The sequence below is a fragment of the Prinia subflava genome, chromosome 9 (assembly GCF_021018805.1).
Source record: "Prinia subflava isolate CZ2003 ecotype Zambia chromosome 9, Cam_Psub_1.2, whole genome shotgun sequence".
NCBI classification, from domain to species: domain Eukaryota; kingdom Metazoa; phylum Chordata; class Aves; order Passeriformes; family Cisticolidae; genus Prinia; species Prinia subflava.
This window is the reverse complement of record NC_086255.1, coordinates 25863595-25928790: the sequence shown is the minus strand read 5'-3', so window position 1 is coordinate 25928790 and position 65196 is coordinate 25863595. Positions and strand designations below refer to the sequence as shown.

At 40.7% G+C, this 65196-nt stretch overlaps 1 protein-coding gene and 1 long non-coding RNA gene across 3 annotated transcripts; both read right to left on the bottom strand.

The window, feature by feature from the left end:
* Nucleotides 1-4617: 4617 nt before the first annotated feature.
* Nucleotides 4618-12906, bottom strand: LOC134554899 (uncharacterized). Its single transcript, XR_010081339.1, has 3 exons — nucleotides 11860-12906; nucleotides 9739-9801; nucleotides 4618-7222 (listed from the first exon to the last, which is right to left on the bottom strand). It is a non-coding gene; the product is annotated as an uncharacterized LOC134554899 (long non-coding RNA).
* An 8238-nt stretch (nucleotides 12907-21144) lies between these two features.
* On the bottom strand, nucleotides 21145-31327 carry GHITM (growth hormone inducible transmembrane protein). Of its 2 annotated transcripts, none has more exons than XM_063405998.1 (9): nucleotides 31177-31327; nucleotides 29621-29780; nucleotides 28200-28299; nucleotides 27858-27969; nucleotides 26460-26601; nucleotides 25308-25416; nucleotides 24021-24209; nucleotides 23307-23478; nucleotides 21145-22389 (listed from the first exon to the last, which is right to left on the bottom strand). In XM_063405998.1, the coding sequence occupies exons 2-9, from the start codon at nucleotides 29747-29749 to the stop codon at nucleotides 22302-22304; spliced, it is 1041 nt and encodes a 346-aa protein (XP_063262068.1). In that variant the 5' UTR covers nucleotides 29750-29780; nucleotides 31177-31327; the 3' UTR covers nucleotides 21145-22301. The 2 variants fall into 2 exon arrangements, with proteins under 2 accessions (XP_063262068.1, XP_063262069.1); XM_063405999.1 differs by lacking the exon at nucleotides 31177-31327 and adding an exon at nucleotides 30871-30894.
* Between the last annotated feature and the right edge of the window lie 33869 nt (nucleotides 31328-65196).

Genomic DNA, 65196 nt, shown 5'->3' with positions numbered 1-65196 from the left:
GTAATTAAAGTTCTTGCTATCCATTTTACTAGTTGAGAGGCTTTTGAAGACCACTGCAAAATCCATTTACAATTCAGTAACTTTACTTCTTTGGAGCTACGGATCACTCTCCTCATTTTCTTTTGACACAGATAGAAAATGAACAAATAGTCCCTAGAATATCCAGGTATATTTAGATAGCCTAAATTCATTTCAGCAGCATGATCTGTGATGGATGTGGTGCTGTGGAGCATGACACAGATCTGTGTGAAGGATGCCATTTAGCAGCAGACAGGCAGTCCAAGTTATTTATGAAAGAACTAGTATTGTTCATTGTTTTGCCTGTAAAAGTTATACATATAACTCAGAGTTGGGGTGTGAATAATGAATAAATCAAGATTTTATAGTTTACTCAGTGTGGCTGAGGAAGATAACGAGACTTGTTTAGGTAGAGCAAAGAAACACTTGTGCTCTCCCCATAAATCTCCTGGCTGGTGAGCATGCCATGGACATCCCTGTGTGGATGACCTGCTTACAAGACTGTAACATGACTTGTTGAACCAGGGGATGTATGAAGATGAAACATGCTCCTTTCAGTGACCAAACTGAGCTGTTCAGTACAGGAATGGCATGAATGCAAAGACTAGAGGTGAACCAAAGCCCTCACTAGAGATCAGCTCTAAACCACACCAGCACTTTGGCCACAGGGGCTGAAACAGCCCCTGGATTTTACTCGGGTAAATGTACGACACTCTAACTGCAGGTGGCCCTTCCTATGATCTCTCTTGGGAATGCAGGGATGTGCCTTAAACCATTCTGAAAAGGGAATCTCACAACTCAGTAACACACTGGACTAAGTGACGAGGCACTTACCTTGTTAGGATATGGAGATCCAATGGAGGCAGGGCATACCTCAGCCTGTATTGCTGTCCCTTGGATTGCTGTGTCCAGAGGAAACCTGAGTATCCAGGCAGCCTTATTCCAAAGCAGTGCTTGTCCGTAACCTAGAAAACAAGATATGTGTCAACAGATTTTCTGTTGCAAGAATATTAAATACTCAGCTTTGAAGTAACTTACCTCCAAAACATGTGGGACTATCGCTCTATTCCCACTGATATTTTCCATCAGATATCTACTCTTTGCCTGGAGAGATTTCTACAATCAGTGTGTGTATGATGGTTCTCAAATCAAGTCATTTAACTTGGTGAGAGCCCAGAGATTTTCTCTTCATTCCTACTAGCTCTACTTATGAGCACTGTGCTCTCACCATCTCCTCCCACACTTTCTAGTACTTTATCTCAAAATGCTGTACTTACTTGGCTTTTTTTTAACAATCTATCAATAAGATAAATCAAAAGAACTGCATAGTAACAATCTCAACAATATATGTTGAGGAATGAATAAAATATCTAAGACTTTCACATCTGCTAACTAAGACTACATAGTCCAAAGTTATTGCAGTGAATGCTGACATACAAATTAAATGACAGAAAAATCCCTTCTCATGCTGTGGCTTTAAGATGATTACTTGGGCCTTGATGTTCAAATCCTGTAAGTGTCCTTGGTACAAAATTAATGTCTGCAAGCAAAAAAGGCAATGCAGCACCATTTTACAATATAGTTTTTGAAAATATACACTCAAGTCAGTCTCATGGACAGAAATTCGTGGAGACAAATAATGTAATTCAGCACTCGAGTAAATTCAGACAGCAGAATTTCTTTGAGATCCCACAACGACAAAGAAGGGGTTGAGGACCATCATGCCAAGAGGCAAAATACGAATTTTCTATTCAATGAGAATTGACAAGGAAGAAGACTCAACATGTTTAGGAACAAAAGAAAGCATGGAAAGAATGCTGAGGAAGGAAACCGAAAGTTCTGTCCAAAAGACAAGAAAAGGTGCAAAGCACATTTTATAATAAAGTTATGAAGAGCAGGTTGACTTTACTGTTCAGACTCAAGGATCTGTTTTAAAAAAACTGCTGAGTCTTAGACGTAAATTTAAGAGGAGTTCATTTCAAAGACTATCAAAGGTGGAGCTTATGAGGTTAAGGTCAAGACACATATAGTGGTCTCTCTTTTCACCAACCACACTCCTGAAGATGTGTGCAGAATAAAGCTGCAGTATCGGTATATATTTAACTAAGTAAAAGGAAAATGCTGAATTGTTTAACCTTGGTACACTCAAACAACATTAAGATAAGAGCTCAGTGATGATTGCCATCATTTATTGTTTTCCAATAGAAGTTAACAGCTGGAAAGCCACAGAGTCAAAAACAAACAAAACAACCAAACAAAAAAACACTTTAAAGAGGGACTTGAAGACACTGCTGCATTATCTCAGCTCATACCGAATCTTGTTTTCAACCACCTCACTGTTTCTCTGATAGCACTCATAAACAGATGGACTTCATCACACTTTTGTTTCTGATGAAAACATCTTCCTATACAAGCATATAGATGCCTTGGGGAGAAATGTGGGATGTGTTTAGGTTTAGGTTTTAGCATTGCTCGGTGAACAGGCCACACAACTGGCACTGACTGGGACACTTCTCCAGAGCCAAAATCCTGAATTCCTTGAGGATACCTGGGCCCTTTCATCAATGCAAACAGGAAGTTGTGTGTGGAGGACCCACCTAGCAAAGACAGAATCTTCCAGTGCACTTTGGTTTTTGGAGACAATTTGAAGCACATGCTACAGACATTTGATTTTCAGAGACCAGGCAAGCACCAAAGAAAGCCCCATGAATATGTCTTTTTGGCCCCTGAGGTTGGCATCAGTGCTGAAGACTAAACAACATGACCAAACCCAGCAGAAAAGCATTTTCTTCACTGACCTAGGCAGCAACTTGCTTGCTTGTCAGGTGCTTGAGAGAAACCCTGCTGCTGTTTGGCTTCTGCTCTCAGAGTCCCTTTAGCCAGGACATTCCCATTGCTGTGACTGCACCACACATCACAAATAGAGTGCACAGGAGTGGAGATGAATGATTGTACAGGGCCTGGTGGGCAGCTCACAAACAGGCATTTTTGTGTGATGGAACCTTTGAAAGCTTGGGCTGCAATGCCTCCTAGAGCAAGTGTAAATCGTCAGCCCTGAGTGCCTGTGCTGTACGAGCAGCTGGGAGAAATCAGCTCTTAAAGGAACATCCCAGATGCAGCCTGAGTGACAGACACTGGTTCTTGGGAGAACTGAGGCTGTTGTGGCTGTGAGGCTGCAGAAGGCAGAGCAGTCACGTTCATCTGAGGATCACTCACAGGCACATAGTGACCTGATTTCTCTGCCAACGTGTTCAGAGCCTGACCAGATGGCACTGGGAGTGTAAGGTGCTTATCCTATAGGAAATCTGTCCTTAGCTCCCTTGTGGAGCATCAGCCTGAAAATGTGCAATTAAATCCCTCACACTTAAGTATATTCACAATCAGTACATCTGAAACACACCAACATATTGGCACAAAGGCTGAATGACAACATGAACAAATCCATATCCAGATGCTGAACTTTTCTAGCAGAGATCCCACCACTGAGACACTCAAAAGAGAAGTAATTTCTGGGAATTCCTTCTGTGCTGATAGCCCTGTTCTAAGATCAGAAGACAAAGCATGATGGAATAGTTATGTGTTCAAACCAAGGTAGATTGTCCAATGGGTGCTCGAAGTCTTTTAATATGGAAGGCTACTGGGAACCACAGGCATATATGGATTGGAACCAAAACCCTTGCTCCTGCCATTAGGGATCTCTCTTTGCTCCCCAACAGCAATTAAAAAAAAAATCAGTCCTGCAGAGCAATTAGCTACAATGAAGATAACTGCTTACATCTAGTAACAACTGGCTGATCTGAGGTAAAAAAAAGACTGTGTAAATGGGTTTGTCCCTACAAGAGGGACAAAAGAGACAAACTTTGGATAAATTTGTCTCAAAAAAACATCAGTAAGAAGTGCACATGCATCTGACCCACCTCCACAATCTGACAATATTTTCCTAAAACTAGTTAGCAAAATCTTTGGACAAAACAGTCAGGCAACAGGTCCTCAGACTTGATCCAGTGAATACTGATGCCACCATGAGTCTTCTACTCAGTTTTGGCAAGAGGTAGCTATGTATTTACACAGGAAATATTTATCCTTCTGCTTTTGTATTTCACCTTAGTTTATTGTTTGAGATGATATTGTTCATGGAGTAGTGTAGTTTTCCGTGGCAAATGAGATCACAAGAAGTTGCCTCTGTAGTCCACACTTTGGATAAAAGAAACTTCTTCAGAGCCAAAATCCTGAATTCCTTGAGGGTACCTGGGCCATTTTGTCAATTGTGAGCCAGTCTAGAGAGCTGAAAAGACAATATCAAAAACCCCCAGTACACCTTTTGGGATAATATTTGGAATAAAGAAGAGATACTTTTATTTCTCCTATGGCCCAGTTAGAAAAAAAAGAGAGCCCAAAACTTACCTCTACACCAACACTACCTGTGAGCAGGGATCATTTCTGCTGTGCTCCTGACAATTCACAGTCATAGTGCCAAATAAAACAGACTGATTTGGTGTTAGCTGGTGATATTAAGCTGTAAACAAAGTGAGGAGCCACCTGGCTCACTTAATTGACAGGGTCAGACCAGGATTCAACAACTGTTCTGTCAGGCATAGAGACAGTTCAGAAACATCTTTATTGCAACTTAAGAGCTATGCAATTTTCTTGCTTGACAGCCGAATGCACACAAATCCACAAGATACAAAAAATTCATTTGTCAGCTTGGACAAGATAAATTTACTCCTTTATATAAGCATACAGTTTGTATATTTTGAAAAGCCACTGAACAAATATGTTTCTCTTCCAGTAATGCCAGACAAATACATGCGGAAGGAAAGGAAAACAAAAGGAAGAACAAATGGTGTAAGTGAAACCATGATCAGATGGTAACTCTGTTCTAGCACATGGGGAAATGGCCTGGTACATAAGAGTCAAACTCTGCTGAGGAACTGCTTTCAAGAGGACACACAACATTCTGGTACCTCTATATGAAGCAACAAAGCATTTGGGCAGCAGTCACAATCCACACTGGAATTATTTGGAAGTTTTTGCTATAGTCTGCTCAGCCAAGGCTAGGACTTTAGACAAGTAGCATCTTTAACTGGAATAGCCCCCAGCCAGAGATTGAGGCCAGTCTGGGAAATTTTAGTGAGTGAAAATACTTCAGTGCATTAAATTATGTCCTGGGATCTCACCAAAGATCCAGAGTATTTCTGCAATAATTGTGTTAATAGTCTCTGGAGCTTATGCTTTTGTTATCAGAGGGAACATTTTGCCTGAAGGAGGGTTGGAGAGTTTGGAGCATGCTGTTTGGAGGGTGTAAGGCAAACTGGAAAATCACAGAGCTTTTTTCAGACATAAAAGAAAAGGGCTTAAACTCACATTAGAGAACAGAACCTTCAAGCCTGTTAGTGATGCTTTATGCAGAGCTGTAAACACATGGCCATATTTTACAGAGAAAAACCCTGCTGTAAACAATACCAAAAATGCTTTTTACATTTACTTCATAATTTATATTCTTTATTTACTTTGTCATTTATAGTCTACAGACTCTTTCTGTGAGCTCTACAAAACAATACAAATAAAATATGTTGGCCCCCTGACCAGCAATTGAACAATTAAACCGTTCCTACACCAACCTCCTGATTCACAGGTCTTGCAAGGAGGACTGGCAGTTCCTTTATCTTTGATATAAAAAATGCTATGCATGGTCAGGTCTTCAAAAATAGGATGGTGAGTGTCAGATCTACCTAATCTCAAAACCAATATGAAAACAAAGTAATAGCATGCACACAGAAGACCCAGAAATAGGTTCAATTGTTCAGTAGAATAGAAACATTTCCAGTAAGAGCAGGACTCTGAGTAAGTGTCTATAAACTTGACCTTCTGGAATTGCATTTGCCTGTGTGTGTTACAACAGACCTCTGACTGCTCCCATTCAACTCCCCCAAATTGCGAAGGGCACTGAAACCACTTCTATCATACTGACAATTATGTTAAGAGAAAGAGTAGTACTATGAGTACTGACAGAAAAATTACTATTTGCAATCTACAATTTGCCCAGCAGCAGAAAAAGTTTCTACTCCTCCTCATATTCAGTAGAAGGAAAACTGAATTCATGAACAACAAAGTAATTCAGTTTTAAGGACTCTCCCCCAGGCAGAGAAATAGCAGCAATGCAGAGGACAGTTAGGAAAGGACAGAAGATACATGACTAAAGTATCAGTGGATGCTTCAGTTTCTCTGTTATTCAGCCCTTTGGTATTATTCTCAGCATTTATTTCATGCTCCAGTAAGCTTTGTTTATTGAGATGATCACACAACTCTATTGTCTTGAAAGAACAGCTGCCTTCTGGCTTTAGAGGAACAGATGAAATCTGATTAGGTTTAATATCTTTTCAGTACGCTCTTTAATAACCACCTGATGACACTCTTTAGGAAGTTAAAAACCAGGCCACTTGGATTTTAAAGTCAGATTTAGCCCCCTTGAAAGACATATTAAAAAGCTTACTTGAATCTGGCCCATCACCACTATTTTAACAACCTGCTTATCTAGTTTCTCAGCCTTTTCTAAAAGATGAGATTTTTGTCATTTGTAGAAATCTAATTCCAAGTGGATTGCAAACACTGAGCACAAGGGCTGCAGGAAAAAATCACCAATGATTAATGATCATACAAAACCCTCCTTTTTCAATATAAAATAAATGATTCAAAGAAAAGGTTAATATGCATGTATACTGATAACTAGAAACAAAAGCATCAGCCCTTCACCACCTTTTAGGCAATTCAGAAATGCAAAGCAGTGCCATTCAGCTACCTTTCAACCAGCTTTCCTCATTCTCTTACTTGAGGAGCTAAATCTCTGCTTGGTGCAGAGGAATATTCAACTGACACAAAGTCTGGTGGCAGCCAGAAAGCTCTGCCTGACGCTTTCTGTCAGGCTAATACTAGAAAAGGTACCTGAGCGAAGGAATGAATAAACAGTACTGAAGAATTTCTCCAAATAAAAAGCAATGTACAAAAAGCATGTCCTATCTACAAAAGGAGGGTACTCAAGATAGTGAAGCACTGTCAGTTGTGCATGTAGGCGGATGCTTTTCACCCTCCTCTCAGTCTGCTCATTTTAGCAGTGGAAGTGGTCCAGGAATCACTGGATGGAATTTCTGAGGACAAGGCTTGCAGTATTTCCTTTTTTCCAGTGAAGTCATTCTTAAACTTATACCTGTAAAACAGAGATGAGAAAGAGAGAAAACGGAGAGATTTGTTTAATTGGGAGTGTGGAGAATGGAACAAAACTTCAACATCTGATGTTCAGCCATGTTTGTATGGGCAGACTTAGATTAGCAGTGATCTGAAAATAAACAGGGATGTGATGGAAATTTTTTTTCTTTTCATTAGGTTGCTGAAGGTCACTGACTCCCAGCAGCCTTTTTTCCCTTTAGTCAGAGTACTCAGTCACTGAAAGTTTGCTGCTACTGGAAGTTTGCACAGTCAGGTGAAGTTCTTCATAGAGACAGGATGGTGCTCCTGTCTCTCCAGAGCTTGAATTCTGCAATTAACACATTAAGCATTAACTTCCATTTACTGTCATTACATTCTCCCTATTTCCTGGTCAGAAGCCATAGACTGATACTGGCTTGAGGCATTTACTTTCTGGGACAGGAAATGTTTCTGATGGAATGACAACATTCTAGGAAATCAGTGGTTTTGCTTCAAAAGAAGTAGCCAGTGTGGTTATATATGGTTCTACACAACTCTCTCCTCAAGCCACACTGAGCTGGTCTCCAAGTGGCTTTGCAGCTTGCTCACAGCACATGCCCAGCACAAAGAACAGTGCACAGCAGTGCTGAAAAAGAACCCCTGTGCTTTGCCTGCAGACTATAAAGCAAGTAATATTCCCCTAAAAAAGACAGCACAAGTCAGCCACAAATCTCACATTAACAATACAAAACAAACCAAACACTGGACAATTCCAGTCAAGAACTGCACATTAAACAGAAGAATTCAGCTTTGGGCAGTTGTGCATTAGGCCCAAGCCTTTACAAGCCGATCTGAGGAAGTCATTAGCAGCAGAAAGATGCACCCTATATGGAAGCAAATAAAAAGCAATCCCTGACCTAAAAAAGCTTTGGCTGCAGGTAAGGACAGGAGATAATTATGGTAAGCATATTGGAATGCTCAAAGAACCAGGGCAGAGTGTAATGGGACAAGCAAAGATCATAAAGTATTACTGTATTTGCAGCAGAGGAGAGCATTTCAGATTCCCTCTGTAGGAGACCTTTGTGGTGAATTTACAGGTTTTAATAGAGAGCTTCCTTTGTATTCCTTTTCCCCCCTCAGCACAGTACATTCCATTGCTCTGTGAGACCAGCATCACTGGACTTCACTGCCAGGAAACAGCAGTCTGCTTTCAAAGGAACATTCTCTTTGCAAGCACTTTCATCAGAGAGTTTTCATGCCTGTTGCATGTAAAAAAGTCTGAAACACTCCCTATTTTGGCAGGTAGCAGAAAGTACTCAGACTGAATAGTAACAGCTGTGCTGATCACATGAAGCCTCAGTAACGTGGGAAGGGTACAGGACCAGGCAGGCAGCAGCACGTGCAAGCCAGCTCCGGAGTGCCAGAAGCCACCTCTGTGCCTCTGGCATTGCACTCCCCAGGCCGTGTGGGCCAGCTGGGAACCTGCTATTGCTCAAGTCCTCTGTTGCTACTACACCTGCTGATTAAATGAGGAGCCCCAGACAGCTATAAACCCTGACCCATAATAATTCTGCAAAATGTTCACTGCTCCTGGTACCAATGGGACTCTGCCCATAAAACAGAGCCCATGATTCAGTTCTGGGAGACTGGACAGGATGGAAAGGCTCCAGTTAAAGGAAAACTTTAGAGTATACATTGTAGAGTAACACAAAGATTTCCACCTAAGTTATCTAAATATAAAAAAGTAACAAAGCATTTAAGATATTTTATCAGCTAGAATGAATTTGCTTGGAACTTCAAATGAGTAATGTTATGATTAAAAGATTAGAAATAGGAAACTATTTTAGACTAAATTCAAATTTGCTATCTTTAGAGTTTAACAAAAGTTATCAGCTAGACATTTTACTAAATTTAGAAACATTAAGATTTAAAATGCTAAGATTCTAAAGAGCATACTAATCCTTTTATCCTAGACTTTTTCATGGTTTAGCTTTTTTTCCACTGGGGTCTCACTGAAACCAGGGGTATTATGTACTTTTACTTGCACAGTCTTTAGAAGCACACATTTAGGACAAATTCAGTCTCAGTTAATTCTTGTTCCTGGTAGAGCTGAGGGTTCAACAACTGGATTTTTGGGAATTTACAGAATCACACTTCGGTTGATCTCTCAAAGCATGAAGATGAATGCAGCCATAGATGAATGGTGATGGAATACAGCAGGGCAAAGCCAGGATAATATTTCACTTTTGCAACTGTTCTTATCAATGAGGAACATTGATACTCCTTTAATCAGACTTGATCATATTTCTCTTGACTGTTTTATACTATGGGCATTAATTAGATTCTAATCTCTTCTAATCTTAATTCTTCCTGATCCAAATACTCAGTAAGTTTCCTAAGAAAAAGAGAACAGTGCTACAATGAAGCTACTATTTACCTGCATGGAAAATTCTGTGAAGTTTGCAGATGGAAAATACCCAGAGTGATTTCTCTCTAATGATTACCTAATTCATCTAATGAAACTGTAAACCTTTTTACCTTTATCAGTTTTTTTCTTGAGTTTGGGTATTTTTGAGCAGCAGAGTCTTCTAACCTTCTCACCTAAGGGTGAAAAATAATACATTATCAGTGGAGACAGGTAATGCAAATAACTGTACATATACAGTAAATGTGTCAGAGTCCACAGACATTTTGCTTACTGTATTTACCACTGACATCTTTGTATGGAGAGGTCTGTAAAACAAAGGATTATCATGACTGATTTTTAGATCTCTGCACAGCTTTGTCCCTAGTGTGGAACAGGAATTTATTTGCTCATTTCCATCATTACTCATAGATACACGGTGTGAACGTTTCTTTATCCTTCGAAATGTCACACTGGCAGGTGATACAATTATAGTTACACCACTTCAAGAAAATATAAAAAATTACCAACAGGAAAAAAGAACATCTCTGTGTCCAGATGCACAGCAGGGTAGAATAAATTGCTTTGGATGGGCAAAGCCACTGAAATATTCCCTCTCCACTACAGCTAAATAAGCAAGCTGCTGACTGCAGTTGACATAGTATGTGCTGGCCACGATAAACGCAAAAAAAAGGTTTACTCTGGAGCTGAGGTGGAGCAGAAAGGACAGAGACAGATGATTCCTCATCAACAAAATCCAACACATGTCAATGTTTCTGGAAATCACTGAGGCACAGTTTATAGCCAAGGCTGCTGATGGAGGCTGAGCTATCTTATCACCACAATTTAGCTCTGATGTAACAGTTTACCATGCAAAGTACATTTATCTTGCACACCCAGACACTTTCACACTGGCACTTCCATATAAGGAACAGTGTCCTTTGCATGTTTCCTCCCCACCTTCTGACTCACTGAAGTACCATGCACATAAACCAAAAGGGAACACTGTTACAGGCACTTGCAGGTATTAATTTGTGTTTTATTGATATGGCCGTTTCCTGTCCTTCCTGGAGAGGCTTCCTTTGTGCTCCTCAAGACACATCTAGAAATTCTCCAACTCCCTTTGCACTCTTCCTTAAGTTTTCCTCAAGAGTCATGGAAAAACCAGAATAAAAAGAAGTAGAAAGAGTAAAGAAAGAAGAAGGTTATCAGACACGAGTGCTTTGGCTCTATCATTCAGCACAGACTCCAGTAAATGAGAAAACTTGGCAGCTGACTTAACCAATTAGAAAAACAGCTTCCACGTGTTTCTCCATGCTCATATTTACACATAAAGCAATTCTTAGAAGGTTTGTAGAAAATACCAAGCATAGCAAGTCTGCTGCTCCTGACCTTTGGACACTTAGCTTATTTGTTTTTCCTTATCTCACATATATCCTCAATATCTTGTATAAAATACACATCGAGAAAAATCATGGCGAGTCAGAGATTTACAACATCAAACCTCTAATCTGCACAGGTAACTCTAAACTACACCTCTCAATTTAAAAGCTCTACTGAACTGTCCTTCTACAAATGCACAATGACATCTGCAGAGATGTGGCTATAGACAGATGGAAAATCTTCCGTTTTCAAGATTTTAACTACTCCGTGAATTTAGAATACTGCAAAATGGTAACTAAGTGCCTCAAGGTACTACAACTGAAGTGTGGAATATCAGTGGTAAAAAACCCCCAACCAACAAAAAAACAAAGGAAAAAAAAAGTTTAGACTGATTTACGGTCAGAAGAGTTTCTCCTGTTTCATTGTTCTATAAAGAACTTCTCATATACCCTGTTGACCTGACTGATTCATGTTCCCTTATTTCATAAGGGTAGAAACATTTTCCATTAACATAACTATTTTCTCACTACTGAGAAAATTATACTATTTTTACATTGGTGGATGGTTGGTTATCTACAGGGAAAATATAACAGTAAGTATTTTCAGAAGAGCAGGTTGCAGAACACAGATTAAGGTAAAATTAATCATGCTGTACTATGGGCAACAAGCAATAGCAGAGGAAACACTACTGTACAAACCAAAGCACTGATATGCTACCACATTCTGCAGTCTAAGTCCTTTTCTCAGTCCAATCCTCCTTTTCATTGTCAAGCTCAGTTTATTTCCTTTAGCAGAGTAAATATGAATTTTATATCAAAAAAGGAAAGAACAGAAAAAGAGAAAGCTCTTTTAGAAGACTATGTATACTATACCTTCTGCAGCAAAGACATTGAGGCACAGAAGACAAACAAACAAAAAGCCACAAAGTGCCAGGAGCTTCATCCTTCCAACTAGTCACGAGATGTTTCTGAGGAGGCTGAAGGAGTGTCTTGGTCTCCTCCAGCACAATCTCAGCTGTTTATAGATAGAGCCAAAGGAATGTTACGTTCAGAATGGGTGGAGATTTGGCCTTTGTATTACACCTGAACAGATGAAAAGAAACAGCACTTCCTGTTTCAAGAAGCAATTTACTCAGAATCAGGCAGCATAGAGAGTTCCCTACCAGTTGCACAGAATCTTGGAGCACTGAAGCACACAGGGATGCTCTGAGGCAGAGTCCTTGTCCCGTGCTTCACAGCAGCCTTTCCAGGGGACCTGCTGTGCTCCTCTGCATGCTTGGAAAGGCAGAGCACAGCAGAGCTGAATCTGTATGGACAGTGATCGGGGCTTGAAAAGGCAAACCAAACCCAGGGTGTTTTAATCAAAGTAATTGCCAGTGTGTTGTTACCATAATTAACAAGACAGCTGGTTAAGCAGCTGATTTCTGAGCTTACTATTAACTTCTCAGTTTCTATTATTTCTGAATAATTAACTTATGGAGATTCCAGCTAACAGTTCAGATTAAGAAGTCATCAAATTCAACATAGTATGAAGGTTCACAGAGTGTATTTAAAAAACAAAAAAAAAACGAGGAAAGAAAAGTCCTTCAAGCAGGGATCAACTATAGACTTGTGTGTCTTAAAAAAGGCAAAAAGTCCAGGTTTGGCAGCATCCAATTCTCCCAGCTTAATCTGGTAAGATTTGGGTCTCTAACAACATAATATGTTATAAACTGTGCAGCCTTAAAAGGTGGGAGCAGTATCTGCAAGCCACCCAGACTTGGAATGAACAGCAGGATAGAAGGCTTCACTCTGGTGCACATATATTGCCCCTAGCCCCAGTTTCAAAGGTTCTCTGTTTCAGATTTGGGATTTGGCTTATTTCTTGCACTGCATCAGCAGCCTTCCAAGTTGGGTCCCCCTTTATCTACCAAATTTAGCCCCAAAAGCTTATTCCTATGTAGTAATATCTGTATATGGTAGAGATTGCTAATGCCTGACAGCCTTTTTGGTGTGCCAAGGCCAGCATTACCAAGGTTCAAGAATCGGATCTCTAACCAAACTTGCTACAAGATAGTATTATCTTCAAAGTGTGTTATGAAAGCCCTGCCTCGCACTGGCACACCTTGTTCAGCCTGCAGTAAGGCTGTTAGTTCGTCCCTGCTGAGCACGTCAGGAGGGACTTTTACACCTCAGTCGACGCAGAGAAAGATAAATGACAACAGAGCAAAAGTGTTATTGTTATGATCTCAGGCTTCTTTTGAATATTGAAATATATGGGTGTGAGTCTCCTCATTTTGTACCTTTAAAGTCAACACTTTTGCTGGTTAAGACTTAATCAACATAAATCCCAACATAAACTGAGGATGTAAAATGGAGCTGGTCAAACCTACTCGCAAAGGTTTGCAGAAGATCTGAAATGTCAATAAGGCACATAAAAATGTTGGCAGGAGAGTAATTTTTCTGCAACATTCAATCAGTCTGCGAGTAGTGGTAGCACTGAACCGAAGATTTCACTTGGTGACTACAGTATTTTATCTCCATTGCCCTTTCTGAGAAAGTTCAAGGCAAGCTAATGTGCTGCGGGAAGTGAGTGAACATCTGTGTGGGGCTTAGTTGCCAGCTGGGGTTAAAACACAGCTATACCCAAATAAGTTTTCATGTCCTTTTAGCCTTAACTAGAAGCATCACCTTCTCTCTGTGTGCATGATAAGAAATAAAAAATGAATATAGGAAAGTAATCAGATAAGATGGGAGATAACTTGGAAAACAGAACCTCATCACATGATGGCTACTGACATTTCCAACTCTGCTCATTTAAACAACAAGTGCTGCCAATACTTACCTCAACCCCCCCAATCTTTCTTCCAAAGTGTTTATAACATAATATTGGCAACAGAAATATTTACAAAGACTTGTTTTTCTAAATATACATCACTGTAACTTTACCAATCACCCCAAGCAAGAAAACAGCATGTGCTACCGGAATGCCCCACTTGTTTTCTGTGTGGAAGAGGCAGGCTGCTACTTGGTCTCCTCTATTTCAACAATCCAGGCATTCCAGCTACTATGATGGGAAATGAGGCAAACCTGTACAGTCATCACTGCACACCCAAAACCCCCAGAGATGGGTTTGATAGGAACAAGAACAGGTGCCCATTTTTTCAGGGACAGCATCTGTTTGGGGAGTTTGTGCTTACTGTCAGGCTGCTTTTGGAATGCAAACAAAAAACCCGAAAACTTTCTAAAACTAAAATACAGCATGGATTTATCAATATAACTTATTGAGGTGAGGGTACTGTAAGCAATTTATTTGTTTATTTTCACCAATTGAGAGGTCTAGTTGCAAACCTTTAGAGATTCATTTGAGTAGGTATTGGTGTCTATGCACTGTATCTTGCTTAGCACTTCAGAAGAAACAGAGCTGAGGAAGATTTCTTTTCCCTTCTAAATGGAATACTTTAGGAAGAAAGTTTGGTGCTTTATATCTCAAATTTCAGGCTGTAAAAGCTGATCATTGCTGTGGTTAAATCCTGTAATTCTTAATGCCCTGTTTCATATGCTTCTATAAATGCTAATGTTACAGGAAATGTTAAGCAAATTGAAAATGGAAGACTCGAAGCAATGATCTAGCATAATCTTTAGACTTGTCCTGAGATAAAAGTCCTTACCAAATAAGGTTGCAGAATATACTAAATAATAAGACAGAATTGTGCCAAAGGAGTGGCTGGAGACAGGAGATGGAATAAAAATGCGGATTACTAAATAGCCTACTAACCTTTGTCCTTAGAGTCTGTCAGATGGAAGTCTGAGGCATCTGTACGAGTCTTCTTTAAGACATTAATTTTATGCAATGACCAGCAGCTGCTGTTTGTCCTTCTAGTTGAAAAAAGGCTGGGAAGGAAACTGAGTGCAGAGGTATTTCTGAATAATCCAGGGAAATAAGGGCTGCATCCTGAGATTTGCATTATGTTTGCATTAATACCTGGTGTCCAAAAGCCACATAGGATGTCTCCCAAATCTTAAAGAAAGTACTTTGATTTCTTAACATTAAGACATGATCCAGAGTCTTCTTTTGTGCTTGCCAAAAAGAAATTAGATAAACTCTTAAATTTGCAATCTTCATATAGTTATTACTTCTGGAGGTGGTATGCTAATATAAGATTCATTAGTATTTCTAAAGGTCATGCCATTCTAAGAAGAATCTGCATTTTGTATATAAAAATTTTGTCTAACCAGGTTGAAGCAGCTGTTTGTGACATAAGGAGAATAACATAGCTGGAGCAAATGGTCTTGTTAAATTTAGAGCTAAATGAAACAAACTTTTGAGCTGTGAGAAGGCAGGAAACATTAAGAACTTTCAGGATACAAAGTTAATTTAATTCAAGTTATGGTGAACAAATGCAGTTATCCAGGATCATGTGCTGGCCTGTTTCTGAAGGAGGGAACATGGTACAGAAACTGAAGGCTGTAGTAGCAGTCACTATATGAGAAGCAAAATGACATCTGGGATATAGTAACTAACAAAGATCAGAATGAAGAATGACTGAGGTTGTAATTTCTCCTAGCAGTTTATGGTGAGCTGATAGACACTTTGAAGACTGTCCTGGAACAGGGTTTAAAGCATCTTTGACACAGCTATTTTAATGAGTGTCCTGCCACTCAGGTTGTGCCTGCAAGCAAAGCCTCTGCAGAGCTGCCAGCTGGTGTGTCTGTGAATCTCATGTGTGCTGTTCAGGGGGTCTAAGCTTTGTGTGTTCACCCCATTCTCTTCAAAGCTCACTGTCCTGGATGGCTCTATCAAAGCGGACCTTACAGCTCTTCTTATTTTGCTTGGTTTTAACTTTCCTCCTGCTGGCAATGTGGTAAAGGTGGAACAACAGATGCTTCCCCTTTCCCCCTGTTTACTTAATGAGTGCTCTCTCTGGTTTTTCAGAGTCTTAGATGTGATGACGTTTATCTGGTTGCTGTAGGCTCCTAAATGCATAATGAAATGAGGCAAGGGTTCAGGCCAGAGACATTTACATTGGGTGCAGTATTCAATGTGTATGTGTGATGGAAACACTTGTTGTGGTAGCCCAGTCTTCTAGTTCAGGCAAGATGTGATTTAAGAGACAGTTTTTGACAGTTAATCTGCCAGAGCTGGCACTTCCACGATGGGGGGATGAGAGGAGCTGTGTAACCTCATTATGGAGTGTAACCTCATTATGGAGGCAGATCTGTTCCTACTGCATGTTACTGCCCCCACGTAGGGAAAAACAGGCACCCAAGCAGGGAAGGTTCTCTCTCTTGCCACTTACCATGGCGTTAAAGGATTCGTTCTTGCTTCACTCAGCACTTCCTTTGCTTTGTTTTTCAGAAAACAAAACAAAAATTGCTGATACAAGAATAGGAAGTCTATCTGTGCTTCTGTCCAAAGTAACTAGTCTGGCTGCCCAATGCTTAGTTACAGAAAACTTGGTAAGAGGATGTGAAGAGGTACAACGACAGAATGTCTTGGCTCACTCTTTTTCCCAAACAGATAAGGTGTTTACTTCAGCTGGCAAGCCTCCAAAACAAAAAGGGCTGTGCAGATGTCAGCCCCTAGGCTTTTGGAAAGATTTTGAGATTGTTCTGCATATTTATCTCTTTCTTAAAAACGTGAATTAGCCCCGTCTCTGCTCTCTGACAGGAGGTTGTTGCAGAGATGAGTGTTTTGTCCTGATGCTGTTACTTGGCCACTGGTTGTTCTGTACATTGTAGATATGCAGATCATTTCATGGAAGCAAAATAAGCTGGTAATGAGTCCAGAACTTGAACTAAGGAATTTAGAGGCTAAAGATCTTTGCATTTCTATAATGGTATGTTTCCACTTTTCTTCCTGCCACCTCCTACAGAAAGACATTTGAGGAGAATGTTCCATTGTTGATTTACTTGCTAAAATCCCATACCCATTTCAATGCCTTGAACAGTCTGTCCACCAAAGCATTTATGGTCAGCTATACTTAATGTGACTAGGAAGGAATAGAAGAGACTTCAGCAGCAATGGCTTTTCTTTTACATGAAATTTTCATGGGACAGAACTCTGCAGAATGTTTTAAGAGCCTGAGTTTTGTATGAATCCATCTGTGTATGAGATATAACTGACAGAAGAGTGAGATTTTTGCATTTCATCTCACCTGGCAGTTCTTCTCATCCCCTTTGTTATAAATGCCAATGCAGTAGTCCAATAAAAATTATAATTTTTCATTTATTAAAAAGGATCGAATTACAGAATTTCGGCAAAACCAGCAGCAGCAGAGATACTTTGACGATTGACCCGGGGAATTGTCAAGGGTAAACTGGGATGCAGTATCTGGCACATTGCCATCCCCCCTGTGTTCACGAATTGGCCTTGTTCGGGGCTTAGTTTTTATACACTTTATTCCGCCTCTGGCAAAAATTTCCTCATAGTCCTTTTGTTTCCAAGCTAGTTATTTGAATTCATAGTTGTCTCTGGCTTAGCTGAAAAGAGTCTCTCCTCTGCTGCAAGGTGTCAATTTCTAGTTTCCCGCGAGTGAATGGACACCAAAGTTTATGAATGGTAAAAGTTCCTCTCCGGAGATGTTGATGATGATGGTTCTCGATGGTGGTGTTCCCATGGGGATGACGGATGGCTGAAGACAATGGTCTGACGACTCTGTCATCCGGGGAGGGGAAGACTGATTGCTTATCTTAATGTGTCCTTTTCTGATGCCAAAGAGAAGGCCAGGGTTTCCCCTAAATCCTTTGTCTCCTTTCTAAATGTAAATTCCAGGGTGCTGCCTGCTTCTGTCTCAGCGAATTTTCAAGGCAGACTGAAATTTAAGACTATATTCCCATATAACATTTATACAGTGGTTTTTATAATTTCTAACATGCCATAACCCATAAGAACACAAATTAACATCCCATACTTTTCACACCTTAGTACTCAAATATAATTTGTAATAATATGTGGAATTTTGTTTTCTTATATTGTCTTGGGTGGGAGGAGGAATCTGATCAGTGGCTCTTCCTCCTACAAGTTTTCTTCAGAAGTCCTGAGGGATGTAGTGTTACAAGACATGCAACTTGTGTCTGGTTTTGCAGTTGAGTTTTTTAAACCTGTGGCATCATTTTTTAAAGAAAAGATGATGATACATGATGACATATTGCATAGCTTAGGAGGAAAAAAGTGATCTTCGTCTCTGAATGGAGCATTGCTACAGTCAGGAATAGTGGGGGCAATAGATGTGCAATGTCTCGTGTCCAGTCCAGGTGGGATGATGCAGTGATTTTAGACTTGCATGCAGTAAAGAGGAAGACCTGTGACTCCAAGGTTGTTACCTTAATACAAATATCTACCGACCCCACTATTATCATGCCTCTGCTACCTCACCATTGCAGTGGTGCTGAGTTGGTGTCTAGGGAGAAGTCTGGTACTCCCATAGATACCCAGACCACTGTGCAATTTATAAAAAGGTAAAGTTAGTATTTTTCATGAGAGTTATGTTTAATCCTGGATTTTCCAGCTAAAATTTTAATTAATTTTTTTCTGTGATAGTGGTTAGAAGCTTTTTGTTTTCTTCCCTAACCCGCTTTAATTTTCTGTTGACCAACATTACAAGATTGTGATGTCATGCTTTTTCTTTAACTGTGATAATTAAAAAACCAGCTTCAGTAGTTTTTGGTGTTCTTCACTAGCAAGAATACAAAATGTAGTTATGTAATACATAATGTATTACAAGGTTGCTCATTCACACAAAGAAAAACAAACACCACTACAATGCAGTTAAGATTCAGCTCCTCTGCACAAGCTCATGAAACAAATGCCTTACAGCAGTATTAAAGATTTGTTCAGAAGCTTAATGATGTCTGCAGGAACACACCAAGTGGTGTCAAAACTGAATGAAGGAATTAGCAGAGATGTTATTTTCTGGACCTAGTCCTATTTATCACCAGCAAAGGAGAGGTGGTTAGATCTGAAAGCCATCACTCTCAGACACGTTGGGTTTGTGTTTCTGTGGTCTCAGTTCTGTGTGGTATTTGGTAAAACGGGGTGTGTGAATGCTGGGCTAGAGGCCAGTGTCACACCTTGTGCCAGGAGGTGACATGCCTTGGCAGCAGCTGCCCCTCCCGCGCCAGGTGATGGGTCTGAACAGCTGTCCCCACCCTCCACTGCCACAGACTGATGGATTATTTCCTGTGTTGCAAGAGCCTGCCTCACTTTCCCCTCTTGCTTTCTTAACCATGGCTAAAGGTCACTGAGATGGTTGCATTCTGAACTAAAATTCCAGTTCTTACTTAAATACTATGCTGAGGGGTTAATTCAAATGCATTTCCCTTTTTTATTTCCAGATGGTCTATTTCAAAATTTGAAGTGAACTTATGGCAACAGTTTCTACATTCCAAGTTTGCTATAAACTGAAGTTCAAGGAAAATTATGCTGTATTCTTGCATTATTTCCCAATATTGAAGAGTTAAAAAAAAGTTCTGCTCTTTAATGACAGCAGGAGTAGGAATAATCTTTGTCTAGGGACCAATTCAAGTTACATAAAGACACCAGGCATGCCCTGTTACAGTGTTATAGGTGAACTATTATAAAGTTTTAATGAAGGTAAGTGTATATTACCTGACAGCTTTCAGCAGCATTACAGGTAGGGCGAGCTGGATGAAAATTGCAAAGCTAATTACATTAAATAATTTCATTAGGTGAGATTTAAATTTCATGTTGCATTCTGCTATGCACACTTAAAATACGTGTGTCAGTTGGATCTGGTCTTCTTAATTATACTATCTGATGGTGAAGAACACTCTTAGGAAAATAATTGCTTTATATTCTTGATAAAATTGACGTAAATTATTAAACATTATGTAGCTGTTTATTTAGATCATGATTTAAAAGGAGAATTACTGGAAACATAATGAAAATCTGTACAAACCAGCTATAATCAGTAGCAAAGGTCAGAATTTAATTAAATTGTGGACTAAACACGTTTATGTCTTTAATGCCCTTTGGCACTCATACTGAGAAATTACTGTAGAACGTGGGGAATTTTTAGCCGAATGTGGGGAATTTTTAGCCAAATTAAATTTACGTATCAATGAGTCATGCCTGGACCTGCAAAAAATCCCAGATTTGGATTTTATGATCGTAAGTAGGTCTGCCAGGTGTCACTGTCACTAGTGCTGGCTTTAGATTTTCATCTTCCATCAAATCAGAGACGTCTTAATTAAGATGTATCTTAGGTTTTGACTCAAGACTTCAAATGTAAAGGAACAACTCAATTTTTTTTTCCTTTTTTTTGGAGCCCAACACTAGGAATGTACTGCTAGTGCTGTAACCTCATCGACAGAAGCCAAGTCACACCTTTCCACAAGACTGAGCAAAAGTGATGCTCTTGTTTCTTCAGGCACTATTTCTCAAAAGGTTATGAGATTTCCTGTTGGTCTCACTTTCCATGCAAACACCTCCTTTAAGCAGTGTGTTGCTTTCTACACCTCACTATTCCAAAAAGTTCAGAACCCCTCCCTTGGTTCATAGTCAACCTTGAAAACCTCAGCCTCAGAATCTAGATAAAACATCTTTTCTTTTGTAAGAAGCATGAATGTCAGAATTTTAAGACAGCTCCCCATACATTTCAGATTTTGAGGACAAGCACACTGCTGTGTTCCACTACAATAAAAGTATGAGGAAATTAAGGGTATCAAATTGCTTAAAAAGATAAAGCCTCTGAACAGGCTACTTACTGATCCAAAGATTTCTTCCTTCTAAGAACTACAGATGTCCCTCCAGCTGTAACAGTGCCAGGAACTACTGTGCCTTACAATCTTTGGGCACAAAGGAGCTGCAACAAGGTTCTTCAGAATCCACTCTTTCTTCGCTCTGTTTGAAGAGTCAAAAATACTACAGTGTGTGACAGACATAAAAGCAGCACTGGCTGCAACAAGTGGCCAACAGGTAACACCAACAGAACCATTTCAAGTGTAGCCAGTATCTTCCAACTGGGAAACACCCCCAAAAAGGTGCTACCCAGTGAAACTGAGAACCATCTTTGCAGATTCTTTTACAGAGGAATATATACTCTCTTACAAAGGAAATTGTAACCATAACCCAAAAAAATATTTATAGCACTCTTCACCAAGCTTAGTGCAAGGGTACTAAAATATTTCTGTTGACACGAGGAAGAGTGAGAGTAGTCAATTTGTGAGGCTAGAATTTTATTGTTTATAGGTCAATACAGAAACATAACATATTTACCAGAAACTGAAAATATGAGCTGCTGACATTAGGTCAAAATTTTCATGGCCCAAGAACTTCCCTTTTATTTCAAGATATATCAATAGAATCCAGAAAATACAAATTTCTTACTGTTAAATCAATTTCACTGTTAGGGAACATTTCTTTTAGACCAAGTTTAACATATCAATTTGGAGAAGAGTTAAACAGACTAAAGCACACGACAGTATGGCAAATTTATGGTCCTGGGACTTACAGCATGCCACCCTCAATTCCCAGTTTCTGTGCCAGTTGTACCAACTTCCAAGAGATGATCACTAGGAGCTCTTCTGGACAGACCTTCATCTGCAGTTCAGGAATTCAGCCACCAGAAGAAAGACAGCTATATTGCCACTCAACAGTTTTATAAATCTATTATCAAAAATAAACTAGCTATTATAGCCAGTCAACATTAAAGCAAGGAATTCTCACGTGTACTTCCAGAAGGAGACTGAAGTTCATATGGGACAAATGCTGCATCGTTCCCACATCTTGTCTCCTTTACGTTTTTTGGTCAGCTAACCTGTCAAATCCTGCTTAGACAACTGCTTAAACTATTCTGAAATTTCTGCCCAGGTCAAAGTCATGATTGCATTTAGGGCCATATGCAATTTTTTCAGTTCTTCTGAAGATGTAACTAAAACAAAATTTATGAAATGTAACTGAAAATTGATGCATCTAAGCAGCATTTCATGAAGTAGCTTGTACCCCTATCTGCCTATGGGATACCAGTTCAAAAATTACTTCCTTTATACTATGCAACAACAGTAAAAATAAAAAAGAAAGTAAGAGTTGAACTGCCACCTAACTCCTTAAAAAGCAGGTAGGACTATTTTATTCATATATTAAAAATAATTTACTTTCTCAAAATAATGTGCAATTAGAAGCAGTTCAGACCATTTTAAACACAGAGCTGGAAAGTGTTTGAAGAAAAACTAAGACTGAATCACATTGCACTGAACCAATATGCTGAAATGCTTTAGAATTCTCACTTGGAGCATTGCTGCTTTAACCATGAATGTTTATTTAATATGTGCACTAGGTAGGCTGTCAGACAGTTGCAAAGGTGAGTCTCTGTTTACTTTCTCCTGCTGCTTCCACCACCTGCCAGCATGGTGGCCACCCGAATGAAGATGTTCAGTGTATCGGTGTAGATCCCCAGGCATCTAGGACACAAGAGATCACAGTTACTGCTGTTGAACAGACACAGTTATTTGGTGTTTCACACCATTACATTTCCTTTTAAGAGCCTGCATGAGCTATCTTTACAAAACCCAGCTATGACTGTCCTCAGTGCTTTGTATGTCACAGAACACCTGTATTTTGTTCTACCACCTCTGCCAGCAAAAGGTATTTATAGAAATCCTGACAGACAGTATACTACTCTCATATAGGAGAGTAGTATAGTAAGTATATATATTAATAATATATATTATTAATTATTAATTAATAATTAATATATATTAATAATATATATTCCTTTTATACTGAATTTTGATCTGTTTATCTCCAAGATTTTTCAAGAAGCTTAGTATTACTACACTTTAATTAGAATAAAACAGAACCAAGGAGGTAAGAATTCACCTAGGATTAGACACGCATTTACAAGAAAGTTACTTGTTAGTCAGACTTGGTCTTTACTGAAGAGTCAATCCTTCCCTCCCTATCACAACATTGCTGCTTTTTTATTTAGTGCAAAGACTAATAAATATTAAATGACTACAGGAAGATTAACTTTTTTTCTCTCAACTGATACTGACAGTTATTTTCAGAAAGCAGCTATAAATTCTGCCAGCAAGGCTTTAGAAAACAAAAATATGTTTTAGAATGTATTGCTGGAGGCATGTGACACCACACACTCAATTCTATTTCTCACAATTATCAAAATTATTTCAGTTTTAACTTCAGTAGTTATTTTCTCTCTGCTGTTTTTAAACCCTGTGATTCTTCACATTTAACAGCAATACACTTTTTATTTTTTTTAGCAACAAACAAAGGGCTATTTTTAAAGCATACCTCAATCTAACTTGAGGCCAATTCTCCCCAGACACTGTGCCCAGCTGTGGTAGCAGGGGACACTTACGCATTGATGGGGTCGTATTTGACCACTCCGTAGACGGGCAGGGTTTCAGCCCGTTTGATCACCAGCTGTGTATCATAGAGCAGGAACATGCTGAACAGCACCAGGCCACCATACACCGCCACCGAATACAGGCCGGCGCCAAAAGCAGAGGTGGGAGGCAAGAACATGGATCCTGGAGGGAACGTACAGCAGTGTGAAAGGTAACTGTGGGGATTGCTACTCTGACTTAGATCCAACTCCAGTCACTGGAGCACACATGTTTTCAGTAAGCTTCAGTTCTCAGTTTGTGGTGCGTGTTTGATACCAAGACCTTTAGTTTTTACACAACTTGATCCATTTATTTTGAACACCCCATGTAACTGTGCATTTTTCTTCAAGTGAAAGTACCTCTGACTACAACACACTAAAACACATGAAGAAAAACGAGTGGATCAAGAACTAAGATCACATCTACTGCCTTCCCTACTCACTGGCAACATCTAAAATACAAGGCACCCCTCTCTGCCCCTCAGACTAACATCTGCCAGAATCATAATTTCACATTGTTTCAAGAACAAATACAAACAGAATACTTTCTGATGTGCTGGAGTTGCAAGGGCTATATTTAAAGCAAATCTTCACTGGGCAGACAAGCCTGCAACTAACTGTAAGCTGTACCCTAGTAACCTAAGTTTATAGCCTACTTTGTATGACAGTATTGAAACAGTGTCTCACCGATTGAAGAAGCAATAACAAAGCCTAGGCCTATGCCAAGCGGTGCTCCCATGTTGAGGAATTTTTCACTCGGAGCGCACATGGCCACAGTTGAGAGCCCGCCAACGATTCCAGCAGTGTACCAGGCAGCTCTGATCAGCAGAGGACCTCCAAGAAAGGCCAGAGGAGCCACCACTGCACCCATAACACCTAAGCAAAGCAAAACAGAACACACGTAAGACTTGGAACTCCACATGTAAAAACACTTGATTTTTTCATCTCCAGTCAGATGGCATGGCTCAAACTAATCCACGCATGACAAATCACCAATGCACTTGATTGTGCGCTTATCTAGAAGGGAGCGCAATAAATTAGCAGCTTTAAATTCCATGATGTACTTTTATTTATCACTAGAACACTTCAGGGAGCTCATCTTGGGGAAAAAAAGACTAACAGAAGTCAACACACTGACTGGTTCATAACAGAGCTGGTAAGAAGAGATATTTAGCATGGACTAATCAACTACATAATAGCATCAGGAGCATTCAACACTGAATAGCAGGACAGATCTCTGATACAACAATTAGTTAGGCAAGTAAGTCATATTTTTGCTAGAGGCTTGTAGGAAATGTGTATCTAGCCCATTAATATCTCATTAGGTTGGTTCACTTAATAACAATCATTACAATAAACATAATTTCTTCTTGGCAGACATGTTAGCTCTGGAGAACCAAATACGATTCCAGTGCCCAACATCCACATTTTTTTCTGAACAACAAATTACTTCTGGCAAAACAGATTTGAAAAATGAGAGCTATTGTTATTTGAAGTAGGCATCATTAGTGAGAAATTGATCTGTACTCACAGCTTAAATACTTGATGGCCACACATCTCAGAAGTAAACTAATACTGAAATCTTTTTTTTTCTGGTCAGGTTTTCAAATACCTCCTATCCTGCACAGCTAAAGTTAGTGTAGATAAGAGCACTTACAGAAGTGGTAGTGTTAGAAAGCAGTCCCAAAACCAAAGCCACCAGAAAACCATCTAGTTCTAGTCAATGTGGAGTATACATACCTCAAGTTTAACTTGAGCATGACTTTTAGAAGATTACAAAAATCACTAGAGTTCTGTTAAGGACACTTAGGACATCTCCCCCTGACCTTCAGGAGTTCTTGCTGATCTCTGAAAAATCTCAACTCCCCTATAGCAGTATATAAAAATTTACTTTAAAGCTGGAGTTTTGTTAAAGTAAGCACCTGGTCACACTGAAGCACAGACATCTCTTCAACAAACACTAAAACCACATACCTGAATGCAGCATCCATGCTGCATGTTTAGCCACTGGATTATATTCATAGGATATGGTCCTGACCAACATTCCAGCACCAATCATGGCTGCAAAAGTTGCACCAATTGCCTGAAGAAACAACATTACAGAGCTCAAGTTAGCATACGGATATATGGTCTCTGTTCTAATCTCCTTATCTAAAAGTCAACACTGATTGTGAAAACAGCAAACTAATTCACAACTGGAGTATTCATCCGTTTTACTCCTGGTAAGGTTACAGTCAAACCTTTGCAGGTTTTAGCTTGCAGTAATTTTCATTTATTTTCACTCAGTTTTCTAGAAATCTAAATTTAATGGTCAAGTTGGCAACTCTCTTGGCTGTGTAAACTAAGAAAACGAAAACCCATGGTTCTGCCCCTCACTTTCAGGAAGGTACCTGAAATGTGTTAGCCTTCCTTCTTTTCCTGCACATTTCTCCACCCAAAACCAACACCTAGTTTACAGGCTTTTGCTATCAATGATTTTTTAACCTCAGTGCCTCTGCTTACTCATGGCTCCCAGCAGAATCATTCAACATCTACCAAACTGGTCCGAAGTGCACAACTTTTATCACCAACGATGTTTTATTGAATTCATCTCCCCAAGTTATGTAGGTGTTGGCATTTAACTGCCATTGTTTCACTCCACTCAACACACTGAATATGTACTAAGCCTACCAATGTTCTTTCACCCTTGGCAAACAGGAGACAGCTTTCAAAGTGCTACACAGGAAAGCACAGGGAGGAGTAAGAATGCACAGGGACCTCAGTTTCTATTTACAGACAGCAACAGAAACTGGTGAATTAGCTTTAGGTAGCTATTTCTAAGATGTTCTTTGGATATGTGCAGCTGGTAAGGATAGCATAGCCTTTTTTTTTGGCTTGTGTAGTTTGTCTTTGACAAACCATCAAAGCAGTATAGAAAAAACATGTTAGAATTTGACTAGAATCACTAAATCTTACATCACAAAATATCAGGATACCTGAATAGTCTTTATGGATAAGGACACTAATGTAGGTCAAGTTTTGCCTTACTTTCCACCAAGTACTTTACATTTCTCATTTCTTTTTAGTATCAACCATCATTTGGGAGCATTTCTCCACAAATACTTTTATTTTTAAAATGAAGCTTACCAGCCAGGAGCCCTTTGTCATGAGGTTCATGAGTGCAGGAGATCTGCTCACTGCTGCAGCAGACAGAGCTGTCATGCCAATGCTGCCCGCAAAGTACATGTACGTAGACTGAATTCTGTCCTTCACATACTGTGGCCAAATACTGAAAAATAAGCAGTCATACAGAGCTGTTACCAGATTCAGAATGGAGAGCAGCTAAAAACACAACCAAGCTGTTAAGTGCATTCATAGCCATGGACACAAGGGAAGTTTCATAATAGTGATGTGGTCTAGCAACTTCTGCCATTGAGTTTACTTTACAATGGGGACTGAACTTGTCAATCTTGTTGATTTAATCTAATCAGTTAACTCAGTAGAAACACTGAAAGTTACAAATAATGCTGAATATAATTCAATTCTGAGCAGGAAGTGTGCACAGAAAACAGCAATAAATGCTTTTAACTACAGAAGAAATAAGAGAACAGTGTGTGTCTATAACAAACTGGTTTCAGGTTAAAGGTCTGCAGAACGTGAACAGGCACTAAGCAGCCTGCTGAACAGCTCAAAAATTGCTGAGTCACAGTGCACGTGGTTATCTGACACCACAGGACAGGAACGTCCTTCTGAGAGCTCTAACAATAGCAACAGACGAGACACAAGTGAGTTTCTGCAGTGTCACTTGCTCACGCTACAGCCAAGAAAACTTCCCCTGTTAACACCAAATTTAAACACAGTGCACACATTTTTTGCCAATTCACTCTTTTGACCTGTTATTCAAGGCTTGTGCAGAAAAAAATTAGACATAGCTTTATCTGTGACAAGCTTCTCATAGACACAAAGAACACACGTTCAGTACAGATACAGACTGCCACTTCCAAATATGAATGCAAAATGAAGCAAAATGTTCCCAACACACATTTCTCCCAAGCCCCTGCTTATTACTACCCATCTTTTAAGTCTAACTATACACTTTTGCCACTGCCAGGGTTTTTTTTGACCAAGAAGCCATTCACCAGTTTTAAGGACACATTTATTAGATCAAAGCTTATGCCAGATACGGTGTTTAATGGAGACTTTTTTAACAGCTGTATTAAAGTTTAATGAACAGTCTCATAAAAACACCAGGGAAACAGGTCTTAGCAAGAAGACCACACTTCCTAAGTTACGTGGAGCACACCTCATAAGACAAGTTTATATACTCTTCGTATTAGATTTAGCAAAACAAACTCACTCAGGTTACTACCCATTTAAGGCTGAATAATTCTAATTCTACTTTAAAAACCTGCAGAGACAAAGGTGGGGGTTTGCCCTTCAGATCTCAGAACAGCATAAGCTGAGTGTACACTGGTGGTAGCAGCTGAAGAAGGGACAGATAAAGAAGAGGTTTGCTTCAGTGAAGAAGTAAACCATCTTACTTACGCAGCCTTTTCGATAGCTCCAATCTCACTGGACATGCCCATTCCATAGTAGCACAGGGCTCCCAGGCCAACAGCAGCCCCTCCAGCAACAATGAACTTCCCCAGGCGATCAGCTGGGTACAGAAATAAGAAACACACACTCTCATTAATGCTTTCTCTTGGACAGTTAACAACATCCTCGTGTGAATTTTGATGCATCTGCAATAGCTGCTCCATTTTAACCCTCTTTCTTAAAGCTTCACCTAATTTCAAGTCCAGTTTCAATAGAGACAAACGTATTTCTTCAAAGAAGTTTTAAGTTAAGGTTCAAAGATTCTCAGAATTTAAAGCAGAGCTCCCCTACCTTTAAGTGCAGTTTCTGCAGATGGCTCAAATGCTGCTTCTTTCAATTCCTGGCCAAGTTTTCCACGCCTTGCACCCGTTCTTACTCTGGTGGCGTAACTCTGTTAGATTCAGAAATAACATAAGAAGTATTAAATGAAATAAAATAGAAGATAGTCTTATCAACTTACTTGCTACTAAAAATTGTTAATCAATTGCTTATTAATCTGTGCTTACCTTCATACATACAAAGCAACTGTACTCAAGGAAAATAAGTGAACAATAAAATTTAGGAACCTTTGTGAAAAACATTCCCTTATTCTAGAAGTATAGAACCAATGCAGTGAATTCCAGAAGCTGGAAATCTCAGACTGCATTTCTTCTACTCTAGTCCCACTGTACTAAACACTACCAAAAGACTCTTTGTTAAATATAGAGTAACACAATTGTTACTTTTTTGTTTTGTAAAAATGTGTTTTGCTTTGTAAGCTAAATCATTCTTCAAGCAAACACTTCAATGTAAAAAAAATTCTTGCACAATACTTATATTTAAAGCTGGAAAAGCAGCACGAATTTTTTGCTTTTCAAGTCTAACCTTGATTTATTTATAGAACAAACCTTGAATGAAGACCTAGAAACGCAAGATTTTTAAGGTTGACAAGCTGCTACAAGTAACTCTAGTATGCTGCTCTTAGTAAGTCGCAAGAGCAACACAGAATGCACTCATAATTAAGTTCAGAAACAACTTTTGAAGTTTTCTGACCATTTTTACAAGAATTTTAAAATTAAAATTTAAAAGTCTAGGACTCACATCATGCTGTGAGTTTGTTTCAATATTAAAATACAAAACCTACAAGCATTGCTCTCATCAGCCATTAGAGCACTACAATTCAAGGGGTTTACAGAGCCCTTCAGTTTAGTTGTGTTTGGCAGCTAATGAAATCCAGCCCAATGCTAGAAAACACACACACACACACAAACCCTACCATGTACCTACAAACTTAGAATGCTTCAGAGGTGAAGAATTTGCCACTAGCACTTTCATCAAGATGACAGAAAAGCAACAACAACCCCTAACAGTTGTGAGCTGCAGGTCTGCGACATCCTCTCTCCATGAAGAATAAACAGTGTCTCAGGATAATGACAGCCTGGTTTTTAAAAATGTTGGTTAGGTCTGTGATTGTCCTTCCATAGCTCAGAAATTGCTTTATCCTACACTACAGCTCTGAACACATATTGGGACTAAAATAATGGAAAAGAAAGTGTTTAATGTTATATTTAAGACTCTAACTTGGGAGACAGGACAAGAATTTCTGTTCCTCTCACCTTAATTAGTAAGGCCTGTCCATCCCTAACTACCTCTTTAACTACCTTTCTTTAGGCAACACACTCAGCCCTTTAAAATATGTGCAGTCAGGGCCACGGGAAAGAGAATTTCCTTACCTGGCTAGGCTGCCACAGCCTGTATGCTTTTATACTGGAGCTCCTCAAGGCTGGGGAAGCCTGGGTGATGGTGGGGCGGATGGCCTGGCACGGCAGTGCCCTCAGGCACACCAGCCTGGCAGCCAGCATGGTTGTTGAGATAACTTAACACGCTGTGTTCCTGCAAATGCACAAGAAAATGTATTTTGCTGTTTTGTTACACAGGTTTTGGACAAGGTACACTTACTACTAATTCTCAACTACAACAAAAGTAATGAAAAAACCCATCCAAAGAAAATCTGTAGTAAAAATAGTATTATCACTGAAGTACTGTAGTAGGAGATAAAACCTTCTTAAATGCACAGTTTAACCTTGCCTGAGCTGTATTTGTCTACCAGTTCCATCAGATACTTCTCTCTCACAATTTACTTAAAAACAGGAGCAGATACCACTTTTCATACGGATAAATTAAATCAACACCTTTTACATACTTATGTTGGAGTTACTTTGGCAACTAACCTTCATTTTGAGACACAACACTGCATGACTACTCTGCTCTCCAAATTTACTTAAAACTCCATGTAAGCATAAACCCAAATGAGCAAACAGCATAATATATATAGTGGAAAACACTCAGGGAGAGATGTTAAGCCATCCTTTAAAGAATTGGTTAGCTTTATGGGCACAGCATTCAGTCAAGGTCACAGCCCAGAACAGAGGTTCAGGTGCAATTCTGCCCAGAAAACAGTGGGTTCCACTCACGGGTAACCCAACAGCACCAGCAGAAGCTGCCTGTGTGTTCTGCTGGCAGAAGGAGAAGTGCCAGCTCACTGCCACGGATGGTGCACATCGTACAAAAACCCCAAGGCTTGGAGTCACTGTAACGTACTTTAGTTACAATTAACACAACCTCCGGTATCACGGAACACCCGGGACTTTTTTCAAATGACCGGTCATACCTTACCAGTGCGCAGTGATCAATATAAGCTAAGAGTATTCTAAGGAAAGGCAGGTTTAAACATGCACGCACAGCACTGGACAGCTCGCATTAATCACAGAGGAGTGACACAGAATATAACAATGCTGCTGACAGAAAGTCACTTTGCTCTGCGGCGCAGTTATGAAACGCTACTTTGGTAACGCCATGTATTTTATGGGGTACATCCCGGTTGTGCCACTAACGCAGCTCTCCCACGGGGATGACACGGTCTACAGGAACTGCCAGGGCCAACTCGGTGATTTTAACTTTCCTTTTTGGAACTGGTACTTACAGCAAGGTAACTTCAAGCACTTTATCAAGAGCAAAGAGGGCAGAGAGCTAAAAACAGAACAGCATTCCCACATATAGACCTGCAGCAGCGTAACGCAGCGCTGGGGAGCCACTGCCGCACCACAGCGCGCAGAAACCCCTCCCAGCACCGGCAGGGCGGCGGCCGGCGCCCGACTCAGCACGAGCAGGGCCCGTCCCTCTCCCGCTTCCGGCCCACGCCCGGCCGCGGTCTCAACTCAGCTCAACCCGGCCCACGCCCGGCCCCGGTCTCAACTCAGCTCAACCCGGCCCAACCCCTGCCCCGCACCTGCCCCGGCCCCGCGCGGTCCCCGCCGCCTCCTGCGCGCTCGGCCCCGCTCCGCCGCCGCTGCAGGCCCGGCCCCGGCAGCGGAAGTGACGCCGGCCGCCCCGCGCGGCCCCGCGACTGGCTCGCGCCCGCCACGTGACCCCCGGGCCCGCGGGCGCCATTGGCCGGCGGGGCGGTGACGCGCGCGCGGCCGCCATCTATGGCCGGGGCAGCGATGGTTCTGGAAGCGTGCGGGGGAGCGCGCCGGCAGGGGCCGCGCCCGCGGCCGCGCCCGCGGCCGCGCCCGGTCCGCCAGCACAGATGAGCGTAGTGGGAGTGCAGCGGTGCAGTGCCTGCCCAGCGCACGGCCTGTGCCGCTGTGCTGTTCGCTGCCTGTGAATTTCAGGCCTGTCCTTCCCAGAAAGCTCAGACCTTTGCGTCTCCTCCCCTTACAGCACAGCGCTCCGGAGGCGGGAGGTGAATCTCCCCCTCTGAACCCCATTGGAGTTACACTTCTCTTCCTTGTGGATACACTACATGCTTTAAGGCTGGTGCTCACATGCCAGATGAGCACAAACCCCAGCGTTGTGTATATAAATTACAAAAATGGGTGTTGCCAGCTCTAATCCCAGCCTTGCAGGAGTGCTCCACAGCCCCTCCCAGGGCTGAACATTTTGTTTTGGGCTAAACTATTTCTCTACTGGCAGCTTCCTTCCAGCCTCACTCCAAATGCAGCCCTGAGAATTTTTCCAGCTTTAACTCTAATCCTAAACTGAGCCTTAGGAAGGACAGGGCAGCACTTGCCTGGACTATCAAATCCTTTAATTGATACTAAATTTTGCTGTGGGAGTCCCTTCCCAGCTCCACTCCAGCCACAGCTCTCCAGTTTCTTTCAATCTTAACACTACATATGGCAATGGTTCTTCACTGCCAAGTAAAACAGACTGTGAAGAGTCTTGAGCAGGATCAAAGACAAATATAATAAAAAAGATGCGTTGAATATAGAAATAAGTCCAGAAATAGAGTTACAGATACACTTTTGAGAACAGTGAGATTAGCCTTTCTTTATCTCAGAGCCTCCTTGTTTAAACTATAAGAAAGGAAATACTGTGACCTGCTAGATCACAAAATGAAAGCCAAGACAGATCAGATATGGACGAGGTCTGAAAGTGCACCAGCATGTAAGATCTTGAGAAGGAATTTGAATTTAGAAGAATGAAGCAGAAGAATACATGCCAGACAGGTGGAAATTCCATCAGAGGAGGCCAGACCTACTGGGGTTTGAGATCTGATTCTTACTTACTCTGACACTTGTTTGCTTTCTGTTGGAGTAAGTGAAAATCCAGAGGTTTGGTGTCTATAGTACTGAGGTCTCCTACAACACAAGAAAAAAAAAAGTCAGTTTCAGGCCATGAATATGTTGTTTATTTAGAACCTTGTAGTGTTATTTCAGAGTTTGTAACACTCTATAATTGTTAGGTACTAAAGGATTCATTATAATAATTAATATTTAAGAATTTAATTAAGTTATTAATAGTAATAATTTATGCAAGGAATCAAACTTACCTCTTTTACTACAGCATATAATCATGTAAAGAACTCTCCTGAGACTTTCAAATAAGATACTCACCTCAGCTTTTCCCCAAACTGTTTCTTAAATAGGTAATTTTGTCAGAAATCTACACAGGGCCCGCCCTGCAGCAAACTCAGCTGTAGAAGCCTTCTCACAGAAATCTGCCTGCTGAGAGATGCTCCTTTCCTCTGCGATGGTGAACACCTGTAAATGCTCTAGCTGGCCAAATCCGCATGTGAGGGGGCAGCAGCAGCGGCCTCCGATGTGCTGAGGAGTTTCTGAGGGGGAAGCAGCGGGTTGGATCCTGTCTGGGGGTGCCCCTGCACCTCTCTCTGGGGCAGGGAGGCGATGGTTCGGTCCCTGTGCCAGTCCTGCAGAGCTGCAGAGCTGCGCTTGGAGCTGCTGCCGACACGGGCAGGGATAACAGCAGGACAGAGTCTTGGCGGGGAGACGGCAGCCAAATAAATGCTCACATAAAAACTGGCTTTTACACTCCAGAGCCCGGCTCCTTCACGGGGCCGTGTTCAAATGCTGTGCTGTGCGTGCACCGCTGACCCGGTGCCGTTCAGCGCCTTTGCCAAGGCACGGGCACAGCGGAGCGCTCGGGTTTGCGGGGTACGGGACTCGGGACCAGGGGCTGTGCTGCCGGCCAGGGGAACGCACCTCGGCCGGCCCGAGAACGGGGCGAACAGGAACGCAACAGGAAAATACAGCAAAAGGACGTGCAAACCCTGCACCCGGGGAGGGGCAGCCGCGTCCCCCAGCACAGGCTGGGGCTCTCCAGAGCAGAGCAGAAAGATGCAGCCACACTGGAGAGTCCGCAGGGGCGACTGGCTGAGAAAGGTGGGGCTGCTCCACCGGAGAGAGCGCTTGGACACTTCATCAGTAAAAATAGTTGATGGCAGGGAGCAAAGGAGCCAGACTCTTCTCAGCGATTGCTGGTGACAGTAGGGAATGGACCTAAACTGAAATATAAGGTGTGGGGTTTTTTTTGGTTTTTTTTTTTTTTTTTTTTTTTAGGTAAGAATTTTTTAGTGATTTTTTTTTTCCTTTTTACTGTAAGAGTGGCTGAACAGTGGGACAGGTTGCGCAGAGCATTGTGGAATCCTTCCTGAGAGATTTTCAAAAGCTGTCTGGACACAGTCCTGAGCAACCTGCTTATGCAGGAGGGTTGGCCTAGATCATCTCCAGAGGTCCCTGCCAGCATCAGCTATTCTGTGAGTCTATGAAGTATTGATGAATCCTGGAGGATCTGAAGCACTTACGGCTGTTTTTTTGAGACTGATATGCTCCAATAAGAGGTGTTTGGAAAACAGTAAAGAGTTGTAAAAAAAGCTATTTTCAAAGCAACAAAAATAATAGTAATAAAATAGAACCCCATGAAGATACTGTTTTTTGAAAATAGCAGAACAATTCCCCAGTAATCAAAACTATAAACAGGAAAACTTGTACTGAAAATTTTTACTTGTATATAAACATTTCTTGCAATTTTTTCCCAATAATCCATGTTTTCAACGTGTTATGCATGTGTTGGAAATCTTGTAAGACTGGAAATCTTACATTTCTCCAGACAAGATCAAATACAGTTTGATATTAGAGGGTTAATTTCTAATTAGAAATTCTGCAAGATCAGAAAATGCCATTATGAGGGGATTTGAGTATCCTGAGGGAAGTGTGAAGTCAGGCTCCAAACCCTGCCTCTCTTCCAGGCAGGAGGCAGGTGAGGAGCAGCCCTTCTTCACCTGCTTCCCAACAGTGATGTTCCCAGAAATGGCTGATGCCAGGGCTCAAGGGATGGTGACCCCCCAACCACCACGCCCAAGGGGAAAGATCATCTCACCGACTGCAAAAGAGATTTGTGCAAGCTCTGCTGCCCCAGTCCTGTAGGAAAAACATCATGTGTGTTCAAAAAGCCTGTTCTTAGAGATAAATAGTTTCTGAAGGGATTTTGTTGCCTTGCCCTGAAAGTGAGGATCACGGGTAATGCCATCATCATCCAGGAGACACCACGGGGTGTATTTTCAACCATGCACCCTGCCTTGCCAGCCACCTGCGTTGGGACAGCAAAACCACACTTACAGATAACCCTCTGCAATCCTGGAAAGCCGCGGGAGCCACAACAAGTCCATTATTGTGCTAATAAATAGGGTCAATGTCAACTTTGAAGATTAGGCTTTTAACTTGGCAGCTCTGGCACCCTCCTGCAAGAAAAAAAATCTCAGTCATTCACATGGCTGTGTTGATCAGCAGGAAATAAATAAATCTGTGCTTAGCACCGTTTCTCCTTAGGGTAAACTGTGTCATTGAAGTTTTCAAATTAGAGCTGAAAAAAAGTATTTTGAAGGTTTTCTGGCTATGCTGACTCCAGCACTCCACATATCTCTCCCAGCAGATTACAGGAGACTTTTGAACTTAATCTGTTCCTGATATTCATGTGACAAATCAATATTCATTAAGCACCATAATCTTGCTTTATATTAGATATCATTAAACACTGCTGTGTGGAGGTAATATGGGGAGACAGTACTGATGACTTTCTTAAAGCCTGGCAAGAAAAAAAATGCCATTAAATAGAGTATTACTTAACCATGGAAGAATAAGTCCTTCCATGCAGGAATTTGTGCAGCAAGAGCAGTCTGGGATGTGCCAGAAGTGAAGCAGTGTCCATATTTTCTGCAGGTATGATAATTTTCAGGGTCTTGGATTATTTGGCCAGATCTCAAAACATCTCAATTACACAGCAGCCTCATTTCACTGGTACTGAACTGTGCTGGCTCTGAGGTGTCTTCCCTTCTTTCTGTTATGAATTTTTCACCTTGCTCATTTTAAAAAGCATTGCACTGAAATTTGAACTGCAGCTTGTATATTTTGAGGGCTTTCATATATATTTATGTTAAGCAAAAGTAATTCCAGTCCAGAATTGGAGAAAAGTTTTCTGCTTTAAAGAATTTCATGTGTTTTATCTGTTGCTAAAATAAAATCCATCATGGCAGGTACTTCTGGTGTCAAATAGTGTCTTCTGGGCTGTTTAAGGGACAGCCCAGAAGACACTGTTTAAGCTGGATGTTTCGTGTGTAAAAATTCTGTTTTGACCACAAGAAATATATCCTTTAATTACCATAGACATTAAATAAATATATAAATATATATATACATTTATATTAAAAAAATCATTTAACAGTGGAAAACAAACAACATATCTATTTGCAATCTCTGCAACAACTGAAAAATCAAACAATACATCCCAAAGAATAAAAATAGCAACTCTTTTCAATGTGTATTTTTATACTGCTAGGGTGTTCTGCTGTTGTCAGTCCTTTTCATGACAAACAGTGCTCTGAGCACTCATAAAAGTTTGCTTTGCAAGCACTCTGCAATCTTCAAATTTACAACAGAAAAACTCTTTCAGGCAGAATGTGTGGAAGCCTGTGTGCCTGGTAGCTTTGTGGGAGAAACAGGTTCTGTTGAGGGTTTTTTCAGTCAATATAATGTTTTCCTTCTTGGGCATGCTAAAGAAAGGAGCATCGTATCAGGCTGTGTTGATAAAGAAGCTCATGTTCTTCAAAGCCCTAAGGGGCATGAAAAGTCTAAACATCCAGATCTGCTGAAAAATTCCTGCATGCAGTTTTTTGATCATTCATATTTAGGCCATGTTTTTAAAAATTACTTTGTTTTTCTATTTTCTGAGAGGAAACATCACCCAGCTTGTATCGAACATTTTTTGTGGGTTTGATTCGTGTCAATAATCCTGATGAAGTTGTGCCCCTAATCTGCATCTGCTCCCTCAGGGAAGAGGCACAGCTCCCTTTGCCTTATCAGCAGTACCCCTTGTTTGGCCTGGCACCTCCATTTCCTCTTACTCGGTGTCTTTCCCCAGCATGTCCCCACCTGGCCTTTTGTCATCTCTTGGGATGTTCCCTTGGCCTCCCCTTGGTCACAATTCCAACACTCTTCTGTCTGCTTCCAAACCTGCCATGTTTTATCCTTGCTTTCTCCCTGTCCTCCATCAGTCCCTTCCCCTTCTGCACTGTCCCCCCTTTCCCACAGCAGCTGGGATTCATTCTGGCCCTGACAGTTTGTAGCAAATTAAACAAATTGAGTTTTTTTCCCTGTCAAATGTTAATGCTAAACTTTATCAACTACTAAAATAAACTTCCAAAATCAGAAGCTTGATATCAAGACCTGTCTTTTCCATTAATTCTATATTTTGTTTCTCATGTGTAAAATGGGGGCTGGAGCATGCATTTCTATTCCCAGATTTAGCCAAGGCTACAGTACAGGAAGGTAAATAAACTTGGATGTCAAATCACCAGTTCAGTAAATCACTTAAGCTTGTGAGTAACTATGTGAGTAACACTCTCGTATTAGAGTAGAGGCTCAGAACTTGTTTCTTTAGTTACTCAGGAGAAAAACTTTTGTTTCTGAAGTGTTCAGAGATAAATGAAGTTGAGTGCTTTGGTGAACAAGGACCTGACATTGTTTGGTTATAAATGAATACATGAGATAGAACATTTTTTTCACTCAAGATTCTATTTGAATAAATTGTACATAAAAAACATTTCTTTTTCCTGAAACCTGTCTTTGAAGCTATACCATGAATTATTTATTTACATCATGGTAAATAAGACAATAAAAAACACTAAAACAGTTTAAAATATCTTTCAATCAAAGGGTGAAATCTACATTTACAGCCTGAGACCTCTCAACCTCCAAGAAATTGCTATTAATTTTGTTTAAATACAGCAAATACTCATTTTCCTAAGTGCCTGTGAACTCTACGCTGCAGCAAAAAATGACCCAGGGCATTGTCTGAAATTGCTGTTTGTGCTTTCTAATTACTCTTAACATGCAGAGCACTGTTCTTCTGCAACTTCCTGAAAAAAACCTATTTGAAATTCAGTAAGCTTTGATTTAAAGTGATTGGTTTCCACCTGGATCAAGTGAAATTTTCTACTTGCAAAGTTTATTAGTACATTAAAAGATGCAAATTAATTCATAATTCTTTCAGCTCATTCTCTTGGGAACAATTATACAAGGAAATTATTAATGTACAAGAAAACAACAGCTAAAAGTCTCAAAGGGCAACAGAGGTGTGGAATATATGAAAACATTTAAACCTAGCTAATAGCAGAACTCAGTTATAATAATAACAGTTCATAAACCAATTTTAATTTTTCTTTATTTGTAACCTGATAGCAGCCACATGGTGCAGACAAGAAATTAAAGGCTGGCCAAAGGGGTTTGCAGTCAAAGGCCCTGTTCTCAATGAAGAGCTGAGGGAACACAGTGTGAAGTCTGAACTTGTGCTACCAGGGTTTGCAAGGGTCCTGGGCAGAGGTGAGGTGTCAGTGAGCTCACTGTGCCCCTGACTGTGCCCACAGCATCCCGTGGGGATTGCAGAGCAGGCTGTCATTTCAGCCTCGGTGCTCTGATAAACAAGCCCAGTACTTTCCAGCTGGATAATGAAACCCCCAGGGATCCAGGGAACATCTGATGAAAAAAGAGCAAACAGACTCACTTTTCAGGCCTCTTTGATCCACCTATGTTTTCTCCTTTTATATACGGTGTTAAACAACTCAGCTACTTTCCATTTTTCTTTTCATAATTTATCCAGAATGCTTTTAATATTACATATCTGATGAAGATTGCAAATCTTTTTACAATCAGAGTCGTAGCACAGTCTTATCACCAGGACACCTGAAGTGACTCTGGGCTATCTGCTTCCACTCGCTGACTTATGGCTGTCAATGAAGAGACTGAGAGGGAGACACACGCTCTCAAAATACTGTGAAACAAGCACCACTACTGAGAGAAATTTGTCCTAAAGAACTTGCCCTTTTATAACTTTAAGCAGAGCTATATAAACATAATACACACAGATCAAACCTCTGCTGATGTAGTTTAATACGCTAGGACAAGACAAACAGAGGCGTCACATGAAATGAGAACAAGGTTACCTTATGGAGATGCAGGGGTAAAATAACTTGTGTTAGACTTGCTCACACTTTCTCTACAGACTCCAAATGGTACTTTTTGCAAATGAAAAATGTCTACATTTGAAAAAATACGATACTCTACAAATATTTTCTCTCCTTTTTCAGAATAGCATAAGAACTGAAATAATAAAAATCTAAATAACATGGATTGACAAACTAAAATCCTTAAGAAGAGTGGACACAGTACTGTTGTACATACACATTGCCCAGGCAAAAATCCAGGTTCTAAATACAGCAATATTTATAGAATTTTCTAGTGACAGTGGGCCACTTCCAAAACACCCTCCCTCAAAAAGATTCCCAGATTCCAAAAGAAAGATTTTGTTTTGATGATGCATATAAAGGAAAAGCTAAGTTTCTACATGTTAAAAAATGGAAGTGTTGAAAATGCTGGCCAAATTCCTGTTTTGTCTTGCTTTTGCAGTTGCATGACTAGATTAATGTATTTCCTTTTGCCAAATGAAAATAAGCTTCCAGGGAACAATTCTATCTCACAATTCAGCTAAAACTACTGAGAGAAATCACTGATTATTACCCATCTAATGCCATCATTCTGTATATTTAGAAGAACATATGGACTCAGTGGAAAAATAATTAATGTAACACCCATGTGCAACTCAAATTGCACTAGCCTCTTTTAGCTCCTTTGTTCTAAGCTGGTTTCTGCTAGAGACTGAAATCCCCACGAACTGACAGAGAAAGAGGTATCAAAGAATCAGAAAAACATTTCTGAGTGAGAATATTGACAAGAGGATATTATGGTTAAACAAATTTCAAATGAAAATTCAATTATTTTAAAATGGAGACCCATTTTTTTTTTCTTGAGGCCGGAAGAATAACAGTTATTTTTAATGTCTTGTTTGGTTTTTGCCCTTAAAACAAAACAAAACAAAAACAAAGCCACAATATAGAAAACTCAAGACAAAGGATAATGTCCTATGAAGAGGTCTGTGATATGCAGGGGGCAATAAGAGAGTGAGGATAGAGCAGGATTTTTATAAGCAAAATTTTCATCCTCTAAGACTTTGCTTCAGGCTGTGAATTGTGAAAGAAGCTGATGGCATCAGTTTGATTCTGAAGGGTCAAGTACCTAGATGAGAAAGCTGTGATTTAACTTAACTTGGGATGGCATTTCTGTAATTTTAAGGACAAAATGGACAGAGATATTCCATGTCACCACTTAAGTGATTTCTTGTAAGGCTAGCACCAAGGTTCAGTGGCTGAGATCCCTCAGCTGGTGCCTCTGTGATATGTCTTTGGCAGCAAACCAACAATGTCAGCCTAGCATAAATATAAATGCCAGATCCATTTTTTCCCTTTGAAGTGCACAGTCCTAAAGGATCAGGGCAAAGCCCTGGAGAAAACAATATTCAAGTTAAATATCATCATTGTTCTCAAGAAATTACTTTAGTAGCTGTTCTAATTAATCATGGTCATTCCCTATCTATATAGGGACAGAGAGAAGAAGTGTCACATAAGGACAGTCTTTCAGAAGGAGTTTTTCCCCTTTAGACACAAGCACAGAGGATTGACTTAACATACAAACTCACAAGGCTGCAGAAAAAAACGGTGAGAGCTCCTCTAAATATCAGGCTCTGGTTTGGTTACTGTGTTTTTGAGATTTGGCCCTTAGCATTGCAGTCATTCAGAAACTTGCTGCTCTGATTGGTACCAAAGCAAAACCTGTGATATAAATGTGTGAAACTATGAGACACTGAAAGATGTCACAGTGGAAATGCAGCGATGCCTCATTGATCCAGCAAATTCACTTAGGCCACTGAGGTGTTCCCATCCCTGTTATCAGAGCATTGCTCATCTACCAGAGGTGGCCAAGTGAGACATACCTCAGGTGGTGCAGTTTCCTTCCAAGTAACAAGAAAGCAAATGAAGTGAAATTTTGAAACTCAGCATGAAAAATAATTTCTTCTTTCAAATGGATATTGTTTAAGCTGGAATGAGCAATAAGAATGTGTGGTGACCAAGTGCCATAGAAATACCTTGGTTTAGTTTTAAAGATATTTATGGGAAGATTTACTTATTGCTAAATGATGGAGAACAGTTACAATCTGTTATAGCTGATTTACTACTACATAAGTGAAAATGTGCTAAGAGCAGCACACTTGTTAAATTAAAGCTCACTTAATGATTACACAGCACTTGGGAATAACATCTAGTTAAAGAGTAAGCAGTAATGGATGTTTTCTATAGAATCATTCCTTTTGGGAAAATAAGACAACCAAAACCCTTTACATTTTTGCTTGTAACTAAAAGATACAAAATACCAGAAAGAAGACAAGGAAGGATTTCATCTTTTAGTGAATACTGGAGAACTTTATTAGAGCTACCATGAGGAGGTTACTGGCTCTTACTCTCCACCCTATTACAGTGGCTTGCACTGAAGTCAGTACTATTATCTTGCTGCATCACTCTACAACAGACTGAAAGAAATCAGATAAAATCCTGGACTGGATACTACCTATTATCTACTCCCTTTGTCATTTTTTTCTTGTCACCATAGTATCTGAAAAGGTGATTATTAAATCACTAGTAATAACAAAATCCCAAGACTCAAAGAAAAGCTAGTATTTTCCTCTTTATGGGAGTGACAATTTTAGCTGAGTCAAGGCTATTCTTTGGGTAGGGAGTAACCTTGTCCTGGTTTAACCCCAGGCAGCAGCCAAGCCCCACACAGCTGCTCTCTCCCTACTGCAATGGCAGGACTGGGGAAACAATCAGATGGGTAAAAGCTGGAAAACTCAGGGATTCCAATATAGGCAATTTAATAGGGAAAGTAAAAGCCATGGAAGCAAGGAAAGAAAAAACATGGAATTAGTTTAACACTTCCCATGGGCAAGCAGATAATTAGCTATCCCTGAGGAAGCAGGACTCCATCACACCCAGCAGTTACTTGGGAAGTCAAACACCATAATTCCAAATATCCCTCCATTCCTCCTTCCTCCCTCTACTTTAAATACTGAGCATGACACCAACCCAATCATTCAGAAGTGTGAATGTGGCTGTACCCTCATCTACCTCCTTTCCCAAGATGGTACCTCTTCAACAAAATGTGACCTTTTAACATCGATTACTTTTGCAAAAGAATTTAATTAAAAGAAAAAAAAAGTTGGGTATTATTTTTGTCACTATCTTCTTACAGAGGAGCTTTATAAAAGCATTGCTTCTGTAGTTCAGGGACCATGTTGTGGCCATCCCATGCAGCAGCAGGAGGGGCTGGCTATGGTTCAAAGCTCAGTCCTCTGTGGATGGCTTGGCTAGAACCTGCTGGAGGACAGCTTGGTGCTAAGGGGAGGACAGGCACAGCTTAGCGGCCATCAACCCTCCATGTGCTAAGATGAGATGAAAATACTGATTGCTGGGGAGCTTCTTGCACGCTGTCCTTGGGTGTGGCAGAACAGCTCCACAGCAGAGACACTGTGGAGAATTGGGGTGAGTCTCCACTGTGGATGAAACTCCAGGTAGGTTATCCCAGTTCAGAGCTATGAACCAATGCTTCCTTTTTGTCTTTGGCTGTCAGAAATCCCTGCACATCCGAGCTCCAGATGGAGCAATGACAACATGTAAAATGGATCTTAACTCACTGTGTACATCTGGATCTCTGGCTGCAGCATCAGATCATTATTTTTCTTTTCATACACATGCAGTAATTGTGTGCTGCTGGCCAAGAAGGCTACAAGCATATTCACTCATTTTTTAATGATGCTTCATCATAATGGGTAGTGCCTGGTGTCTTAATGAAGACCACATACAGTATTCTCTTTGTCTGCTAAGAAATTTAAAGTGCATGTTTTTGTGGTTTGTAGTATGATCACTAGGAAGGCTGGAATTAGTGAAATCACTATATGATTAAGAGAAAAGCATTCTAGCCTTTTCTACTCATTAACAAAGGAAGACTGTATGTAAAGAAGATTGATTAAAAGTTTATGTTTCTTTTCATGCAGACACCACAGGTAAGGACTCTGAAAACTGCTCATTGATCAAAAAAGAGCTACCAAAAGTCAAGGAATTGTCTTGTGGAGATAAAACTCTTTCATCTATGATAAATTATAAATATTGAAAACATGCAGTGGTTTTTCAAACAAGAGTTCTTAATGGTATTAGGCACCTGCTCGTGCAGGATCCATACAAATCTATGTTTGCAAAAACCACTTTTAATTGCAGAATTTTCTCCTCAGATATTGTAGGTATATTATGACTGTATTTGTTACATTCTGAAATTATTTCAGCTCAGTGTAGACTTCTGCATTTAAGATGAGGCCCAAGGAAGACAGAGCCTCTTATTCTCCTGTCCCGTGTCCTTTAACTTTTTACTTACACATAACTTGAAGTGGATAGAGCTCTTCTGATTATATAAGGGCAGCTGTGTTTTTTGGGTTTACAGTGGAAAGTCATTCTCAGCTGTAACTGTGGAGCAAACACAACCTGCATATAATAATGCTGCTATGTAATTTATTAATATAAAATGTTTCAGCTTTCTACAGATACCCATAAAATCATATTGGTAAATGCACAGGCTCTGAAGGGCATATTATATAGAAAAGCTATACAGTAGAAGCTGCTGCCTGTGAAGACTTAGCATAACTAGATAATGTGCTTAATAGTATTCATTCATAAAAGGCAGGTTCTGCTATGCAATTTTGATCTTACAAATAATTTTGCATGCACCCAGGAAAGTTAAAGTATCTCAGTAGTAAAAAAACCACCCCAAACCCAACCCAAACAAATGTGCAAGGAATTGAGATAAACAGTATTCATATTTTTGAACGTGAAATAAATGACAATGTGCAACTTTTACATAGGCTACTTCTGCATCTGTTTTCCTAAAACTCTAGATCTACTCATTCAGCAAAACAGCACAATGGACTGAAGAAGGTCACAAATGTATTTGAGTATCCATCTTGCACAGGCTTATTGAATTTTAGCCCGAAAAGAGCTTCTGTACAACATAGACCCTAAAGTCTCTAATGATTTCTCAATTAACTATGAAACTTCTGATCAAGGTGAAATCTCAGAATTTTCCTTCAATAAGACACCCATTCTGTGAAAGGTAAATGGTTACATCCAGGGTGAATTTGAGTCCATGGCTGAAATCATAACTGTGGTAAATATATGGGTCACTTGCAGTCTGTGTGTCCCTAGGTTGCACAGAGAATACAAAACTGTGCTCCCAGTGCAGCGCCTCTGCCTTCAACTAATTTTCTCCCTTTCCCTATTCCCATATGCCCACAGAACCGTGCAAGTATTCGATGATGTCTTCAGGGCCTCACAGTGTAACTGGAGTAATTCTGAGCAACACTGCTGGGCAGCAACGAGGATCCTGATTTCTGTTGCAGTCTCCTAGAATAGCACTAAGAAAATCACTGGAAGGTGGGAGTTACTGGAGGAAACCAAAGGAACTGGAAGCTGCTGAACATCAAGGACAACTGGTTATATCTGCTTCCTTTGGCTGCCTCTGTCTCACTGTCTACCACAGTAAAAATGGGATTTAGTGATAACTCCTTTTAACATGAACAGGAATAGTCGATTGTAAAAACACACCCAATGAAAGATTCAGTAATAAAATGGTCAAGTCACTAAATAATGCATCCAACTGGCTCTAGTGCTTGACCTTTGCAAAATTCCTTGGAGGTTAAGAACAAACTATTTTTTTCCCTGTTGGTCTATTCCTGGGGAAACACTGCTACAAGAACTCTGTATTTCACAGAGAAAGCAGCTCATTTTTTAGCTTTAATTATGCATGTTCTTCAGTGGGTGGCCTTCTTCTTTCTTAGCAGGTACTGAATCAATACCCTGGCATAATGCTAATGGGCACTATGCTACTTGAGGTGCCATCTTTCAGAAAAGAGACTGAAAGCAAGGTCTTATCTCTTTTTGATTTTCCTAGCTCTCATGGCATTTTTTTTCCTTTTTTAATAATAAAGGTGTTAGCATCAGTGCCTTGGCCAGGGTCCAAGTTGGGTAATTACATTCTGTCTTCCTAAATTTTGCTTTGTGCACCTAATTTAATATGGTGCCTTCTCTTCCTGCCCTAAGTTGTTTTGTGTCATTGCTGGGCACTATTAAATAACCTGCATATTTCCCCTGAGACAGCTGCATTTAAGCTGTGGGTAAGGTAAAGCCTGCACATGAATTTCTTGAACCGCTACCAGAGAAGCAAACACAAGCTCACTTGCAATTATTACATGCCAATATTTACCTGGACAAATTCCAGCTTCTCAACTCCCCTCCAGTAGTTTACATTCATTTGGAATTTAACTACCCAAATGAAAACAGCAGCTGCAGGGAACACTGTCCCTTCTCATGAGGTCACAAGGCTCATGCTTGGGAGGACATTTTCAGCAGATAAAGTAGTTTTATCCTCTGTATGAGAACATAAGCTACTACAAGCAACCTTCCTCTACAACAACATGTGGTATTTAGCCACGAGGTGCAGTGGGATGCTGGGCAGGGTTATCCTGTCTCAGTCATGTGCCTGCCTTCCCATTTGTCCCTCTTGGAGGATCAGTTTGGCATTCAAGGGCAACTGAACAGGTCTCTGAGCTCCAGGGAAATGCTCCATGGGCTACTGCCCATGCTGCTCTCAAATACTGCATACTGAATATACTTCTACAAAACACTGTATCAGTATCTGTGTGTAAAACCATCCAGGAGACATCCACACCAGACACAATTAATTCAGAGAAGCAAAAGGCATTGATATAACATGGTTTTTCATTGACATAAAGATCTTTGTGTGTAGACACTGTTGCTCAGGACTGAAGTCAATCAGGTAGGCAACACTGTTGTAAATTTTTCCATTTGTGTGTGCTTTTAGGAGCTGTAAGAGCTGGGGTGGGATCATGTTACAACAGGAGGCAGGAGTGATCCTAGGGCACAAATCCTTCTGAGGGTGTCAATCAAGGCAGGCAGGTTTCCATCAGCTTGATTGAAAAGTAGGTTAAAAACAAATATTACTTATAGAAAACTTCAGATGCAAGCTGTGTAACCAGAACCATCCAAAATAGGGTTATGGCTAGAGCTTACTAAATATTTTTAAATGAATGTATTTGAAGTCTTAACTTGAAAATAAAATCATAAGAGCATAAAAGCAAAACTCTATTGCTATAAATCAACAAGACTGCACTGATTTTTCAATTTACTGTATTTGAGTAATCTTAATTATGTATTATCTCACTCAGCTTTAAAACATTGCCAGAACTGCAGACTTTGAGCTTTTCAAACAGATAGTGTTGTTGCTCTTGCTTCCATCTTTCTTTTTTAAATACAGGGTGCTTTTATTGTTTAATTTAAAGCTATTCAACCTTCTCCCTGCTATCCAAAGACATTTTGTATGTAAATCCAACAATTTGGACCAAAAATCTCCACCATCTGCTTATTTATAGCATGATCCAGCAGTAAAGGGAATCTATTAAGCCCTTAATGGGAGTCACTTGACTGTGCAATGAACTTGGTTTTCATTTTCAACCCCACCTGATGGAAGTGATACTGTTTCTTTACTGGTCCCTTTTTATATTTTGTGATGTTCTGCAACAACAAGAACAATAAAAGAACCTTCATTTTGAGACCCATCCCTTTCCCCTGATTGTGGCTGTTGCTTTATCAGGTATGAAGTGTGTGTCTGATCATGGCATGCCATTAGGTGACAGAATTAAATGTCTTTCTAGATGTGTTTTTATTAATTCAGTGTCTGAAGGGGAAGGTAAGTTGCTAAATACATTGCCTTTCAATATGCCGAGCTATCCTTGATGCGACCCTCAGAAAAAAAAATCCCCAAACAACGAGCCCCAACCCAAAACCCTGCAATACCAAGGTTTCAGTGGTGCAACAAAACCAAACAGCTGAAGAAAAAATTAAGCCAGTCATTTGGCTGGTAGAAAGTAGAAATTAAATAATTGAAGAAACTTGCCTCATTTAAGTACCAGCACCAAGAAAAGATTCAAGTAGGTTTTGAACTTGCACGAAGTTTCTCCTAAACTATGATCCTGAGGGACCTTGACAATAAAAAACTCCTTAGTTTAAAGGAAGTGTGTGGGAAAGAGCAAAGTTGTCGACATCCTACTTTGGGTGAATCACTTTCCCTCTAATGAATACATATCAATGGCAGTGCAGTACAAAGACAATTCTGCAGCTCTCAGGGTTCACTCCTGGCCCTTAGCATGGTGTGTGGTGGTAAGTTTTTACTTTAGAACGTTTTTTATAATCTTATTGTTGCAGTCAAAGCTATCCCAACATTCTTTTGCTGGCAGAGCTCACTGCACTGCAGAGATAGATCCTTTTTTCCTACCTTAGATACAAAAGATACTTTATTGGTTTTCATTGAGATGTATGGCAAGTGCTCCAAGTTCATAGCACAAAACTGATATATGCCATATTAAACACACAGATAAAGTTCCCAGAGTTTACTGTTTCAATTTATATACAGTTATACTAGAGAGTAAATGAAGAAAACCTAGGTCATTGACATATGTAGTAATGACTTTTTAATAGAGTTATGTGCTGACATGCCTCACAGACAGGTGCTCTGTCCACCAAATTGTTCAAATCTCTAGGGTTATGAGACCTTGCACTGCTTATCTCACTTGCCACTGGGGCTTTATTCCTGCTCAGCACACATGAGCAGGGATTTGTGTATACAAATTACAGGTCTACAAAACAAGTGTCTGTATCTGAACTCTCTGGCTATGTTCTCCTTTCATCCATGGAGAGAAATAGCCATTTCCAGATTTATCTGCTCCTCAGGCAGAAATGGAACCAGCACAGATGGGTTATGCTGTAGCAACAGCTACTTTTTTTTAATCCCTTGACTATGGGAGCATGTTCACACTGGCTCTGAGACACATCCAACCTTCAGCCCCTGGCTGAGTTCTGCATTGCCTCGAAAAGGGTGGAACCCATTGGTGGTGCTCTTTATAGGGCGTGTTAACTGCAGCTTCTCCTTAGCCCTGTATAGAATGACTGGTATGAAGGCAAATAGCAGTATCTCAGTAGGAATGAGGAGGAAACCAGGCAAATCTGTACTAAATGTGGCACATGCTCCTGAAAGAACACACACCTTACATCACTCAGGTGGTGGGCACTTCACAAAGAGACCACGTGTAGACCAGTTTGGATGAAATCCTGATTCAGCTGAAATCAAATGCAAAACATACAATCCTGAATAAGTTGAGGAGCTCAGCCTTTTTCTGAAGAAATGGCACATTTCTGATAAAACTACCACAAAGGAAACTCTGGGGTTCTCTTTCAAGTAATGTCAAGAACCTTAATCCCATCTCAACAGCTCACTGATTGTGATGTTTAGCCCATAGAATATAACAGGGACCACAGACTGGAGCAAATGAGAGCCTCAGTCTTGGGCTCTCAGAGGGCTGATGAATTTGAATCCTCCAGTGAGAAAAGAGCTGCAAGCAGCTCTCCCTTCCATCTCTGTAATGCATGGAAAGAAAAGAAATCCTTGTTTTTTGTACTACTTCCCAAGGAAAGCAGCAGATGCTTTTTTATTCAGATGACATTTTTCAAGCCTATCCATAGTGGTCCTGCTCTGGCCACAAATCATTGGCTGCTTATGAGCATTTTGATAATTCTGCCACATCTAGTAATAGCCCGTGGTGGTGGGCAGCAAAAAAGAAAAATCAGGTCGTGTGAATTTAGCCAGCCAGCTAATTCTGAGCTCCATAACAGTCAGCAGGAAGAACTTTTAAGTGGTGTGTGTGAATACAAACATCAAGGGTACCTGATCTGTGTGCAAACTCTATCCTGACACACAAGAAAATGTATGACCTTTAACTCCATGAAATACCTGTCAACCAGCTGTGCTAGGGAGGAATCTATATGCAGTGCCTGTGATATGTTGACTCTCTTTTCAGGTCATCCAGGGTTTGTATCTTTTATTCTAAATGTTAGAAAATGAATTGACTACAAGCACAGCACTCATGTAAAAGCAATGTACCTGATCTGAGCGATACAGATTACACCACCTTTCATCAAAAGATCCCAGGAGTAATATGCATCTTATTCACAATAGTTCCAGCCCTGAGACAAATTCTTGTTTAAATTTATACACAAGCTGCTCCACTGAAATCTAATCATATGTGTAAGCCCTCTCAGAATCAGGGACTAGCACTGAACAAGAATTATGTTTGTCTCTACTGATAACAAGACTCTGTAGAGGGAAATACAAAAAGAAACCCTGTTAACTCCTTGAATTCTGTGAAAAACTTTGGATGTTAGATCCATGTTTTCTCCAAACCAAAAGGACCATCATCCTACCCTGTCTGAAAATACTCCAAGATATTTAATGACACAAGATATGCAGGATTTTCTGCATCTGAGAAGATGAATATTCTTCTGGGAAAGTCTGAGCCTTTAAGTGAACTCAACTGGATCACTGATACTTTAGCAAATCCAGAAAAAAACCGCATTATACAAATGAGGCATAAGAATGGGAGGAAGAGTGCCTGGTGTCCTGAGAGACCCCAATTTTATATGTCATACCAAGTGACCTCAGAGACAGAAAACCATGTAATGTGCCACAGTGAAATTCAGTAATCCCACCTTCCTCCAGACTTTTACTGAACTGCTGGGTTTCAGTGTCTGTACAGGTGAATACAGAAGTAAAAGGAAACATTTTATTTTATTAAAGAAGACCGCTCTTGTAAACATATACAAAATGAAAAAGCTTTCAATCTCATTCTCATATAGCCTGGCAGACAGCACTGGTTGCCAAGTCATGATTCCATCAAAAATATCTGTGTCTGAAACATGCCACAAATGTGAGAGCAATCTAAACCTGACTGCATAGCCTGTCTCATCACACAACTGAGATGTGGAGATGTGGAGAATTTCACCAGTCTAGAATTTTGGTTTTGGTCAACACCTCCTACCGGCAGGACAGGACAAATTTCAAGAATTGATTTTAAATGTTAATGCTCTTTATGCTCAGATCTACCAAACACCACATGGAGTCAGACACACGGTCCATCCTTCCTATCTACTGGCAATTGTCTCTTGGTAGGATTGCCCCAACAAAAATAGTGAGGAATGATGAAAAACAAATTTCAGATCTAATTTTCCCTCAAATTTAGGGAAGATCCAAACCTATATCTGGATTCAGATGTGAACCTATGCCAACATCAAACCAAAGTAAAACTTGAAGTGGGATTTATATGTTGATTGCTTTGAAAAATTATCAGTATGGCGGTCTATTTGCAATTTCTTTGGCATCAGCTACCTGTATGAAGCTTCTAAAAATCCTTACTTCTAAATATAAAAAACAATAATCACATGATAAAAACATTACTAATGTGCATCCTTTTATGCTTCCCAAATGTACCCCTTCCAACAGTTTGCAAGCAGCATGGAAATATTTCTGTGATTGTTCTTACAAGTTATAGTGAAGCACCAGAAATCCCATGCAGCAAACCTGACATGCAGTGTGCCCTTCTGTTCCACTCACACAGAAGGAGGGGTGTTCTTACCCACCTTATAATTCAGTTGAGGTAATGCCTCTTAAATACACACTCCCTGCAAGGCAGTCATTTATCAGTGTTATCAGATGATAACACTGATAAATGCTTATTTTGAGCTGTTAATGACAATACAGTTGTCTGCCAAGAGTACTAAAGCTCCTTCCTTCTGTACGAGTGGAATTCAGCAAATTAAATCTAGAGGAAGAGATCTAACCTCTAATGGTCTTCAGGGGAAACTTTTTCCTGTCTTTCCTAAACCAGTAAAAGAGCCCAAGCTGTGTTATTTGGCAGTTTAACCTCAGAGGAAGAGCAAAGCAAAGAAATCTCTGAAAAACAAGTAAGTTCAAACACATACCACTGCCAAATCCTCTTCACTTGGAATAAGTCTTAGGTAACAACTCCAACCTCTACTTCAGGCTGCATATGCTATAAAAACCCCACCCAGCCTGATGTGAAAATCTTGAAACATCATGAAATGAGAAACTATCAATATTTTACTGTAAGTCTAGACCTATTTTAATGTCACTTAAGTGATATTTTTAACATACTGAGATTTAGGTGGGGAGAGAATAAATGGACCAAAATTTAATCTCCCCACCTAACTGGTTGCATTTCAGAAAATTAAACTATTTTACACCGATGTGTATATTCCTGTGTTTATAATGTTTACAATCCTGTGTTTCCATGAACTCAAAAGTGTCCTTGGAAGAGATAACACTTGCTCTTCACTCAGCCAGTGATGTGGACACACTCAGCAAGCACTCAAACCTGTTTGTGTGGCCCTGCCAGGCTGCTGCCCTGGTGCAGACACTCACCAGCCTCTCAGGACAGAGCTGCTGCTCAGCTCAGCCCCAGCCTGGCAAAGAGGAGAAGCCAGAGCTGCCCCCACACCTCTGGCTCATTCAGGCAGTCCCTGCAGCAATCAGGAACCAGGCATATGAAGGCCACTCTGGCTCTCCAGTGCTCTTTGCCAGCCTGATATCTTCCCTTCAAAGTGTACCTAATGTTCCAGTTACTGAGGAAAGCCATTTGCTAGATGGGCCACAAACATCCTAGGAGCCCAGAAGTCCCAAGGTTGATGGCAAACATGCTGGCTCCATCCTGGCTCCATCTTAAACACCTCTAGTCTCTGCCAGCATCATGCAACCATGGAATCTGTGTTCTCCCAGCAGCTCTACTCCCAGGATTATCAGGTTCCCTTCCTTTCACCTTGCTAGGGAAGATGAAAGAAGCCCAAAGCTGGCAGCATCCCACCAGAAAAACCTCAATGTTCATGGAGGCAGTACTGAACAAATTTTATAGGTCCATGGAAGCAGAAGTAGATCCTTCCACATCCAGCTAGATGCTGGAATATCCATTCCTCCCTCTGCTTTACCCTTGGAAACATCTACCCCAGTCCAGTTTGCCCAGCAGAGCCTGGTCCTCCCAGCACCCTGCTGTGGCACTTCCCAATCAACCATGAGTGCCTTCAGAAGCCTGAGTGCTGCAGAGGATCAGGCCTGTCACATTTTGGTTTTCCATCCTGCAAAGTCTTTCAAATTTTTCTGCATTTAATAATCCACGTACCATGCTCCACTTTCAGACTTAAATCCTTCTGATTCCTTCCATCCAATTGACAAGATGAGGGGTTCTTTTTCTTAAATATATAATTTAACAAAACCATACAGAATATGCTCACTTGTTTCATGTGGTGGTGTGGATGGTTGGACTTTCCCCATTTCAGTATGTTAAACCTCAGTTGGACTCCACAAAGAAAGTTGGGACAGTGTAAGCAGGAACAAGCAGGTGCTGTGAAGGACTGTGACAAGGGAAAGAAGGATATAGGAAAGAGGGTTTTGAGGCAGAGAGAAGTTGAAAGATACATGGGTGGTTTACCAAGTAGGAAGGATTTAGATATGTGGAAAAGATGAAAGGCTGGTGGGTCCTATATTGTATGTTCTGCACAATGTTGTATGTTCTGTACACCCCCCCTTAATTGAAATTCATAAATTCCCCTTGGTCACATGTTACCTTTTCCCCTCTTCCCGCCACTGTGTTATCCCTCCCCTATCCCCTAACTGGTTCAAGGCTTGCAACCCTTCCCCTTATCTCCCAAGTGTCAAAGTTCCATTGGTTGCCGCAAAGAGGGACTCCCATTTCTCCTCCCCTACCCCGAAAGCATATAAGCTGGTGCATTTCTTTGTTCGGTATCCAGTTCAGCCTGGTTCCACTTCGGTCTGGACAGTGCTATGTTGGATTAAAGTTGTGGTTTCTCTGGCTGGCTGGATCCTCCTTTCTCGCTCTTAGCGCGTCGCTTCAGTTATCCTACTGCCGTTCCGGCCTCTCCCAGGGACAAGAACCCACAGGGCTGACCCCTTCGTTCCGCTGAGGGGCGGCTCGGATTCCGCTTGCTCCGGTGCCTGGGCTGGCTCGGGGTGAAGCCAAGGGGCTTTAGTAACGGCACCGCGACAGTTTCAGTGATCTGGAAAATGTGCTTTGTCTTTTATTCCAGAGAACATGCACATTTCAGATTTCCCTTAAGCTTTTGTAATTATTTCTGATCTTGATGGTTTTACTTTGTCAGTCCAGCTGATGCCAACCAGATGAGAGAAATGGTTCAAGGGTGGTTTTTATCCAGGAGGTAGAAGAGTAGAAAACCAGCAATAAAATTCTGGTAATTTCTCATCTCATTCTAATGATATGTCGTGGGGATTTGTATATTCTGTCTGTGAAGCAAACAGAGCTATAATCAGATGATATGGCAAGAAAGGCTTGAAATGCCATTCAAGACTTAAGATGTAATGATTATTAGACAAATCTTTTGTATGGAGAATGCTCAAAGGTGAAGCATCTTTTCAGGCATCTTGCTCAGTAACCTGAGCAATTCTCAGAAATACCATCAACACTGACATACTGAGCAGAAGTTTATGTGTGAGGTGTGTGCACTACAGAGGACAGGCACATGGCCCATCAGTTTAGCCCACAGTCCTGGTAGATAAAGGCTAGTTCCTGCAGGGCTCATGGCATGCTGAGAGCTGCTTTTGGCATTTCACCCATCTCTGCATCCATCAGCTGGCCTCAGAGTGGAAGGGAAGATGAGAAACGAATTAGAAAGATACAGCTTGCAATGGTTGAGTCGTAACACTAAATGCCTCTAACTCAAGCTAACAGGGTCATTTAGAAAGGATGACTTGCTGTGCATCAGCTGAAGAAGAGAGGAAATTCTGGGTACTTAGCATTTTAGAATAATACTCAAACTTTCCCTTCAGCTGCATTTAGTGTCTGAACAAACTCCAGGGCACAAACTCCAGTGCCAATTTAATACAGGCTTCTATTTGCAGAGACTCATTAACGTTGTGCACAACTGCTTTAAAAAAAGGTTAAAGTCTTGGCAGAAGGCAGCCATAGCAACTATTGATGCAACTCTAGAAACTCTCCAGCACTTACACTGAGTCTTGCCAGCTGGGGAAACATTGATCAGAGTTTTAAGCAGACACCAAAGCACAGAGGCACAGCCAGTGGCACAGAGGGGCTGCAGGCATGGGCAGGTCGAGATCATGTCCCTGCAGTCACCACAGTGTCCCTTGCTGTGCCAGCTGACACAGCCTGCAGGGGCAAAGCTGCTGGCATCCCAGCTAACTGCTCTCCAGCAAATCAAATCTGCTTATATGCTTTCCTTAACTGCATGCTTTAGCTCTTTATAAAAACCAGAGCTTTAAAAATGAGACACCACCATTCTGTACTAGAATAGGCTTATACTAGGCCTTATTCTATACTAGAACACTATGGATTGCTTCTCTTGTAATTCCTTTGGATGTGGGATTTTGACTGTTTCTCCTTTTGTAGATACTGGGGCTCATTTAAAAAAAAACCACCATAAAATATATAGAAAAATATGTACTGAAAGCATGTTCTGTTCATTACTAACATAAGTGGCTTTAGAAATAGGTAGTAAAAAACTCAGGAAAAGCTTTCAATTAAATTAAAAATTATACAGAAACAATGAAAACCCAAAATTGTGGAGCTGGAGAGGCACTGGCATTATGCAAGTTTTGATCAGTTGCTGGGCTTGATGGCTCAGGCTCACCTTTTATTAACTGTATCTTGTCTTGCTTCAGACCTATAATGTATATTAGAGACTTCCATATTATTCCATCAAGATTAAGTGCAGGCACTATTTTGTAAGAAGTTAATGAAACACTTTTGGGGATGAGATTTGGTGTGAAATGCTTTTTGCCTCCCAAAGTCCTCAAAGCACTTTACCATTCAAATGCAGTGATACAGTTGGCTCACACTCTCACTGTTCAGCTGTAACCAGACAAGGAATGGACAGCAAAAAACATTTAAATTTTCCCCCTTAACCCTACATAAATATTTAGAAAAAGAACTGAAGAATACCTCTCTCCATTAAAATGGGAAGGGGAATGTAGGTGGAAAGAATTTAATTACCAGAGTTGAAATTTGACAGGGGGAGTACATCACACTTTCCAGTGGTGTGATGACATTCATCTGCTCTGAGTGGTGCTCTGCATACAGCACATACAGCAAGCAGTCTGAAATCACTGCCTCTCCAGAAGAGATTCCTGCAGCGGGAGGACTGGTTGGTAATTAACACAACTTAGCATGCTTGGAACCCTTAATTATCTAAGGGGCATGGGAGGAACAGGAGGGGCCTCAATCCTTTTCCTGCAGGGCAGTGAGATGGTACGAGAGCAGTGAGCCCTGCCTGGTCCTCAGCACTGCCACTGCAAAGCCCCAGTGAAGCAGCTCCTTGACAGGAGCCATGAAAGCTCAGGCATGGAACACCCTCATGGCTGAAGGGCTCTCAGAGATGCAGGACTATGTCTCAAGCTAATGTACAGCTTAGTACCTCATCTCATGCCTGGAGGTACCTAAAAGTGTCACTACAAATTTCACCAGCTGTATTAATTACTCTTATATTTATGTCCGCCAACCCCAAGAAATTCTTAACTGGAAACAGTGGCAGGCAGTGAACCTGCAGAATTTATTGTGCAGGAATAATTGAAGAATAATGATGATGCAAGGGATCTTGAATGATCACCGGGTTTAAGTTCCTGCCCCCAAACAGACTCAACTACACCTTACAGCGCTTTTGGTGAAAAATAATCTAAACTGTTCTTAAAGCCTTTTAGTCCTGGTGAGACCACGTACCTAAAGAAGTCCTTTTCATCATCCTCACTGTCAGAAAGCATTTCTTCCTCTCAAATGCAAATCTTGTTCTCCTGTCCATTGCAAAAATGGAAATGCATGTGCTATGTGCATTGGTTTGGACTAATGCTTTCTTTAGAAGAGTGGAAGAAATAGGTGTTGTCTGGCACTGCATTTATGGAGAGGGGCAAGAGAAGATGGTATTGGGAAGAAAGAGGCAGACAGCTGAAGCATCAGGCAAAAAGAAAAGTTATTCATGAGCGATATTTTGTTGAGTGAATGAATACAGATTTGATGAGGTTCATAAGTAACATCCTGCAGGGTCAGCAGGGAAACCCTAATTAGGCAGGATGGCCTTCCTCATTATTAATTAGAGTGATGTGCTTGATTAAAGAGGTACAATTCTTCCTAGTACAGCAGGAGGCCAACAGGAAGCCTGCAGCGTGACATTCAGCCTGTTTCTACCTCTCTGGCACACACAGGCACATACCAAGCATTGCTGTGCAGCCTCTCGTACCCCTGTGTGTCCTCATGCACACACAGACACGTGGTGTGGGACACCTCCACCTCACTCCTCTCCCTTCCCAACAGGTGAGGCTTATTCTTCTGCCTTCAGAAGAAAGCAGGGATAATGTCCTCCTCTGGATGAGGAAGAGGCTGCTGAACATGCCGTGGTCAGTTGACAAATGGGGGAAAACCAGAGAAGAGTTGTATGCAAATTAATAGTTCCCACTGTTTTGTAACACAGGTCTCCCAGCAGATGCCACAGGTAATTATGCAACTGAGGGTAGTGCTTCTGGGAGCACTCATAAAATACAGCTTTTATCTTGCTGCTTCCAGCCCACGTCTGGTAATGTATAAATAATGTTAACAGCATCCACACAGACGGTCAAAGATTGGATGTGCACTGGATATATGCATGCCTGCTGAAATACAGATTTTGCTGCAAACTTGAGATATGTTAGAAGAAAGGGGGGGGAAAGGCCCCTAAATACACACCTACCAAGGTGATGCCTCTAAGTTACAAGAACTCCTTTTTAGATAAGAAAAGCTGGGTATTTAAAGACTTTCTGAGTGTCCCTTTAGGCAAGCAGCCTTCAGACTGATTCAAGATAGGTTACGAATATGGGGTGGCAGCTGCTTGACATGGGTCTGGCTCCACACAGCAAGCTGACAGCTTCATATCCCAGGCCACTTCAGCAATGCGACAGCTGTGATAAGCAGGAGACTCCCTGTACTGCAGTGTAGTTAACAGGAGACTCCTCTGTCAGTGGGGCCAGCGTTACTGTAAAGAGAGATGCCAGTGTGCTTAGGAAAATAAGCAAGAGATCAACAAGAATTTCTGCTGCATTTGGTTTCCTGTACACTCGTCTCATTCTTCCACGTGTGCTTTGTACACGTTCCAGCCATACCAAGTTTCTCCACAAATGTGCACAAGCATAAGCTGATCCCACTTTATTGCCCACAGATCATAGACACAGTCTTGCAACTGAGAATGCACCAACTGTATTGTAAATACCATCCAAAAATATGGTGACAGAATGGAGAAACGAGGGAGTTTTGAGGAAGGCATGCAACAAGAGCACATCTGTGGGGAAGCTAAAACACAGCTCTAAAAACATGAATCACTGGTATTTCCCAAGGATAGTCACAATGGAGAGGCTGCTACAGCTACTTTGTTAGCTTTGGTTTTGTTGTTCAAGCTTGTCAAAATGAGAACAGCACCTGAGTGGAACAATTCTGCAAGGCAGGCGAACATCTTTGTGTAAGTGAATTCCATTTGTGAAGATGGCTTTAGGTCCATCAAAATAAATCACACTGTAGTTTATCGACAAATGTATGCAATAGAGCAGGCTCACAGTGGCTACAAAACTGAGAGAGATTCGATTATCTATAAATAATTCCTCATTATGTGTCAATGTGAGGAAGTACAGACAGAAATGTGAGCTGAATAGAGGAAGGAGGTCAAAGGAGCTGAGCTCAATATTCAAATGCAACCATTTGATAGAGTAAGGGAACAGAAAATAAAAAAAACCCTACCTACAGTGATTGCTGATCCTGAGAATTGATGGTGGTCATACATTTTTACTGTTGCTTTCCTAATGATAAAAATGCTGGGTTTTAGTCTGAAGTTATAACATTGCACTGCTTTTCACCACTTTTTCTAAATTTTCTGTGGAAAGCTGTTTTTGATGCAGTTTGTATCACTTTATGTAAAAATACTGGAACATTTTTGCAATTCTTTCTTATGAAAAATAAAACTGTTTTGCCACTGAACAAAGAAAAAAATCTTAAAATGGGAAGTACTTTACCAATGTTTTGTAAATAAAACCATGCCAATTGGCATATTATCAATTTGTGTTAGTACAGAGTCAGAGTCACAAACGAGAAAAAAATAATCTAACTGGGAAAAAAACCTTCCCAAAGCTCAAAATAAGGAAGAATGTTCATTCTGAAGTAAGATTTACTAAAAACCCCTCACATCCTTTTGAAATTTTTCTTTCACATGTATTTCTCTATAATAGAAGAAAAATATACATTTTAACTGCCAGCATTTCACGCCTCAGTGATTCTTAACTTTGGCTGGCTTTCAGAAACAAAGCCATGAGAACTGTAGGAAGAACAGGCTTTAATTGTTGTTTTACTTTTTAAAAAACATAGCCTATTGTATCTCTTAGTATCAAATTCCTAAAAAGCACTCACCCTATTTACATGATATCACACATCACTCTTTCTATAAAATGATTCCTGGAATTACATGGGCAAAAAATATCAATATACAGAGGAGCTTAATTTTATGTTGTGGCACAAACACTTTCTAAAATAGGTTTTTACAGTTTCATACCCATGATACCAGGCCATTCTCTGGTTCTATTTTTTGGCATAAGTGATCCAGTAGTTGAATATCCTAAAGCATATTATGAATGGCAGGCTTTTAAGGGTGGACTAAATCCAGGGACAGTTTGTATTCATTGTAGTAAGAACTAGAAAGTGCATCATAATTTCAGATTACAAAAACCCCAGAAATCCCCAGAAAACTGTGTCATGTCCATCTTCTGTGATTCAGCAGATCAGAGAAAATATTAAAATATTAAGAACCTCCCCCTGGACTTACATCTGTGGATATGCTCCTTGTAGAAGTGACGTGAGGATGCTCTAGTTTACTGATTTCTCACTACCAATAGTTTTGGCCCACGGTGTGGTTTTGACTCAGCAGAAATCAGTGGAAACGTCTTTAAAAACCCTCCCCGTGGAGTGTTGGAAATTGAAAGGTTCTTCATGTAGGTTCTAACAGCCCTCAGTGTCCAAGCCTGCCCTTAGGGGTGATCAGCAGCAGCAGGGACCTTTAGCACCGAGCTTCTCTGGGATGTGGCAAGGTCATGAATGGCCAGAAGTCCTGAGGAGCAACAGCTCTGGCCCTCACTGGAGCACAGTCAAGTGAAAGCTTTGCTCTTTGCATGCAGATTTGAATTTCTGGGGCTGCCTCTTCAGCTCCTTGATAGCCCCTAAATTCTTGCAGGAAGCAGTTGCCTGTGTAACTCTGCTCTCAAGGACCTTGGATAGCTGCCTCTCTCAGGCTGTGCTGAAATTAAATAGTAATAGAAAAGTAATCTCTGACAGTGGATACCAGTTTGAGTCAGAAAAGCCCTTGCCAAAATATGCTTTCAGAGCAGGCACAGAACATATATTATTAAAAAGCTTTGTTTCTATATAGCATGCCAAGTTGGCAGAAATGCAAATTTGAATTTTAGAAGTGATTGCTAGGGATCTAGTCAAGAAGAAGGAACCAGAGAGGAGGGAATTAATAGTATTTGTTTCTTTTAAAGAATAAATCTTGAGCTAGTTTTCTTTTTTATGACAATCTTACATTATTCATCTGTCTTTCTAGGTCAGAAAATTGGAATAAATTTTATGTGACACTCTCTTGTAATCCAGTGGTACAAAATGGACTCTCACAGAAAGCTTCAGTATTTTACTCTGCTGTCCTGGCACATAGGGAAATGCATTTTAGGGCTCTTTGTAGTTCATGTGCTGATATTGTGCCTGGCAAGATCCCTGTGTCTTTTTGAGAAGGGGAAAAATAAGACAGCACAAAAATGATACAGGAGTGAAACTGAGTAACACAGACTCTACATCAAGGATATTATTTCCCTAGGGAAAACTGGGATGATTTTTCATCCTCTTTGGATTCTGTCATCTTTTTCAAAGTATCTGTTTAACCACAGAACTGACTTAAAGGACAAGCACTAAGGGCTATCAGAATGCACTGCAGCAAATTCTCATCCACTGCTGAGGGGATGAGGGGGTGGAAGTAGGGCTGACACAGCTGTGATTAAAAAAAACAACCACCAAACCAATACTTTTATAATAATAAAAAAATAAAAAGCAAATAAGCAGCATCTGATTACTACAGAGAAGTCACTGATTTAGGTGAAAAAAAAATCCAAATAGTTTTACCTGCTACTCTCAAAAGCTTTTGTTCTTATTATTCCTCCTTTCTATACAAGCAGAAGTACAATTAGGCAGCCTTACAGAAATAACTTGTAGCTCAGCCTCTAAGCTGAGCTTTTATACTTAAGATGACCACAGCCAGATATCATTCCCATGCTTTATTACCATGTATAAGAGAGAATTCTGCAAGACTAAATCCAGGTTACTGGCTCTGGAGAATTAGTGACAGTTGTCTACGTGTTTACACTGTAAGCAGAATGCAGGAGAGCATTAATAACATTCTAGGTTAGGCCATGAATACAAATATATTTCTGCAACGTCACACAAAAAGCCTACAGCATCAGATCCTCAATACAGGCATGCTAGTCTGTGTCAAAAAAACCCTCAAAATCCAAACCCCCCAAAAACAAAACAACAAAAGCAAACAAATAGAAAAACAACAACAAAAACACCCCACCAAAACCAACCAACCAAATTGAAGTGCACTTAACTCCTTGCACCATTGTCCAAGGAAAATTCATTTCACGCTGATATAGTTTCAGCACTGAAGGTCAAACACATTTTGAACTAATTAGAGAGTAAGTTCTTGCACAGGATCCAGATGTATAAAAGTAGTTATGGATATGCTTTCAGTATAAATCTCAGTACATGCCAGCAAGACATGCTGTCAGTACCCTGTCTTTCCACTCTGTGGATCCGCAGAAGTGAGATAAATAAATTCCTGGCTCAGGCATGAAATATTTCTTGAATTCATTACTGGCTATGCCTGAAGAGTCTGCCAAGAGGTAAGTATTAGGCTAAAAGTTATAGGAGATACTAAATCCAACAAAGGATTCAGCTTGTGAAACAAGTACTGTAGTGACATTGTAGTGATTTGACTTTAGATGAGGGTCTGAAGCAGAAATTTAACACAAAAAGCAATATGTCCATGAAAGAAATAGTCCCTATTTGCAAAATTGCCTAAAGAAAGCTCTGTCATTGAGGTAATTGATGCCTGACCTCACCTTAGCAGGTGTTTATATTACAACAGCAGTATCAGGATTTCTTTTTGTTTAAGCAAATGCAAGTCCATTTAGCTTGTGGTAGTGAGTATCCAGAAATATATACAAAGCTCCTTCACATGTCAGATTGTTTTAAATACTTGTAAAATTCTGATTTTATAAGGAGGGTAACAGGTCACCATTGCACTTAAATAAAGTAAGAAATAAAATAGCAATGATAAAAAGCCCTGCCTGGTTCCACACCTCCAGAACTGCATAAATTACATGATTCCCCTGTCAAATGGAAGGAAGAATTAGAACTGGACCCACAAAATCCCCACTAAAGATCTGGCTGAAACCCAAACACTTATGAATTTTATGGCCTGAGGATTATTCACCCAGTTACACTTTCAATTTCTGACACACGAACAGCAGAGCTGAAGAACATGAGCCAGAAATTCTGGCGCTGCTGTGGCAGTTCGCCCTCTCCCCCCGTTGATCAAGTTCTGCTTGTCTTGATACAGACTGGAGAGAGCAGCTCTCTCTCCCCTGTGCACCTGAAGAGACAGACAAGCAAAATATTAAACAGCTACAGATGCTGAAAGAAGAGCAACTGTTCAGTCAGCTCTTCAGGGTTTTTCAAAGCTTTGCTTGTAGGACAAAACTGATGAGAATATCTGACGATTATTACAAAAAAAAAAAAAAGGCAAAGAAAATTTGTCTGATAGGAGCACAGCTAAAGCTTAATCTATTTATGTAACAAAGCAGAGGCAAACTGCTGTTAATATGCTACAGAGGCACAGAAATTTCTGCAAATCTCTTAACAGGGGACAAGCTGCTCTTCTGGCACAGTGAGGGCTGACATCAAAATATCAGTCTAGCAACACTTTTTGCTCAAATCCCTCACACCCGTGGAGCTGACCACATCCTATTTCCTTTTTTTCTTTTCAAGCTACAGCACAAAACTCCTCACTCACAGTTTCATTCTGGGAGGAGGAGCTTTTCCCTAGCAGGCTGGTTGAAGGGTTGTGTGGCTGGTAGGAGCTGGTGCCTGGATGGGGCTCCCTGGTCCAGCCTCCCCATACCTATGACAGCTCAGTAGCTGCCTTGTTTTGTCCTCTTCCAGCAGGCAATGCCAGCTAAGGTTCACAGCACAGAGTCAGCATTCAGCAGGGGAAAAGACAAAGCCCTACAGGTTTCTACCAATGGAGTAATACCACGGCATTGCTCTGCATCATGGAAAGGAAAGCATCCTTTCCATGGGAAAACAAACCTAAAGAAATCTCCTCTTTTTAAGCACATCCCACTCAAAGACTAGGTTTAATGTTAAAGCTCTTAAGGTTTAACCTGAGGTTCCAGGTCACAACATTCCCTAGTCCCATGAGCAAAGCACCTTGGGAGAACACAGAGGTTTATTGCGATTTCCGTATCTCCATTCATGATCAAAAGAATAAAAAAGAGAAAGAAAAAAAGATTTCTTTACCTACTACTGTCAGACTGCCCCATACTGCAGGCACTGAGTCTGTTCCTTCCAACAGCAGTGTACTTCCTCAGGGCTTTTCTAAGTGTGCTGGAAAAAGAATTGCAGAAAGGCTCTCTCCTAACCAGGTTTACCAGGTCCAGGGAAACTCAAGATGTCTGTCAATTCCCAACATGCTCCCTGCACTGCAGCTCCTCCAGAGTGGAAGGCAACAGCTGGCAGGAAGATCAAAATATTTTCAATGTCATTTTTAGTCCTACAAGATGCAAAAAAGTTTTTGGTGAGAATCTGTCCATGTATCCTCACAAAGACATAAGCAAGAACACTTTCCAAAGGATTGTTCTGTCAACACACCAGAGATCATGATGAGAAATGGAGAAAGGGGGAAGCCACAGAAGAATCAGCTGTCACACAGACTGCAGTAGCCTTGGAGTGGAGCCCTTGTCCCCAAGTTGTCCCCTTTGCTACTCTCATAGCCATCTTTTATAGGTGTGCTCCCCAAATGTGTGCCTTAATTAGCAGCTCTGCAAAGTGCACACTAAGGGATCTGACTGTCAGGTCTTCTGCTGTGACTCCACAGCTGCTGAATACAGAACAACCAGGGAACACAGACAGAGCCATGCTCTCCTACAGAAATTGAAGCATGTCAGGAGCTTTTTTCCAGCCTCTTTTGCAGCTGACATCCCTGGTCTAAGTGGTGCCATCTGTTACCTGTGTTGTATACATTTTCACGAAGAAGACTAAAAGAACTAAACTAAATTCTACTCCAAGTAGCATAATATTGATACTGAAAGAAGACCACTGTAGTGCCCTGGCACCTTGTATCCAAGGGACTGAATTTTCAGATGTCAATGAGCAAGGGACTGCCATGCAACTGTTCAGACTGGCAAACCCCCAAAGTGTTTCCAGTCTCATGCTCTGCATCATTCCAGTGAGATATTTACCTGTGTTGCCCCTGCTGAACTACATTCTTACATTTGATATGCTGCTCCACTTTTACAACATGTGCCATGGGAGTACTTGAAAAAAATAGATGGCCACCAAATTCAAAGCAAGGTCTGCTCTGCAATTCTCCTGGGGAAAAGGGAATGGTTATTTCCCCCCATCTGTTCCCTCTCTCCCACCAAGCCTTCTACTTAACACAATTACATGCAGCATTTGACAACAGAGCTGATAAACTATGTGCTGCTTGAATTGAAAATAAGAAGGATAATAGGGATAAATATCAATGCATTCACAGATGACACAAACACATTTCATCACTTTCAAGGCCAAGGAATGACTTGCATGAACTAATTCCTCAGTGCATTATCTTAAACAATTATTTAGATGAAAAATGGACTATGCCTAAGACATAGATGACAGATGAGTGAAAACAGTGAAAACCCCACAAGTCCAGGCAGCAGTAGGATGCTGCCATCACAAAAAAAAGGAAAAGACTGTGTGGCTGCAGGACAGGTTTGTGTTTCCATTTTTTTCCCTACCTGAAGTTCCTGCTTGCAACTTTCTAGTGCCATGTAGGGGAAACATGCACCTAGCAGGGGCTGGAAAGACGTGTGCAGAGAGAACCACAGAGTCCTGAAGCCTCTCAGATGGAAGCACACAGGCTCTCCTCAGAGAAGTTGCACACATCCTGTATTTTAAACAGGATTCAGTGCAGGTATCCTTTAGGATATGGACCATGGAGTTATTTCTGCTGCCAGCCCTTGTGGTTTGGTCCACAAGAGGAACACAGCACTGCCTGGCAAGAAATTGCATCTCAGAATCCTCTTAGGGATGAGAATTGGCTTCAAAAGGAACAACCATCACAAGTGCTTGATTTCACAGATACAACTAATCCTGCAGGCAGAGTTTCCTTTCACAAGCTGCGCTTCCTGGGCTGACTCTCCTCAGCAAGGAGGTACCAGCTTAGAGTTTGGCAGCTGCAGGGAAGCACCAGGGATGCTCTCCTGACACACCATGGCCTGGCCCTGGCCGAAACAGAAGAGCAGCACCTGTGGAAAGCCTGTCCCATGGAAAATGCCTGCAGTCATTCCTCAGGGCCCCGTGTCGGGCTCAGCAACACCAGAGCCCTGCAGCCAGGCTCTGCTCAGAGTGGTGACAATTTATGCCAGGGAATTTTCAGCCTCTCTGAACATATTGCAGTGCAAGTGGGGAACAGGGAGGAGCTCTGTGCCTCACAAACAGCTCGGAGAAATGGCAGCCAAAACCAGCACCGAGCCAAATGGTTCCCTTCTCTGCAACTCATGACAAGCAAGTATTTTGAGGTCAGGAAAAACCAAGCTTTTGCTGTCTAGAGGCAACCAGTTGCTTTCTGCAAATGTGTCATTTTGTATTGAGTCCTGTGCAAATTGGAATGAGACAATTCCAGACATCTTAAGAGAAAAAATGGAAGCATCGAAAAGAATTATATACCCCTACTAGCTACATGCTGATACAAATTAAACCATATTTATGTCTTTGAGAGTGAGAAATGTATTATTTGTATCATTTATTCATCACATAAAAATAATGTAAGGTATATTTATGGCACAAAATCCTTAATTTTGAATAAATGAAAAATATTCCTAGTATTAGAGACAGAGCTGAGCAGCATAATAAGGCATTAGAGTACACTTTTCACCTGTTGACATCTCTTTTTAAGGCTAGAAATTAAAATGTTGAAAACATGAAACATCGATATTCTTGAAGGTTATATCCAAAAGGCTCAGTAACAGTATGGAGAATTAATGCCATAATGAACATAAAAATTCTCACATTTGTAGATGAAAAAGCTTGGAAAGCAAATGATGCACATTTGTTCATTACAACTTAATTAGCACAGCCTGATATTAAGGACCAGCAGTAATACTGAATGTAAATTGAAGACTGCTTGCGGGTATATCTATACTTACATATACATATATATATATAAAATCTCGAGTAATTG

Coding starts and splice junctions, on each gene's coding strand:
- GHITM (XM_063405998.1), bottom strand. CDS start 29,749: ATGCTGGCTGCCAGGCTGGTGTGCCTGAGGGCACTGCCGTGCCAGGCC. Junction 26,602..27,857: donor GGAGCTATCGAAAAGGCTGC/GTAAGTAAGATG, acceptor CTTATTTTTCAG/TATTTGGCCACAGTATGTGA. Junction 24,210..25,307: donor AGCATGGATGCTGCATTCAG/GTATGTGGTTTT, acceptor TGCTTTGCTTAG/GTGTTATGGGTGCAGTGGTG.